The sequence below is a fragment of the Polyodon spathula genome, chromosome 8, assembly GCF_017654505.1.
Source record: "Polyodon spathula isolate WHYD16114869_AA chromosome 8, ASM1765450v1, whole genome shotgun sequence".
NCBI lineage: Eukaryota > Metazoa > Chordata > Actinopteri > Acipenseriformes > Polyodontidae > Polyodon > Polyodon spathula.
This window is the reverse complement of record NC_054541.1, coordinates 3,459,933-3,532,021: the sequence shown is the minus strand read 5'-3', so window position 1 is coordinate 3,532,021 and position 72,089 is coordinate 3,459,933. Positions and strand designations below refer to the sequence as shown.

Here is a 72,089-nt window from a genome sequence, read left to right as displayed (position 1 = left end):
CACTAGAACAAATAAATACTAAATAAATAAAGACTCACACAAGCAGGAAATGCGTATTAATACTTTAGCAGGTGTACCCAGAGCACACACAATGCTTCAGTCACCAATATTAGATGTAAAGTATTATATAAGAGATGTCAGCTCATGTAGTTAGGGTTCTGGCTGCTAAAACTGTATGAAATGACATCCCTTTACATGAACAGACGCCCTACACAGGGGCATGGCCGGTAGGGTCCGCTGTAGTGTGATGTGGAGATACAGTCCATGCCCAAAGAACGCTCCCTCCAGAATCCCCACTGAAGACCGGCACAGCCAGGAATATGTATGAATCCCACTTACCAGGTGAGCCACTCGAGGACATTTAAGAACATAAGAAACAGTTTACAAACGACAGGAGGCCATTCAGCCCATCTTGCTCGTTTGGTTGTTAGTAGCTTATTGATCCCAGAATCTCATCAAGCAGCTTCTTAAAGGATACCGGGGTGTCAGCTTCAACAACATTACTGGGGAGTTGATTCCAGACCCTCACAATTCTCTGTGTGAAAAAATGCCTCCTATTTTCTGTTCTGAATGCCCCTTTGTCTAATCTCCATTTGTGATCCCTGGTACTTGTTTCTTTTTTCAGGTCGAAAAAGTCCCTTGGGTCGACATTGTCAGTACCTTACACTTTTCTCTATTAAATGTCATTTGCCATATGTCTGCCCAGTTCTGAATCTTGTCTAGATCATTTTGGATGACCTTTGCTGCTGCAGCAGTGTTTGCCACTCCTTCTACTTTTGTGTTGTCTGCGAATTTAACAAGTTTGCTTACTATATCAGAATCTAAATCATTAATGTAGATTAGGAATAGCAGAGGACCTAATACTGATCCCTGTGGTACTCCACTGCTTAACACACTCCATTCTGAGGTTTTTCTTCTAATCAGTACTTTCTGTTTTCTACATGTTAACCACTCCCTAATCCATGTACATGTGTTTCCTTGAATCCCTACTGCGTTGTTTGCGAATTAATCTTTTATGCGGGACTTTGTCAAAAGCTTTCTGGAAATCTAAATAAACCATGTCATATGCTTTGCAATTATCCATTATCGATGATGCATCCTCAAAAAAATCAAGCAAGTTAGTTAGACACAATCTCTCTTTCCTAAAAGCATGTTGACTGTCTCCCAGGACACTGTTACCATGTAACTAATTTTCCATTTTGATCTTATTATAGTGTCCATAAGTTTGCATATAATAGAAGTCAGGCTTATTGGTCTATAGTAACCTGGTTCAGTTTTGTTTCCCTTTTTGTGTATCGGTATTACATTTGCAATTTTCCAGTCTGTCTACAACCCCCCGTGTCAAGAGACTGTTGCATAATCTTGGTTATAGCCGTTTGTAAATAACTTCTTTCATTTCTTTGAGTACTATTGGGAGGATCTCATCCGGCCCAGGGGATTTGTTTATTTTAAGAGCTCCTAGTCCCTTTAACACTTCTGCCTTGGTTATGCTAAAGTTATTTAAAACTGGATAGGAACTGGATGACATGTGGGGCATGTTGTCCGTATCCTCCTTTGTAAAAACTTGAAAAGTAATCATTTAATATATTTGCTATTTTTTTCTTCATCTATGATTTTGCCATTTGTATCTCTTAGACAGTTAACCTCTTCTTTGATGTTCTCTTGCTTTTGTAATATTGGAAACACATTTTAGAATTGGTTTTAGCCCCCTTAGCAATATTCATTTCTATTTCTCTCTTGGCCTTTCTATCTTCCTTATTGACTTGCGTTTGCAGTTCTGTGTACTCTTTGTGTGTACTTTGTTTTTGGTCCCTTTTTATCGCTCTGTAAAATGCCTTTTTTCGCTGAATATTGTTTTCAAATTGATCCATTAAACCATTTTGGCAATTTAGTTTTACATTTAGATTTGTCTACTTTAGGGATGTAATTGTTTTGCGCCTCTAGTACTACATTTTTGAAGAGCGGCCATTCTTTTTCTGTGGATGTTTTCTCAATTTTACTCCAATCTACTTTTTTTAGTCTTTGTTTCATACCTTCATAGTTTGCTTTTCTAAAACTGTAAACCTTAGCTTTAGTCTTTACTTTTGGGGTTTTAAAAAGCACTTCAAATGAGACCATGCTGTGGTCTTGAGTTTGCCAATGGTTCTCTGACCTCTGTTATTCTGTCTTCGTTATTTGAAAAGACTAAATCAAGACATGCCTCCCCTCTAGTCGGTGCCTTGACAAATTGTGTTAGGAAGCAGTCATTTGTCATTTCCACCACTTCAATTTCGTCCGTCGTACTACCCACATCATTGCCAATCAGGTGCATCCCTTCCTGGCAGCACCCATCTGCTAATGGACTTTTTCAGCAGGATAATGCCCCATGCCATAATTCCTGGATTGTCCAGGAATGATTTCTCGAACATGATAGTGAATTCAGCTTACTGCATTGGCCTGCCCAGTCACCAGATCTCAATCCAATTGAGCATCTGTGGGATGAGATGAAACAAGCTATTCGGAGTAAAGATCCACTACCAGCCAACATGACACAACTTTGGGAAGCATTGGCATCAACATGGGCCAGCATCCCTGTGGAACGCTTTCAACACCTTGTAGAATCCATGGCCCAATGAACTGAGGCTGTTCTTAGGGCAAAAGAGGGTGCAACTCAATATTAGGAAGGTGTTCCTAATATTTTGTACACTCAGTGTGTGTGTGTATATATATATATATATATATATATATATATATATATATATATATATATATATATATATATATATATATATATATATATATAATAATCAGTGCCTATAGAAAGTCTACACCCCTTTTCAAAATTTTCACCTTTGTTGCCTTATAGCCTGGAATTAAAGTGCATTCAAATAGTTGTTTTTTTTTTCATTTATCTACACATCCTACCCCACAACTTCCAAGTGAACAAAAATATTCTAGAAATGTGTAGAAGATTAATTAAAAATAAAAACTGAAATAGCTTGGTTGAATAAGTGCCCACCGGCATGTAACAGCAATCCTAAATTAGCTCAGGTGTAACCAATCAGCTTCAGAATCACACACCAAATTAAGTGGCCTCCACCAGTGTTAAATTGTAGTGATTCACATGATTTCATGATAAATTCAGCAATTCCAGTAGGTTCCCTCTGCTGGGTAGTGCATTTCAAAGCAAAGACTCAACCATGAGCACCAAGGCACTTTCAAAAGTACTCCAGGACAAAGTTCTTGAAAAGCACAGATCAGGGGATGGGTATAAAAAAATCTCAAATGCCTTGAATATCCCATGAAACATGGTCAAGACGATTATTAAGAAGTGGAAGGTGTATGGCACCACCAAGACCCTACCTAGATCAGGCTGTCCCTTCAAACTGGATGACTGAACAAGAAGGAGACTGATCAGAGAGGCTAAAGAGGCCAATGGCAACTTTATAGGAGCTACAGGCTTTTATGGCCAATACTTGTCAAAGTGTGTACGTGACAACAATATCCCAAGCATTCCACAAATCAGGCTTGTGTGGCAAAAAGGAAGCCATTGTTCAAGAAAGCCAACCTTGAGTCCCAATTGAAGTATGCAAAAAAACAGTCAGGTGATTCTATAGCCACGTGGCAAAAAGTTTTGTGATCTGACGAAACTAAAATGAAACATTTTGGCCTAAATGCTAAGCAATATGTTTGGCGCAAACCCAACACATCGTGTCACCAAAATAACACCATCCCTACTATGAAGCACAGTCGTGGCCGCATCATGTTATGGGGATGTTTCTCATCGGCAGGGACTGGGGCACTTGTCAGGATAGAAGGAAAAATGAATGGAGCAAAGTACAGAGAAGTCCTTGAGGAAAACCTGCTGCCCTCTGCAAGAAAGCTGAAACTGGGATGGAAGTTCACCTTTCAGCATGACAATGACCCAAAACACACAGCCAAAGCTACACTGGAGTAGCTAAGGAACAAATAGGTAAATGTCCCTGAGTGGCCCAGTCAGAGCCCCGACCTAAATCCAATCGAAAATTTGTGGCATGACTTGAAGATTGCTGTCCATCAATGCTCCCCAAGGAACTTGACAGAGCTTGAACAGTTATGTAAAGAAGAATGGTCAAATATTGCCAAATCTAGGTGTGCAAAACTGGAAGAGGCCTATCCCAACAGACTCACAGCTGTAATTGCTGCCAACGGTGCTTCCACAAAGTATTAACTCAAGGGGTGGAGACTTATCCAATTATGATCTTTCAGTTTTGTATTTTTAATACATTTTTTTTTTTTTCAATAAAAACTTTTTCCCCCTTAACAGTGTGGAGTATGGTCTATAGATAAGTGGAAAAAATGATCATTTAAATACATAAAACTGTGAGGCACTGACACAGCAAAATGTGAAAAAGGTTCAAGGGGTGTAGATTTTCAGGAGTCCTTGTGTAATATTCTGCAAACACAGTCCCGAGCACATTTCAGGTTCAAGTCCCTTCTCCCAGAGATCCTCAGCAGTACATTCCACAGTTATATCAGTGGGTGTGGATCCACTGTGAACGCGTGAGGGCTGGCCCCTCGGCTTTCTTCCCGATTCAGTTCCAAAATTAATCCCACATCATCCAACAGATGGCGGTGTATCATAGGGAAGAGCAGGAGTCTAGCCAGCTCCTATGGTATACTTGGTTGCCAGCTGTTGTCTGTTTACTGTTCTGCACTGGTAACAGTCTCCGAGGGAGCTCTGAACTATACTGAACAAAAATATAAACGCAACATGCAACAATTTCAAAGCTTTTACTGAGTTACAGTTCATATAAGGAAATCAGTCAATTGAAATAAATTCATTAGGCCCTATGCTATGGATTTCACATGACTGGGAATACAGATATGCATCCGTTGATCACAGAAAAAAAAAAAAGGTAGGGGCATGGATCAGAAAACCAGTCAGTATCTGGTGTGACCACCATTTGCCTCATGCAGCACGACACATCTCCTTCGCATAGAGTTGATCAGACTGTTGATTGTGGCCTGTGGAATGTTGTCCCACTCCTTTTCAATGGCTGTGCGAAGTTGCTGTATATTGGCGGGAACTGGAACACACTGCCGTACACGTTGATCCAGAGCATCCCAAACATGCTCAATGGGTGACATGTCTGGTGAGTATGCAGGCCATGGAAGAACTGGGACATTTTCAGCTTCCAGAAATTGTATACAGATCCTTGCAACATGGGGCCGTGCATTATCATGCTGAAACATGAGGTGATGGCGGCGGATGAATGGCACGACAATGGGCCTCAGGATCTCATCACGGTATCTCTGTGCATTCAGATTGCCAATGATAAAATGCAATTGTGTTCGTTGTCCGTAGCTTATGCCTGCCAATACTATAACCCCACCGGCACCATGGAGCACTCTGTTCACAATGTTGACATCAGCAAACTGCTCACCCACACGATGCCATACACGCTGTCTGCCGGTACAGTTCAAACCGGGATTCATCCGTGAAGAGCACACATCTTCAGCGTGCCAGTGGCCATTGAAGTCGGTTACGATGCCGAACAGCAGTCAGGTCAAGACCCGGGTGAGAATGATGAGTAAGCAAATGAGCTTCCCTGAGATGGTTTCTGACAATTTGTGCAGAAATTCTTCGGTTGTGCAAACCCACAGTTTCATCAGATGTCCGAGTGGCTGATCTCAGATGATCCCGCAGGTGAAGAAGCTGGATGTGGAGGTCCTGGGCTGGCGTGGTTACATGTGGTCTGCGGTTGTGAGGCCGGTTGGATGTACTGCCAAATTCTCTGAAATGATGTTGGAAGTGGCTTATGGTAGAGAAATGAACATTCAATTCTCTGGCAACAGCTCTGGTGGACATTCCTGTAGTCAGCATGCCAATTGCAAGCTCCCTCAAAACTTGAGACATCTGTCGCATTGTGTTGTGTGACAAAACTACACATTTTAGAGTGGCCTTTTATTGTTCAGCACAAGGTGCACCTGTGTAATGATCATGCTGTTTAATCAGCTTCTTGATATGCCACACCTGTCAGGTGGATGGATTATTTTGGCAAAGGAGAAATGCTCACTAACAACGATGTGCACCAAATTTTAGAGAAATAAGCTTTTTGTGCGTATGGAAAATTTCTGGGATCTTTTATTTCAGCTTATGAAACATGGGACCAACACTTTACATGTTGCGTTTATATTTTTGTTCGGTATAGAACAACCACACACTGCTGCACAGGTAAGTACTTTTGTATATGAAAGTTTTATAGCCTTCTTGGTGCTTTTATAACCCCACTCGTTTCTTTTACAGGGTCTCCTTTCTGTCAGAGTGGTTAAAGCTCTGCTTGTCACTCCCGCTCTGCACCTCTCCCTTTTTGAAGTGTGAATAAAGCCGATTCCCTTTCAATTCGAAGACGGCCACCACTAACATTGGTATGGGATATTCCTGCCCTTCAGGTAGGTATTGCTGAGCTCTCTATACCAGAGCTGCCGAAAGACCCCTTCCTGGGATGACGCACTCGGTCCCGCCTACCGAGGGAATAAAATTCATCACTCGCAGGAAGATCCTCCTCTTTTTCCTTCTCAAGATGGTTAGGTAAGACCTCTGTGTCTAGCTGAGTGTGGATAAGGAAAGAGCTTCTAGAGTCTATTTGAGTCTGTTGTTTTAAACTTGCATTCATGCTGAAAGCCGGTTTGCCGCTTTCCTGGAATCAACGACTTAAAATGACTTAAAAAAGACAGAGTCCTTTATTGCCTTTCTGTCTTTCAGTGGCCTCCTCGCTTGCATGGTATCTGTCGTGCGTGAGCAACTGCCTGTGCAGTCATCCACGAATGATTGTCTTTTCTTCTTGAGAGTACACATGTCCTCCTCGAGGTTAGGCCTTGCCATATCCCTGCTGTCGAGTAGACCCTGCCAGCCACACAGGCTCACCACCTCGATGAGTCGGGCCTTGTAAACAGTGTACCTTCTCTCTCCTTTTCTCCTGTAAGTACACGTGTCCTCCTCGGGGCTAGGCCTTGCCGTATCCCTGTTGTTGAGTGACCTTCCCAACCATGCTCTCCTCCACGGGGCTAGGCCTTGTCATATCCCTGCTGTTGAGTAGACTCTGCCGGCCACACAGGCTCACCACCTCGATGAGTCGGGCCTTGTAAACAAACAGTGCACTATTTTTCACCGTGTTTTATTGTCTACTTAAAGTTGCCCACCGTGGCTTCGGCCCTGCGCCCGGCACTCATTGGACATGCTGCAGCTTTCCTGCAGGACCCCGGGACGCCAGTGGCAGAACCACGCCGGTCCATTTTCCGGACGCAGACACTGGCTCCCTGCCCTCAGATGTTCCCAACCTTCGCAGATTTTTTGGAGGAAGTACACTCCTCCTGGGACCAACCGGCCTCGGGACCTGTTGTGCTCAAGCAGGCCACATCGCTCGTCTCCTTGGAGGGCGCAGATAAGCTTGGCCTGGCGGGGTTTCCCTCCACCATCGCACACCGTTGCAAGTCTCCAGTCTCCAAGGGCAAGTCCTTGACTGCAGCCTGGCTAGCTTGGTGGTGGCTGTTGCAAGCCAGGGTCCCTGATACGGATAAGGCCACGTTGCTTGACACGCCCATATCCCCAGGTCATACGTTTGGGCCGGCTGTGGATGAGATATTGCAAAGATCCCACCAGGAACGCGAGGTGTCCCGTCAGGTGGCCACATTGCTTCCTCCCCCTGCCCCTGCATGGGGTAGGTTGAGCTCCCCAGACTCGGACTGTCACCAGAACAGGCTCAGTCCTCAAGGCTACGCTGGGTGAGCTAAGGCATCGCCTTCAGGGCACGTCAGCAGGTAACCGAGCCCGACCAGCAGGCAGAGAGAACACAGGTCGTGGTCAGTCCAAAAACCAGCGTCATAGGAGACGTTTTCAGGGCAAGCGCCCTAAATACTCACTCCAAACTAACCAGCCCCATCCTCGGCAGCCTGAGCAGGGCCCCTGAAGGTTGGCGGCCTTAGACCCCCTTTTTGGCACAACAGCTGCAGTACTGGCACGCTTGCACCTAAGACTCATGGGTGCTCACCACCGTGCAAAATGGCTATGTGCTTCAGTTTTGCTTGTGTCCTCCTCCCTTTCAAGGTGACACAAATACTTTCGTGACAGACCCTCTACAAGCCTCGGTACTTCAGAAAGAAGTGGCTGCCTTGCTGTGCAAGTGAGCCATTTGTCTTGTAGACCCCATCTCCCACTGAGAGGGGTACTACTCCACGACTGGTTGATCTGTTCCCAGTCGCTAGAGGGAGCATTGGCCAACATGGTGGTTGTAATGGAGCATCTGGTCAGGCTGGGCCTCACCATAAATGATGCAAAGAGTCAGCTTACACCAGTGCAGTGCACCATGTACCTGGGGCTCCGGCTGGACTCCACTTCTTTCTGTTTCAACAGAGATCACAGGTCACCCTCAGATTGTGCTAAAAACTACTGGGTCTGATGGCCACAGCTATCTTGGTCATTCAGCTGGGTCTGCTTTGCATGTGGTACTATGGGAACTATGTAGAGCGCTAGGGCAGACTCCACTAGGTCTTTGTATACCTGTAAGTGGAAGTATTTTCAAGCTTGGTGTCTGGCTGGGAACCATGACCCCATTACTTACCCTATGCCAGTCATTTTGCAGTTTCTGCAAGAACTGCTCAATGCTGGAAGATCGCCTTCCACCTTGAAGGTGTATTTAGCGTAGAAGGTTGAAGGTGTATTTAGAATCGTAGATTCGATGTCTCCAGGTGCGCATTTTTTGTTTCCTTAAAGGCGCACGGCGATTACGCCCTCCTAGGAGGACTGTTCTCCCCAAATGGAGCCTTAGTATTGTACTAGAGCGGGGGTGTCAAACTCAATTTTACCAAAGGCCATCTCTTAATTTAAAGGTTGATATGCTGGCCACAGAATGCACAACTTTTACATATACACATGCATTTTAATAGGTAATATAGAAAATGCATGCTTATATTCACAGTTTTTAAAACATACATGTGTTACCTATCCTACCTAGTTGCTGCCCTGTGCGTTCTCATTAACTGAAGAAATCTACATCTTTTTCTGAAACAATCTTGTCAATATCGGGATTTATGTTTTATGCTGACCGATCTTTAGTACAGTGTAGATGCTTGTCATTCAGGTGAGATCTTTGAGCAGATTTATTAATCTTCATCAGTGAAAATAGCTGTTCGCAGCAGCACGTACTGCCAAACACAGACATGACATGTGCAGCCTGAATACGGAGCTGTAGCAATGTGATTGGAAGGAACAGGTAAAACTGCTCAGTTGAGACAGAATCAAACTTAACCTTCAGTGCACTGTTGCACTGCAATTCAATCAATTCCATCTGGAAGTCTTCTGGTGCAGTTTCCATATCTATGCCAACTGGGTTTGAAAAAAGCTGGAACTGGAACTGCTACCTGCAAAAATCTGAAAATCGGTGCTCAAATTCCACACACAATATGTTTAGTTTTGCAGCAAACGCACTACCAGGAAAAGTAAAATCCGCCATAGAATCACATACAGCTTGGCACATACAGCTTGGCACGTCTCATGAAACAGAGACTAACAGAAGTAGATTGGAGTAAAATAGAGAAAACACCCACAGAAGAAGGATGGTTGTTCTTCAAAAACGTAGTACTAGAGGCGCAAAACAATTATATCCCTAAAGTAGACAAATCTAAATGTAAAACTAAATTGCCAAAATGGTTTAATAGATCAATTAAAAAAAATATTCAGCGAAAAAAGGCACTTTACAGAGCATTAAAAAAGGACCAAAAAGAAAGTACACAGAAAGAGTACACAGATCTGCAAATGCAAGTCAAAAAGGAAGTTAGAAAGGCCAAGAGAGAAATAGAAATGAACATTGCTAAGGGAGCTAAAACCAATTCCAAAATGTTTTTCCAATATTACAACAGCAAGAGAACATTCAAAGAGGAGATTAAATGTTTAAGAGATACAAATGGCAAAATCGTAGAGGAAGAAAAAAAAATAGCAAATATGTTAAATGATTACTTTTCACAAGTTTTTACAAAGGAAGATACTGACAACATGCCCCACATGTCATCCAGTTCCTATCCAGTTTTAAATAACTTTAGCATAACTGAGGCAGAAGTGTTAAAGGGACTAGGAGCTCTTAAAATAAACAAATCCCCTGGGCCGGATGAGATCCTCCCAGTAGTACTCAAAGAAATGAAAGAAGTAATTTACAAACCGCTAACCAAGATCATGCAGCAGTCTCTTGACACAGGGGTGGTACCGACAGACTGGAAAATTGCAAACATAATACCGATCCACAAAAAGGGAAACAAAACTGAACCAGGTAACTACAGACCAGTAAGCCTGACTTCTATTATATGCAAACTTATGGAAACTATAATAAGATCCAAAATGGAAAATTACCTATATGGTAACAGGGTACTGGGAGACAGTCAACATGGTTTTAGGAAAGGGAGATCGTGCCTAACTAACTTGCTTGATTTTTTTGAGGATGCAACATCGATAATGGATAATTGCAAAGCATATGACATGGTTTATTTAGATTTCCAGAAAGCTTTTGACAAAGTCCCGCACAAAAGATTAATTCTCAAACTGAACGCAGTTGGGATTCAAGGAAACACATGTACATGGATTAGGGAGTGGTTAACATGTAGAAAACAGAAAGTACTGATTAGAGGAAAAACCTCAGAATGGAGTGTGGTAACCAGCGGTGTACCACAGGGATCAGTATTAGGTCCTCTGCTATTCCTAATCTACATTAATGATTTAGATTCTGGTATAGTAAGCAAACTTGTTAAATTTGCAGACGACACAAAAGTAGGAGGAGTGGCAAACACTGTTGCAGCAGCAAAGGTCATTCAAAATGATCTAGACAAGATTCAGAACTGGGCAGACACATGGCAAATGACATTTAATAGAGAAAAGTGTAAGGTACTGCACGCAGGAAATAAAAATGTACATTATAAATATCATATGGGAGATATTGAAATTGGAGAAGGAATCTATGAAAAAGACCTAGGAGTTTTTGTTGACTCAGAAATGTCTTCATCTAGGCAATGTGGGGAAGCTATAAAAAAGGCTAACAAGATACTCGGATACATTGTGAAAAGTGTTGAATTTAAATCAAGGGAAGTAATGTTAAAACTGTACAATGCACTTGTAAGACCTCATCTTGAATATTGTGTGCAGTTCTGGTAACCTCGCTATAAAAAAGATATTGCTGCTCTAGAAAGAGTGCAAAGAAGAGCGACCAGAATTATTCCGGGCTTAAAAGGCATGTCATATGCAGACAGGCTAAAAGAATTGAATCTGTTCAGTCTTGAACAAAGAAGACTACGTGGCGACCTAATTCAAGCATTCAAAATTCTAAAAGGTATTGACAGTGTCGACGCAAGGGACTTTTTCAGCCTGAAAAAAGAAACAAGGACCAGGGGTCACAAATGGAGTTTAGAAAAAGGGGCATTCAGAACAGAAAATAGGAGACACTTTTTTACACAGAGAATTGTGAGGGTCTGGAATCAACTCCCCAGTAATGTTGTTGAAGCTGACACCCTGGGATCCTTCAAGAAGCTGCTTGATGAGATTTTGGGATCAATAAGCTACTAACAACCAAACGAGCAAGATGGGCCGAATGGCCTCCTCTCGTTTGTAAACTTTCTTATGTTCTTATGTTCTTATGTTAGGAAAAGGGAAAGGTTTTCTTGCTGCATGTATTTTTCAATTATGACTTGTATACAGCCTTGCAGTTTCACATTAAAATTGTTGAGCTGATCGATTACATTTCAGAGAAATCCTAAATCACACAACCACTTTGCATCTGAAAGCTGTCTAATTTCTTTCCCTTTATTGTGCATGAAAATTTATATTTCTTGACGCAATTCAAAGCAACTTATAAGTACTGCACCGCAGCTAAGCCAGTGAACTTCGGTGTGGTGCAGCAAATCACCATATTGAGCATTAAACTCGTCAAGCAACTTTTGGAATTGCTGGTGATTCAAACCTTTCGCCCTGATGAAATTTATCGTTTTCACAACCATGACCATTATGTGATCCATTTTCAGCACCTTCCCACACAGTGCTTGCTGGTGTAAAATATAGTGGTACATTGTAAGTGTCGTTGGACAATTCACCTCCTGTAGTTTTTTGCACACCAAAGTAACAAGCCCATTTTTTTTTTTTTTTACCACACATGGGAGGTGCTCCGTCTGTTGTCAATCCAACTAATTTCTCCCACTGTAATTTCATGGCGCACACTTCTCAAGCTGTTCAAATATATAGTTTGCTATGGTAGTGAGGTGCATAGCTGCAACATCCAAAAGCTCTTGGGTAATAGTGAAGACTGCATCAACACCCCGGATAAAAATAGATCACGCAGTGGTATCAGTAATATCTGTGCTCTCGTCAACAGCAAGAGAAAAAGCTACAAAAATCGCTAACTTTTTCAGTGAGCTCTCTTGAAGATCAGTAGCCAGGTCATTCACTCTTTCAGCCACGGTATTTCTTGAAAGACTGACATTGGAAAACACATGCTTTTTCTCAGGACAGACTATTTCTGTGACTTTATGCATGCAGTCTTTAAAAAAGCACCCTCAGACAAATGCTTTGACAATTTTGCGATTAGATCTGACACAAGGTGACTTGGCTTTACTGCCGCATCACTTTCACTTTTTGCCTTTTTAAACATGTTCTACTGTAAATCAAGGGTTCTTTTTAATTTGGCCAGCTTTTCTTGCCTTTACTTTCCTTAAAACTCGCCATATTTTTCTTTATGTTTCATTTCATAATGGTGCCTTAAAGAATTATTTCCTAACCGCAATACTTCCCTTACATACCAAGCAAATGCAGTTTTCTTGCTGCTCTACAAATATTCAGATTTCCACCTTTCCTAAAACAATCTGCATTCCTTATCAATCTTTCTTTTCTTCAACATTTTGAGAGTTATATTATCGTTTTTGACAGCCAGTAGCTTACAGTTTCTAATGGAAAACACGCCTTAAGCACCAAGCGCGAGATATGATTGGCTGTCTCTCGTTGTCTTCTGTTTCTTTAGCTCTGAGCTTCCGCTACTTTTCTGATGGCTGATGGGATTTGGAGTTCTTACGTGTAATAACCCAATAGACTCAAACTGGGCCGGGCCAAATTACACTGTAATGAATGAACTTTGTGGGGGGCTGTATTCAGCCTGCGGGCCTTGAGTTTGACACCCCTGTATTAGAGGCTAGAGGCTCTTACAAAGGCCCCGTTTGAGCTTTTACACTGCATAGAGCTGAAGTTCCTCTCTATTACTTACCGTAACCCTTCTTCCATGAAAGAGAAGATGACCACCACCTGAGAGGTCACTTCAGTCGTCCTCACGAGTTTGATGGAAAAAGAGGAGGATCTTCCTGCGAGTTTTATTCCTTCGGTAGGAGGGACAGAGTGCGTCATCCCAGGAAGCGGCCTTTCAGCAGCTCTAGTATAGAGAGCTCAGCAATACCTACCCGAAGGGCAGAAATATCCCATACCAATGTTAGTGGCAGTCATCTTCTCTTTCAGGGAACCAGGGTTACGGTAAGTAACCTAACGTTGCGTTACCCCCATTGCCTTTTTATTTATTTTGCACACAGGTCATCACCCTTTACATGGTCGTATTTATAACTGCTGACTCAACTATACTTCGTTGCACCATCATGAACAGAGTCTCGTACTTGATAGATTCTGTGAGTACAAATATAACGGGATTTAAGTACTCCATGTGACCAAATGGCACGTCCAGGTGTGTTGATCTGGTAGTATTTCTTTTTACTCAGGAGTCCGCCCTCTTTCTCCACACCTGGCTGTACAGCCACTTTGTTGTTCTGTATTTCCTCATGAAAACCGGTAAATGTTTCCTTTTTTTAATATTATATGTAACCACCGTGAGTAGTCTCCTTCGTTCCACTCTCGGCTAGTTCCAACTGCGATTTCAGTTTGTCCACTCACTGACTTTCTCCTTCACTCTCCCCCTTCTCTGATTCTGGCAGCTTTTTAGAACCCCCGCTAGTCTTCAGCTGAGACAGATTACCTTTGCTGGGCTTACTGGGATATGTAGTCTTTTGCTGGTTCATACTCTCAACCTGTATGAGGTATGACACCAGCCTGGTTTTTAGGATGGAACCGCATAACAGTCTCGCGTTTTGATTGGTTCATGTCTGTCACATGACTATGTCATCACACAAGTGGAAAAGCTTGCAGGCATTTTTAACATTGTGATCAGAGAGAGAGAGAGAACGCAAGAGATCTGCTTTCCACAACCTTTCAATTAAAATAATGTGGTATTTTACTGTACTAATGTAACAAACTATGGGTTATTACTTTATATGAATAATCATGTTATGCATGAATGTACAAATTGGCTTTCTGTAGTGTACTTTTTTCTTTCAAATAGCATATATCTATAATTGTTTGAGCGATGTATTTTAATATCAAATATATACACTATTGCAGTTTTGTTACAGTGTGGCGACCGCCCCATGTGTGCTACAATAAGCGCAGCATCTGCTTTGTTCTTAAATGAATAGCAGTAAGCCTGGCCGGGTCAGTTCAATTTCCTATGTTCATAAGTAAAGTTGTAGTTTTATAAAGAAACTCTCTTATCATTAGTTTAAATGGCTAGAGAGAAAATTAAATATTTTGAGACTGTACCTTAAAACCGTTTTTTATATTGTACTGGTTTGTAATATTTTTCTAGGTCTGCTATGCATTTTTTTGCTATGCTTATGCTCTTGCTATGCTTATGCTGTCGCTGGGAAGACTGCCATGTCTGTGACAGACATGGCAGTCTTCCCAGCGACAGCGGGCAGTCTTCCCAGCGACAGCGAGTGGAAGCGACAGCGAGTGGGAGAAGTACAGGCGTGGAAAAGTACAGAGCAGTTTCGAAGCAGAAAGGAGAAATTGCATCTTGAATTGCTTTAATCAGAAAACAGAGGACATTGGGGAAACACAGCAGCAGCTCAAAGTCAAACAGCCGCGTGTGTTTTTCTGATAACAAACAAGCTGAAACTCGGAGCAGCTGATTCAAATTCAGCGCCGTTTTGAGACACGGGCGAGGGGAGGAGCCAACAGCACAGCAGAACAAAGCAGTTAAACGAGGCAGTCTTCCCAGCGACAGCGAGTGGAAGCGACAGCGAGTGGGAGAAGTACAGGCGTGGAAAAGTACAGAGCAGTTTCGAAGCAGTTTGAAAGCAGGTTGACGGCTGCAGAAGAAACTAAACTTAAAAAAAAAAAAACCTCAACATGGTCTTCAAGCCAGTAATCTGTGACACCTGCTTGATGTGGGAAATCCGAGAAAACCCAGCGGAGCTAAACCAAGTGTGCGTAAAGTGCCGCGCGATCCAGGATTTGCATAAACTAGTAAGTATGCTAGAAATGGAGCTGGAAGAAGTGAGACAGCAACAGGATCTTGAGGAACTGGCACACCCACAATTCATGGAAGTCTGCATCACCCCTAACAGACTGAAAGCCACCAGGGAGATAGAAGGTCAGAACAGCTGGGTTCAGGTAGGCAGAAGCAGGGAAAAAAAGAAACTTCGTCAAACACAACCACCAGAAATCAAAACAACCAACAGATTTGAGTCACTTCAGAATTTTGATGAGCAGAACCAACAACAAGAGAATGAAAGGAACAACATCCAGGACCCTATTGACAGTGGTGACCAGACAGCAAAAAGAAGGGAGGTCATGATTGTTGGGGACTCCATATTGAGAAACACAGCAAGTTCAGTTCGCAGTTTGGACCCCCTTACTACAACAGTGTGCTGCCTTCCGGGAGCCTCGGTCAAGCACATCACTGAAAACGTGGACAGGCTCCTAGAACGAACAGGAGACGACCCGGTAGTAGTCGTCCACATCGGTACAAACAACATTGGAAGAGACAGACCAAAATCCCTGCAAAACAAATTCAGAGAGCTAGGAAGGAAATTAAAAGAGAAAACCAAAACTGTGGTATTTTCTGGTATACTACCCGCACCTTGCAAAGGACCATATGGACAGCTGGAAATAATTAATCAAAACGCATGGCTGAAGACGTGGTGCACACGGGAAGGCTTCACCTATCTTGATCATTGGACCACATTCTACAACGAGGACTATCTGTATAGACGGGATGGACTGCATTTAAATAACAAGGGAACTAGTCTACTCGGAGAAAAGATCCTCGAGCAGGTTCGGAAGCATTTAAACTAGAAAGGAAGGGGGGAGAAATCAACAAAAAAACAGAAGGGAGACCGCATCAAAACAAGAACAACAACTCAGGTAAGACAACCATTAAATGTATTTATCTAAATGCTAGAAGTATCAGAAACAAAATTCTAGAACTTGAAGCTACTGCACTAACAGGTAACTATGATGTGATAGGTGTTACAGAAACATGGTTATCTGAGAGTGATGGGGACGAATATAATATTTGTGGGTATACACTGTATAGGAAAGACAGGCAGGACAGAAGAGGAGGAGGGGTAGCGCTATACATAAGAAACAGTCTTGAAGCCCAGGTGTTAAACCTGGACAAAGAAAATAAAACCGAATCAATATGGGTCAGAATAACAGACAAAAATTCAAAAGGCATAATAATAGGAGCATGCTATAGACCGCCAGATTCAGACGGTGAGCACAATAATCTGTTATACAATGACATTAGAAATGTGTGTAGCAAAGGAGAAGCCATACTAATGGGGGATTTCAACTTCCCCCAAATAAAATGGGAAAACCCGGTGGGTAGCGCGAAGGATGAAATAGAAATGGTGGAAATGACAAATGACTGCTTCCTAACACAATTTGTCAAGGCACCCACTAGAGGGGAGGCATGCCTTGATTTAGTCTTTTCAAATAACGAAGATAGAATAACTAAAACAGAGGTCAGAGAACCACTGGCAAACTCAGACCACAACATGGTCTCATTTGAAGTGTTTTTTAAATCCCCAAAAGTAATGACTAAAGCTAAGGTTTACAATTTTAGAAAAGCAAACTATGAAGGTATGAAACAGAGACTAACAGAAGTAGATTGGAGTAAAATAGAGAAAACACCCACAGAAGAAGGATGGTTGTTCTTCAAAAATGTAGTACTAGAGGCACAAAACAATTATATCCCTAAAGTAGACAAATCTAAATGTAAAACTAAATTGCCAAAATGGTTTAATAGATCAATTAAAAAAAATATTCAGCGAAAAAAGGCACTTTACAGAGCATTAAAAAAGGACCAAAAAGAAAGTACGCAGAAAGAGTACACAGAACTGCAAACGCAAGTCAAAAAGGAAGTTAGAAAGGCCAAGAGAGAAATAGAAATGAACATTGCTAAGGGAGCTAAAACCAATTCCAAAATGTTTTTCCAATATTACAACAGCAAGAGAACATTCAAAGAGGAGATTAAATGTTTAAGAGATACAAATGGCAAAATCGTAGAGGAAGAAAAAAAAATAGCAAATATGTTAAATGATTACTTTTCACAAGTTTTTACAAAGGAAGATACTGACAACATGCCCCACATGTCATCCAGTTCCTATCCAGTTTTAAATAACTTTAGCATAACTGAGGCAGAAGTGTTAAAGGGACTAGGAGCTCTTAAAATAAACAAATCCCCTGGGCCGGATGAGATCCTCCCAGTAGTACTCAAAGAAATGAAAGAAGTAATTTACAAACCGCTAACCAAGATCATGCAGCAGTCTCTTGACACAGGGGTGGTACCGACAGACTGGAAAATTGCAAACGTAATACCGATCCACAAAAAGGGAAACAAAACTGAACCAGGTAACTACAGACCAGTAAGCCTGACTTCTATTATATGCAAACTTATGGAAACTATAATAAGATCCAAAATGGAAAATTACCTATATGGTAACAGGGTACTGGGAGACAGTCAACATGGTTTTAGGAAAGGGAGATCGTGCCTAACTAACTTGCTTGATTTTTTTGAGGATGCAACATCGATAATGGATAATTGCAAAGCATATGACATGGTTTATTTAGATTTCCAGAAAGCTTTTGACAAAGTCCCGCACAAAAGACTAATTCTCAAACATGAACGCAGTTGGGATTCAAGGAAACGCATGTACATGGATTAGGGAGTGGTTCCCAGCGACAGCGAGTGGAAGCGACAGCGAGTGGGAGAAGTACAGCGTGGAAAAGTACAGAGCAGTTTCGAAGCAGAAAGGAGAAATTGCATCTTGAATTGCTTTAATCAGAAAACAGAGGACATTGGGGAAACACAGCCGCGTGTGTTTTTTCTGATAACAAACAAGCTGAAACTCGGAGCAGCTGATTCAAATTCAGCGCCGTTTTGAGACACGGGCGAGGGGAGGAGCCGACAGCACAGCAGAACAACGCAGTTAAACGAGGCAGTCTTCCCAGCGACAGCGAGTGGAAGCGACAGCAAGTGGGAGAAGTACAGCGTGGAAAAGTACAGAGCAGTTTCGAAGCAGTTTGAAAGCAGGTTGACAGCTGCAGAAGAAACTAAACTTCAAAAAAAAAAAAAACCCTCAACATGGTCTTCAAGCCAGTAATCTGTGACACCTGCTTGATGTGGGAAATCCGAGAAAACCCAGCGGAGCTAAACCAAGTGTGCGTAAAGTGCCGCGCGATCCAGGATTTGCATAAACTAGTAAGTATGCTAGAAATGGAGCTGGAGGAAGTGAGACAGCAACAGGATCTTGAGGAACTGGCACACCCACAATTCATGGAAGTCTGCATCACCCCTAACAGACTGAAAGCCACCAGGGAGATAGAAGGTCAGAACAGCTGGGTTCAGGTAGGCAGAAGCAGGGAAAAAAAGAAACTTCGTCAAACACCACCAGAAATCAAAACAACCAACAGATTTGAGTCACTTCAGAATTTTGATGAGCAGAACCAACAACAAGAGAATGAAAGGAACAACATCCAGGACCCTATTGACAGTGGTGACAAGACAGTAAAAAGAAGGGAGGTCATGATTGTTGGGGACTCCATATTGAGAAACACAGCAAGTTCAATTCGCAGTTTGGACCCCCTTACTACAACAGTGTGCTGCCTTCCGGGAGCCTCGGTCAAGCACATCACTGAGAACGTGGACAGGCTCCTAGAACGAACAGGAGACGACCCGGTAGTAGTCGTCCACATCGGTACAAACAACATTGGAAGAGACAGACCAAAATCCCTGCAAAACAAATTCAGAGAGCTAGGAAGGAAATTAAAAGAGAAAACCAAAACTGTGGTATTTTCTGGTATACTACCCGCACCTTGCAAAGGACCATATGGACAGCTGGAAATAATAAATCAAAACGAATGGTTGAAGACGTGGTGCACACGGGAAGGCTTCACCTATCTTGATCATTGGACCACTTTCTACAACGAGGACTATCTGTATAGACGGGATGGACTGCATTTAAATAACAAGGGAACTAGTCTACTCGGAGAAAAGATCCTCGAGCAGGTTCGGAAGCATTTAAACTAGAAAGGAAGGGGGGAGAAATCAACAAAAAAACAGAAGGGAGACCGCATCAAAACAAGAACAACAACTCAGGTAAGACAACCATTAAATGTATTTATCTAAATGCTAGAAGTATCAGAAACAAAATTCTAGAACTTGAAGCTACTGCACTAACAGGTAACTATGATGTGATAGGTGTTACAGAAACGTGGTTATCTGAGAGTGATGGGGACGAATATAATATTTGTGGGTATACACTGTATAGGAAAGACAGGCAGGACAGACGAGGAGGAGGGGTAGCGCTATACATAAGAAACAGTCTTGAAGCCCAGGTGTTAAACCTGGACAAAGAAAATAAAACCGAATCAATATGGGTCAGAATAACAGACAAAAATTCAAAAGGCATAATAATAGGAGCATGCTATAGACCGCCAGATTCAGACGGTGAGCACAATAATCTGTTATACAATGACATTAGAAATGTATGTAGCAAAGGAGAAGCCATACTAATGGGGGATTTCAACTTCCCCCAAATAAAATGGGAAAACCCGGTGGGTAGCGCGAAGGATGAAATAGAAATGGTGGAAATGACAAATGACTGCTTCCTAACACAATTTGTGAAGGCACCCACTAGAGGGGAGGCATGCCTTGATTTAGTCTTTTCAAATAACGAAGATAGAATAACTAAAACAGAGGTCAGAGAACCACTGGCAAACTCAGACCACAACATGGTCTCATTTGAAGTGTTTTTTAAATCCTCAAAAGTAAAGACTAAAGCTAAGGTTTACAATTTTAGAAAAGCAAACTATGAAGGCATGAAACAGAGACTAACAGAAGTAGATTGGAGTAAAATAGAGAAAACACCCACAGAAGAAGGATGGTTGTTCTTCAAAAATGTAGTACTAGAGGCGCAAAACAATTATATCCCTAAAGTAGACAAATCTAAATGTAAAACTAAATTGCCAAAATGGTTTAATAGATCAATTAAAAAAAATATTCAGCGAAAAAAGGCACTTTACAGAGCATTAAAAAAGGACCAAAAAGAAAGTACACAGAAAGAGTACACAGAACTGCAAATGCAAGTCAAAAAGGAAGTTAGAAAGGCCAAGAGAGAAATAGAAATGAACATTGCTAAGGGAGCTAAAACCAATTCCAAAATGTTTGGAAAATTGCAAACGTAATACCGATCCACAAAAAGGGAAACAAAACTGAACCAGGTAACTACAGACCAGTAAGCCTGACTTCTATTATATGCAAACTTATGGAAACTATAATAAGATCCAAAATGGAAAATTACCTATATGGTAACAGGGTACTGGGAGACAGTCAACATGGTTTTAGGAAAGGGAGATCGTGCCTAACTAACTTGCTTGATTTTTTTGAGGATGCAACATCGATAATGGATAATTGCAAAGCATATGACATGGTTTATTTAGATTTCCAGAAAGCTTTTGACAAAGTCCCGCACAAAAGATTAATTCTCAAACTGAACGCAGTTGGGATTCAAGGAAACACATGTACATGGATTAGGGAGTGGTTAACATGTAGAAAACAGAAAGTACTGATTAGAGGAAAAACCTCAGAATGGAGTGTGGTAACCAGCGGTGTACCACAGGGATCAGTATTAGGTCCTCTGCTATTCCTAATCTACATTAATGATTTAGATTCTGGTATAGTAAGCAAACTTGTTAAATTTGCAGACGACACAAAAGTAGGAGGAGTGGCAAACACTGCTGCAGCAGCAAAGGTCATTCAAAATGATCTAGACAAGATTCAGAACTGGGCAGATACATGGCAAATGACATTTAATAGAGAAAAGTGTAAGGTACTGCACGCAGGAAATAAAAATGTACATTATAAATATCATATGGGAGATACTGAAATTGGAGAAGGAATCTATGAAAAAGACCTAGGAGTTTTTGTTGACTCAGAAATGTCTTCATCTAGGCAATGTGGGGAAGCTATAAAAAAGGCTAACAAGATACTCGGATACATTGTGAAAAGTGTTGAATTTAAATCAAGGGAAGTAATGTTAAAACTGTACAATGCACTTGTAAGACCTCATCTTGAATATTGTGTGCAGTTCTGGTCACCTCGCTATAAAAAAGATATTGCTGCTCTAGAAAGAGTGCAAAGAAGAGCGACCAGAATTATTCCGGGCTTAAAAGGCATGTCATATGCAGACAGGCTAAAAGAATTGAATCTGTTCAGTCTTGAACAAAGAAGACTACGTGGCGACCTAATTCAAGCATTCAAAATTCTAAAAGGTATTGACAGTGTCGACGCAAGGGACTTTTTCAGCCTGAAAAAAGAAACAAGGACCAGGGGTCACAAATGGCGTTTAGAAAAAGGGGCATTCAGAACAGAAAATAGGAGACACTTTTTTACACAGAGAATTGTGAGGGTCTGGAATCAACTCCCCAGTAATGTTGTTGAAGCTGACACCCTGGGATCCTTCAAGAAGCTGCTTGATGAGATTTTGGGATCAATAAGCTACTAACAACCAAACGAGCAAGATGGGCCGAATGGCCTCCTCTCGTTTGTAAACTTTCTTATGTTCTTATGCTCTTAGTTTTCACCCTTTCGGCTATCTGTAGTTGGGGGCGGGGCTTATGCCCCCTTTGCCCATTGCCGACCAGTTCAAAAAGAGAACCGGATCAGTAACAGTCTCTCTCGCCTATTTTCTCTCCTACTCCGTCGCACGGTTCTGATTTTTATCAGAACATTCGGTAGATGAGGAGTTTACATTTGTTAGTCTGTGTTTTATGCATGTCTATTCATTTGGTCAGCAGTATTTTATTTTGGTAAACAAGTCAAAATCTTCTGCTGTGTTTAGTTGGTGCTTCATCTACAGTCAAGCTAACTACGTTTTTTTCCTGTGTCGTGTGTTTTTTCTTGGTTACTTTGTGACCGTTTTTTGCACTGCTTTGGATCCCTGCTGTATTTTTGCTGAAGAATACAGATTGTATGGACTATTAAAACTACTCAGTTTAAATGAAAACAAAGGGAAGACATCTACACAGCGTACTGCAATCAACATCGGAGTGAGATCAAACCTTTTCTTGTTTCATATTTATTGAATGGCCATTCTGATTTTTCATTGAATTCTGAGTTTTTGGAATATTATTTCATTGAACTTTTTGGATTTGTCTTGTTTTTCATGAAGGGGATTGAACTATGGTTGAAAATGATATTTGACCTAAGCTTAACTATTTGTTTCATTGACAATCAATGAGTACCAGGTTGTGTGTATGTGGTTTGTTTTCTGAACTGTGCAATATGTTCAGTGGTGTATGTCTGTATCTCTTGAATTGAAAACCTGTTGATTGGGTTAATTATCTTTACCTGCTTATACCTTATTGGCAATTGCTGGTTAAACTAAATTACACTTTATGTATAGTGAGCCTCTGTGTTGACAGGATTGTTTGCTGATACATTGTTTCATGTTGTCAATGCTCATATGGTTTCAATATCCTTTCACATTCCAGACTTACTTCTAATAAACATTTTTTGGGTTAAGCATACTCCTCAGGTCCCCTTTAAATCCCCTTTATGCTGTAACTTGTTACTTGCTGTTTCCAAAAATTTTTAATGTTTCCTTATGGAATCAGTACACAATTATGGACTTGGTGTCTAGTTGTAATACTAGGAAAGTTTGTTACAGATCTGGCAGCCGAACAGGGACCAAAGGAGAATTATTTCAGGATTTGTTTTATGGTAAACAAGAGTATTGTATTAGGAAGTGTTGTGGCATTACCATTATGGCTGCAGAACAGGCAACCCCAGGTCGAGCCCTAGGGATTATTGATACTTTGTCTGAAATGGCAAACACTACTTTTTTCATTGAAAGGGCCGAGAGACCAAATTGCAGAGTTAGGCTCCCTGTTTAGTGAATTATGTTAGCGATCCTTACCGGGGTGGTGAGGAGGCCAGAGTTATGGAAGAATGTGAGCAGGCTTTTGATCAGCAGACTTTAGATGAGAAAATTAATTCTTACTACAGTAAAGGAGCAGGTCAAAACTTTGGAAGATAATTTTAGTCAAGCTCAACACAGTAATATCAATAGGGAAGAATCGTTGAGGCAGTGTATAGACCACCGGTTCCAGAGGGACGATGACTGGGTTGAAACTGCTATTTTGCAGTTGGAGCGGTCAGTGGTAGATTGTTTTCGGCGTCAAGATCAACATTGGGAAGAGGCCTTTAAACAATTGGAGAGAAGGGCAAGCACGCCCAGAGTATCCATGTTAACATCCTGTCATCAGGCAGTTCTTCTCAGATTTCACTGGAAGCCTCAGAACATCCTTCTAGAGGCATCCGTTCTCCTAAACTGCCCATTAAAATTAGATTTCCAGAGTTTGGTGATGACAAGGAGATCTCCAATGCCCTGGCTTATATTGATATTGGTATATTGGTCTTCAGTTTTAAAAGGTTCAGCTAAAAGCTGGTGGATGGCAGAGAAGCAGGGAATTCAGACCTGGAGACATTTTAAAAGTACATTTTTAAAAGCTTTCCTTCCTACAGATTTTCTTATGACCGTAGAGGATAAGCTACGTGTCCATGTGCAGACACCTGGAGAAAGCATACAGGATTTTGCGTATGGCTACCGTGCTTTATGTTTTAGGGGCAAACATAAAGCAGGTACTGGGAGTGTAGAGGACAATGCTGTTTCTTCTATAATCAGTGATATAATAATCTATTCACCCAGTGAGACGCAGCACTTGAATGACTTAGAGAGGGTGTTTAAGAAAGCACACCTTACTTTGAACCTGGCCAAGTGCAAGTTTTTTAAAACCACCTTAAAGGGTCTTTTTTCTAGGTCATGTTGTGGCCAAGGAAGGAGTGGCTGGCGATCCTGACAAACTGAAAACCATTCAAGAGTATCCTACCCCTACCAACCTTAAGGAACTACAATGGTTCCTTGGAATGGAGGGGTGGTATCCTGTATCCTGTACAGGAAAGGCAGCATTAATATTGTGCCTTATGCCCTGTCTCGCATACCGAGCACTTCTGTTGCAATCTCAGCTGTGTGTCTAAAAAAGTGGGTTGATGGCAGTACTGACTTTCCAGTGACACTCGATGAATTGTCTACAGCACAGCCCAAGGATTCCACCATCAAATAACTTCTAAGTAGTGTGAAAAAACGAGACCCAGCAGAAGTTAATCAGATCAGTTTCGTACAACAACAGGGTTTGATCTACTGTCAGGTCCCCATCCGAGACGAAGGCTATAGATTTCAATTAGTTGTCCCTATTACGTACATTTTGAGTTTCTTGTTATTATCATGACAACCCATTAGGTGGACACTTAGGATGCATGAAGACCTTATGCAGAATTCTGCAGGTAGCACGGTGGCCTGATGTTCGTAAAGACATGTTAACATGCAAGTGTCTTATTTGTCAAAGATACAAACCAGCTAACAGTAAACCCACAGGGCTAATGCAGCCCACCACAGTTAGTGAGCCTGGAGATAAGTCAGGAGTGGATTTGATGGGACCATTTCCCGAGAGTGAAAGAGGAAACATTTATCTTTTAGCTGTCATTGATTACTACTCGAAATAGGTTGAATTTTTCCCTCTTCGGAACTGTAAAACTCCTGCCATCGTCCGGATTCTAACATAGGAGATTTTTATCAGGTGGGGTACCCCTTTCTGTTTTGTGTCTGATCGAGGACCTCCGTTTACCAGCCAGCTGTTAAAAGAAGTGTGCAAGTCTTGGGGCGTCGTTAAAAAACTGACTACGGCTTACCACCCTCGGGCGAACCTTACCGAGAGAGCAAATCGGACCATCACAACAATGATTGCATCATTTGTGGGACAAGTGGCTTCCTGAATTTCATTTTGCCATCAACTCCGCTATGAAGTCATACATGAATTGATACATGAAACATTTCATGTATCACTGATACATCAGTGATACATGAAATCACTGGCATGTCTCCTGCGGAATTGGCAGTAGGCAGCCCTATGGAACATTTAGTGGCGGTAGCTCCCGCTCCAGGTTCTCTTCATGATACCTTGCTAGAACATCAGCAAAAGATAGCCAAAGAAATGCAGAAATATGTTGGATTGGCACAAGCACGTCAAGCAAAGAATTATAAGTTAGAACGTAAAAATGTTGTATTAGAGGTAGGGGAGTTAGTCTGGGTTAGGGGCCATCCTTTGTCTAATGCCACTGCCCACTTTTCAAATAAAATGTAAATGTTAAAGTATGTATTACAATGAAAAAAACTACTTTGCACTGAAATAGATATATGCAAATTAATTTAAGTGTTGGTTTCATTTCTTCAGTTGTTTTCCTTTATAAAGGTTAATATTAAAACATATTTTTGAGAAGGAACATGGTATTCCAAAAAAAGGACATCTCATTAGCTTATGCAATGTCCATCAATATATTGTAGCATTTTGGGTTCTTTTTGGGACAGAAATTAAACTACAACCATGAGTAGATGAAGGCTGTTCATTTTGACAATAATTAAATAATCGCAAAATAAAATCATAAAGTAAGAAAAGGCGACTGGGAATCGAAAGTGAAAATAAATGATTGTAGTAGTTTTTCTTTTACCCTACCCTTCCCAGTCTTTTCCCTGCACCCCCTTATGTGCCCACATCTCCCGCCCCCTCTTTTGTGCCAAACCTGCACTCCCTCCACACACATCAACACGCAACCCCTGCAAGCACACACCACCAGGCAACCCCTAAGAATTAAGGCTACTGTTTGTTATTCTGTCCTAAACCAGCAGTTTGTTTCTTCATTGTAATAAGAAATACGTATTTAACATTTTAGTTCTGTTTTTTCATAAAAAAATGTTTTCCTGGAAGAGTAAAAAATAGATTAACTTTTCATTCATGCACTAAGGGTTACTCTCAAATGAATTCAGGATCCAGTTTATGGTAAACAGCGCATGTATGACTTAGAAACTCAGCTGTCAGCTAAGCAGAATATCCACAAAACTGGGCTGAATTTGAAAATGCAGAATTTGGGACATTATCTAAAAACCAGAGCAGCCCAGAATTTGGGAGGTAAATGAAAACAGGGGCAGTCTATATTTAAAACTGTGATTACAGATATATATAAATTATAGATAGATATAGATACATAGAATACATCGCACAAACGATTATAGATATGTTATTTGAAAGAAAAAAGTACACCACTACAGAACAAAAAATCAATTCTTACATTTGTGCATAACATGATAATTCATATAAAGTAATAACCCATAGTTTTTTATATTAATACAGCAAAATACCATGTTAAATTTTAATTGAAATGTTGTGGAAAGCAGATCTCTCTCTTTATCTCTCTGATCACAATGTTAAAAATGACTACAAGCTTTTACACTCATGTGATGACATTCATGTGAGAGACATGGCACATCAAAACACGAGACTGTTATGCGGTTCCATCCCAAAAACCGGGCCTGTGTCCTACCTTGCCTGTATGGCATCTACTACTTCCTGACTAGAGACGAGGTCCGAGTAGATTTCTGCCTTTGCTGGTTTCATTCTTCTAGACACTCATCTGTATTACAATATATATAATAAAAAATGTGCATATGACAATTCGGAGGAAATAGCTTTCACAATCCATCCCCACCCACTAAACAAAATTAACAGAGAGTAAGAGACACAACAAGGTAAAATGTAGCGCACCATTTTGGCACTGTTTTAAAACGCACATTTATCATAAATGCCAGGGATGAAAATAAGACTCATATTGCATAGCATTTTCACCCATTCCAGGTTTTACTATGAGCTTTATTTGCACCAGTGTAGTGTACAGGCAACAAGCTCTGCTGTATCGCATGGAAGTCCAGGAATGGATCAGAGTGCTATGCAATGGGATTCTTATTTTCTTCCCCGTAGAAGGTATCAAGCTTAACCGGTCTGTGCTTCCTGATTCAGAGAAGTCATGCAAGACTCTGGTATTCTTTTGACCTCATCCTGTCTGTGCTTCCTGAGTCAGAAGTTGTGCAAGACTCTGATCTTTCTTTAAGCTCTCCAGGCCCCTCCTACTCCAGGCTGTGTTGAACATCTTTTGGTTCTTTGGTCTTTCTATAGTAAATTAACTTTCATTTTGGAATTGCAGATTTAGTGAATTCCTCAATACTGATCAGTTCCTGTGTTGTGGGGCATGTGGTCCAATTGCAGCTGGACTGCTGCATGGAGCTAAGTGCACAGGAAGTACAATCGGTAGCGCTTTCAAAATCTATAGTTCTGAATTTGGAAAAAAACGCCTATTTTAACTTTAGCCTGTGCTTAATCAAAGCGAGCAGTGCATCTTCAAGTCTCTGTACAGTGTTTAGTTACACATCAAATCAGCGACCATACAGAGCTTGCACAGAAACACAAGGGTCTGTGAAGTAAACAACCCCACAGGCCATTGCAGCAGTGTCCACGGCTACAGCACGATCTCTGAAGAGTGGAGGTCATCGGGACAGGCACAGTGCAGAACAGCCTCTCCTCATTCACTGACAAATTGACAGCCATGTAGTGCTGCAGCGAGCGATCATTAAGCTCTGCATTGAAATCAGGTGCGGTTCACCGGTGCTGACTAGGCTAATTTACCATTTTAAACAAGCAAAAACAAAACAGCTGTGAGTTTTGTAATGATGTCTGCTTTGCTTAGACTCTGGAGAAAAATGATCCACACAAACCCAAGCAGATGTTTCTTTACCTCTTTCACTGTAAATGGTAAATGAGCCTGATCGACACCAGCAACCCTCCCCTGTGGGGAGCTGGATCAGAATAATGTGTGTGTGCTGCTCTATACCCATTAGACTACTCCAAGTTCAGTACCACTATTGGCTCTTATGGTGCCAACAATCTGAACTTCAAAAAGCAGAATTCTGAGCAAATACTTTGAAACACTTAACCCGCTTCATGTAAATGCAAACTTATGGAAACTATAATAAGATCCAAAATGGAAAATTACCTATATGGTAAAAGTGTCCTGGGTGACAGTCAGCATGGTTTTAGGAAAGGGAAATCCTGTCTAACTAACTTGCTTGATTTTTTTGAGGATGCAACATCGATAATGGATAATTGCAAAGCATATGACATGGTTTATTTAGATTTCCAGAAAGCTTTTGACAAAGCCCCGCATAAAAGATTAATTCTCAAACTGAACGCAGTAGGGATTCAAAGAAACATATGTACATGGATTAGGGAGTGATTAACATGTAGAAAACAGAAAGTACTGATTAGTGGAGAAACCTCAGAATGGAGTGTGGTAACCAGTGGAGTACCACAGGGATCAGTATTAGGTCCTCTGCTATTCCTAATCTACATTAATGATTTAGATTCTGGTATAGTAAGCAAACTTGTTAAATTTGCAGATGACACAAAAGTAGGAGGAGTGGCAAACACTGTTGCAGCAGCAAAGGTCATTCAAAATGATCTAGACAAGATTCAGAACTGGGCAGACACATGGCAAATGACATTTAATAAAGAAAAGTGTAAGGTACGGCATGCAGGAAATAAAAATGTGCTTTATAAATATCATATGGGAGGAATTTCTGTTGACTCAGAAATGTCTTCATCTAGACAATGTGGGGAACCCAGAAAAAAGGCCAACAAGATGCTTGGGTACATTGTAAAAAGTGTTGAATTTAAATCAAGAGAAGTAATGTTAAAATTTTACAATGTATTAGTATGACCTCATCTTCAATGTTGTGCTCAGTTCTGGTCACCTCACTATAAAAAAGATATTGCTGCTCTAGAAAGAGTGCAAAGAAGAGTGACCAGAATTATTCCAGATTTAAATGGCATGTCATATGCAGACAGGCTAAAAGAATTGAATCTATTCAGTCCTGAACAAAGACGACTACGTGGCGACCTAATTCAAGCATTCAAAATTCTAAAAGGTATTAACAATGTCGACCCAAGGGACCTTTTTGACCTGAAAAAAGAAACGAGGACCAGGGGTCACAAATGGAGATTAGACAAAGGGGCATTCAGAACAGAAAATAGGAGGCACTTTTTTACACAGAGAATCATGAGGGTCTGTAATCAACTCCCAGTAATGTTGTTGAAGCTGATACCCTGGGATCCTTCAAGAAGATGCTTGATGAGATTCTGGGATCAATAAGCTACTAACAACCAAACGAGCAAGATGGGCCTCCTCTCATTTGTAAACTTTCTTATGTTCTTATGTTCTTAAAAGTAAAACTTCTGAGAGACCGACAACCATCAATGTAACACCGTTAGACCGTGAACCCAAACAAATGTTATTGCTCCGTCACCTCCTTCCTAATCTCTCCTCATTTTCAAGTATTCACCTTGAGCAACAGGCGACCCTCTTAATGACCCAGAGAATACCCTGGGCTTGTGCTTCTCCACCAGAGAAGATGCTGGCTTGTGCATGTCCACCAGAGTAGCTATTACAGCTGGAGTACAATGAGTCCAGATTTTCCAGCTGGGTCTGCCAGCTCCCAGTGTTCTCCTGCAAACAGCACTCCAGCCACCAGTGCACACCATCTATAGAGTCGAGAACAGCACTGATTTTCTGCAAGGTTAAATCTACAGTCTCAAATGTCCCATAAGAGCCAGCTCCCAAAGTCTGACTATCAGACACACTCAGAAACCAGGCCTCTTTGTGCTTTGAGGTCAAATTTAATCTGTGTTTACAAATCCACCCTGAAACAGAATAATAATTTTTAAAAAAAATCACCCCCCCCCCCCTCAAAGCACTCTCATTTCATTCAGTAAGAGCCCCCCGGTCAGTAGTACAGATTCATACAGTTGTCTCCTGTCTCTGGTCTCAGTTCATTCAGAGGGGCCCCTCTGCCTGGTTCCCCTCAGTTAGTATTGTAGTCTCCGATTCCACATCCCCCTCTTACTGTGGAAGTGATGGAAGAACTTTCTCAGGTAAATCCGCTCCACATCCAGCCCCGCTTGTACAATCCTGCATAGAGAGGAGAGGAGAGGAGAGCATCAACACCAAGACCAAACAGAAAATTTAAATACAGTAGAATCTGAACTGCCCACAGTCCCAGTGGATCACAGTATCATTTAAAAGTCTTAAATCAGTGTCTTCACATGTCTGAGAATGACTCTGGGGGGGGGGGGGTTTGTAGCAAAGCAGCATACTGCTATTTGTGTTCTGAGAAAAGCGGAGGTCCACAAATAGTGTTTTCAACTTTGCAGATGCGTTGCAGGTACAGGGTCAGTATTAAACTATGCAGACTCTGGGCTTTAGCTGGAAAGATTACCAAAAGAGAGAAGCAGGTATATTTTGAATGTTGCAATTGTAACAACTTTGCAAAACTTACAGGAACTGAAATGAAGGTCAGGATGAGTGCAGCGTTGTTTTGCAGGAAGCATGGGGCGCAGCCGTGGACAGGATTTACATGACTTTGTGTGTGTGCTTGTGGCCTTAATGTGAATGTGGTCAATGCTGTTAGACCAAGGGGAGCCGCAGCTATTTAAAACCTGTTCCATGATATTCAGGGAGAGCACTGTGTACCGTACGTATTGTCAGCGTGTTGAAAGCTCTGGAAGCTGGACTGCATTATGGTGCTGCACAATGTTACCATATATATATATATATATTATATATATATATATATATATAATATATATATATATATATATATATATATATATATATATATATATATATATATATATATATATATATATATATATATATATATATATATATATATACATACATACATACATACATACACACACACACACAGTGCCCATAGAAAGTATACACCCACTTTCAAAATTTTCACCTTGTGTTGCCTTACCTCCCTATGTAATAGCAATCTTAAATTAGCTCAATTAGGTCAACCAATCGCCTTCAAAATCACACACCAAGTTAAGTGGCCTCCACCTGTGGTTAAATTGTAGTGATTCACATGATTTCAGGATAAATTCAGCCATTCCTGTTGGTTCCCTCTGCTGGGTATTGCATTTCAAAGGAAAGACTTGAGCACCAAGGCACGTTCAAAGAACTCTGGGACAAAGTTGTTGAAAGGCACAGATCAGGGGATTGGTATAAAAAAATATCAAAGGCTTTGAATATACATGTGGAAGGTATATAGCACCACCAAGACCCTGCCTAGATCAGGCCATCCCTCCAAACTGGATGACCAAGCAAGAAGGAGACTGATCAGAGAGGCTACCAAGAGGCCAATGGCAACTTTGCCAGAGCTACAGGCTTTTATGGCCTAGACTGGTCAAAGTGTGCATGTGACAAAAAAATATCCCAAGCACCCCACAAATCTGGCTTGTGTGGCAAGAAGGAAGCCATTACTCAAGAAATCCCACCTTGAATCCTGTAATAAAAAAAAAGTGTGTTTTAGAAAGTTCTAGAAATGCGTTCGAGTTCATCTTTGCCCTTGCCCTATAATAACCCCATATCTTATATAACTTGTTTTTGTCACGTTTATATAACTTGTTTTGGTTAGAATGTTCTAGGGAAAGGAATAGTTTATTCAGAGGGCCGAGCCTCGAGGGAGTGATCTGGCCAATTACTCTCTTGCATGCAAAAGCCTAACTTGGTAAGTTATAAAGGACGGGGTTCTCCTCTGCTCTGATGAGAGTCAGCCGTGAGGATTAGCGCGCGGTCCTGCTCGGTAATTTCTTGGAGACAGCTGCTTTCTCTTACCAGGGTCGAAGGGCTCTCCCGATCCGCTTGGAAGGGTAAGAATTAGTTCAGTTGCGTCTCATGGATTGTATTGATCTGTGATTAATATAATCTTTGTATGTAACCTTGTTGGGTTGTGTCCCGTTAGGGATATCGTTATTCGCAGTATAGCATCTGTGTATGTAACTGCGTGTGTGTGTGTGTGTGAAATAATAAAGGACCTTTTAAAATTACTCTGTGAAGTAATTGCCTTATTTACTTCCACATCAACTTCCTTTTAAATTTAAAGTAATTAAATTTCACACAACAAATCCCATTTTGAAATATGCAAAAAAACAGCTTGAGATTCTGTAGCCAAAAAGTTTTGTGGTCTGACTAAACTAATATGGAACCTTTTGGCTTAAATGCAAAACGTTTTGTTTGGCTCAAACCCAACACAGCGCATCACCCAAAGAACGCCATCCCTACTACACCTAGCATAGTGGATGTTTCTCATCGGCAGGGACTGGGGCACTTGTCAAGACAGAAGGGGGAAAATAAATGGAACAAAGTACAAAGAAGTCCTTGAGGAAAACCTGCTGTCCTCTGCAAGAAAGCTGAAACTGGGATGGAAGTTCACCTTTCAGCATGACAATGACCCAAAACACACAGCCAAAGCTACATTGGAGTGGCTAAGGAACAAAAAGGTAAATGTCCTTGAGCGGTGCAGTCAGAGCCCCGACCTAAATCCAGTCGGTGGCATGACTTGAAGATTGCTGTCCATTAATGCTCCCCAAGGAACTTGACAGAGCTTGAACAGTTATGTAAAGAAGAATGGTCAAATATTGCCAAATCTAGGTGTGCAAAGTTGGTAGAGACCTATCCCAACAGACTCACAGCTGTAATTGCTGCCAAAGATGCTTCCACGAAGTATTAACTCAAGGGGTGGAGACTTATCCAATTATGATCTTTCAGTTTTATATTTTTAATATATAATTTTTTTCCTCATTTAAAAGCATGAAACTCTGAGGCACTGGCACAACAAAATGTGAAAAAAGTTCAAGGGGGTGTAGACTTTCTATAGGCACTGCGTGTGTGTGTTATATATATATATATATATATATATATATATATATATATATATATATATATATATATATATACACACACACACACACACACACACACACACACCAGTGCCGTGAAAAAGTATTTGCCCCGTCTGATTTTCTGCATTTTTGTACATTTTTTACATTGAGTTTGGTCAGAACTTTTTGTGGAAGTGACAATGTGGGAGAAGTACAGGCATGGAAAAGTGTAGAGCAGTTTAGAAGCAGTAAGGAGAAATTACATCTTTAATCAGAAAACACAGGACATTGGGAAAACACTGCAGCTCAAAGTTAAACAGCTGCGTTTGTTTTTCTGATAACAAACAAGTGAGACACGGGGAGGGGAGGAGCCAACAGCACAACAGAACAGCGCAGCTATATAAACTAGGCAGTCTTCCCAGCGACAGCGAGTGGAAGCGACAGCGTGGGAAAAGTACAGGCGTATGAAAAGTACAAAACAGTTTAGAAGCAGGTTGACAGCTGCAGAAGAAATTAGACTTCAAAAAAAAAAAATGTACATGGTCTTCAAGCAAGTAATCAGTGACACCTGCATGATGTGGGAAATCCAAGAAAACCCAGCAGAGCTAAACAAAGTGTGCGTAAAGTGCCGCATGATCCAGGACTTGCATAAACTAGTAGGTATGCTAGAAATGGAGCTGGAATACATGAGACAGCAACAGGATCTCGAGGAGCTGGCACACCCACAATTCATGGAAGTCTATCACCCCTAACAGACTGAAAGCCACCAGGGAGATAGAAGATCAGAACAGCTGGGTTCAGGTAGGCAGAAGCAGGGAAAAAAAGAAACTTCATCAAAACACAACCACCAGAAATCAAAACATCCAACAAATTTAAGAACATAAGAAAGTTTACAAATGAGAGTTTACATTGCTCGTTTGGTTGTTAGTAGTTTATTGATCCCAGAATCTCATCAAGCAGCTTCTTGAAGGATCCCAGGGTGTAGCTTCAACAGCATTACTGGGGAGTTGATTCCAGATCCTCAAGATTCTCTGTGTAAAAAAGTGTCTCCTATTTTCTGTTCTGAATGCCCCTTTTTCTAAACTCCATTTGTGACCCCTGGTCCTTGTTTCTTTTTTCAGGTCAAAAAGGTTGTCAATACCTTTTAGAATTTAGAATTCTTTGTTCAAGACTGAATAGATTCAATTCTTTTAGCCTGTCTGCATATGACATGCCTTTTAAACCCAGAATAATTCTGGTTGCTCTTCTTTGCACTCTTTTTAGAGCAGCAATATCCTTTTTGTAGCAAGGTGACCATAACTGAACACAATATTCAAGATGAGGTCTTACTAATGCATTGTACAGTTTTAACATTACTTCCCTTGATTTTAATTCAACACTTTTCACAAAGTATCTGAGCATCTTGTTGGCCTTTTTTATAACTTCCTCACATCGTCTAGATGAAGACATTTCTGAGTCAACAAAAACTCCTAGGTCTTTTTCATAGATTCCTTCTCCAATTTCAGTATCTCCCATATGACATTTATAATGCACATTTTTATTTCCTGCGTGCAGTACCTTACACTTTTCTCTATTAAATGTCATTTGCCATGTGTTTGCCCAGTTCTGAATCTTGTCTAGATCATTTTGAATGATCTTTGCTGCTGCAACAGTGTTTGCCACTCCTCCCATTTTTGTGTCATCTGCGAATTTATCAAGTTTGCTTACTATACCAGAATCTAAATCATTAATGTAGATTAGGAATAACAGAGGACCTAATTTTGATCCCTGTGGTACTCCACTTTTTACCACACTCCATTCTGAGGTTTCTTCTCTAATCAGTACTTTCTGTTTTCTACATGTTAACCACTCCCTAATCCATGTAGATGTGTTTCTTTGAATCCTTACTGCGTTCAGTTTGAGAATTAATCTTTTATGCAGGACTTTGTCAAAAGCTTTCTGGAAATCTAAATAAACAATGTCATATGGTTTGCAATTATCCATTATCGATGTTGCATCCTCAAAAACATCAAGCAAGTTAGTTAGATACGATCTCCCTTTCCTAAAACCATGTTGACTGTCTCCCAGGATAGTGTTACCATATAGATAATTTTCCATTTTGGATCTTATTATAGTTTCCATAAGTTTGCATATAATAGAATTCAGGCTTATTGGTCTGTAGTTACCTGGTTCTGTTTTGTTTCCCTTTTTGTGGATCGTTATTACGTTTGCAATTTTTCAGTCTGTCGGTACAACCCCTGTGTCAAGAGACTGTTGCATGATCTTGGTTAGCGGTTTGTAAATTACTTCTTTCATTTATTTGAGTACTACTGGGAGGATCTCATCTGGCCCAGGGAATTTGTTTATTTTAAGAGCTCCTAGTCCCTTTAACACTTCTGCCTCGGTTATGCCAAAGTTATTTAAAACTGGATAGGAACTGTTTGACAGTGGTAACCAGACAGCAAAAAGAAGGGAGGTCATCATTGTTGGGGACTTCATATTGAGAAACACAGCAAGTTCAAAGCGCAGTTTGGACCCCCTTACTACAACAGTGTGCTGCCTTTCAGGAACCTCTGTCACGCACAGCACTGAGAATGTGTACAGGCTCCTAAAATGAACAGGAGATGACCCAGTAGTAGTCGTCCACATCGGTACAAACAACATTGGAAGAGACAGACCAAAATCCCTTCAAAACAAATTCAGACAGCTAGGAAGGAAATTAAAAGACAAGACCAAAACTGTGGTATTTTCTGGGATACTGCTGGCACCTTGGATCATATGGACAGCTGGAAATAATTAGTCTAAACTCATGGCGAGGACGTGGTGCAGACGGGAAGGCTTCACCTATCTTGATCATTGGACCACGTTCTATAACAAGAACTATTTGTATAGACGGGATGGACTGCAGTTAAATAAAATGGGAACCAATCTACTTGGAGAAAAGATCCTCGAGTAGGTTCAGAAGCATTTAAACTAGAAAGGAAGGGGGGAGAAAGCAACAAAAAACAGAAGGGAGACCGCGTCAAAACAAGGACAACAACTCAGGTAAGACAAGCATTAAATGTATTTATCTAAATGCTAGAAGTGTCAGAAACACAAGTTTAGAACTTGAAGCTACTGCACTAACAAGTAACTATGATGTGATAGGTGTTACAGAAACTTGCTTGTCTGAGAGTGATGGGGACGAATATAATATTTGTGGGTATACACTGTATAGGAAAGACAGGCAGGACAGAAGAGGAGGAGGGGTAGCGCTATACATAAGAAACAGTCTTGAAGCCCAGGTGTTAAACCTGGACAAAGACATATGGGTCAGAATAACAGACAAAAATTCAAAGGGCATAATAATAGGAGCATGCTATAGTCAGCCAGATTCAGACGGTGAGCAAAATAATCTGTTATACAATGACACTAGAAATGCGTGTAGCAAAGGAGAAGCCACACTAATGGGGGATTTCAACTTCTCCCATATAAAATGGGAAAACCTGGTGGGTAGCACAACGGATGAAATTAAAATGGTGGAAATGACAAATGACTGCTTCTAAACACAATTTGTCAAGGTACTGGCTTTAGGGGAGGCATGCCTTGATTTAGTCTTTTCAAATAACGAAGACAGAATAACTAAAACAGAGGTCAGAGAACCACCAAACCCAGACTACAACATGGTCTCATTTGAAGTGTTTTTTAAATCCCCAAAAGTAATGACCAAAGCTAAGGTTTACAATTTTAGAAAAGCAAACTATGAAGGTATGAAACAGAGACTAACAGAAGTAGATTGGAGTAAAATAGAGAAAACACCCACAGAAGAAGGATGGTTGTTCTTCAAAAATGTAGTACTAGAGGCGCAAAACAATTATATCCCTAAAGTAGACAAATCTAAATGTAAAACTAAATTGCCAAAATGGTTTAATAGATCAATTAAAAAAAATATTGATCTAGGGAAAAAAGGCACTTTACAGAGCATTAAAAAAGGACCAAAAAGAAAGTACGCAGAAAGAGTACACAGAACTGCAAACGCAAGTCAAAAAGGAAGTTAGAAAGGCCAAGAGAGAAATAGAAATGAACATTGCTAAGGGAATGTTTTTCCAATATTACAACAGCAAGAGAACATTCAAAGAAGAGGTTAAATGTCTAAGAGATACAAACGGCAAAATCGTAGATGAAGAAAAAAAATTGCAAATATATTAAATGATTACTTTTCACAAGTTTTTACAAAGGATGATACGGACAACATGCCCCATGTCAACCAGGTCCTATCCAGTTTTACATAACTTTAGCATAACCGAGGCAGAAGTGTTAAAGGGACTAAGAGCTCTTAAAATAAACAAATCCCCAGGGCTGGATGAGATCCTACCAATAGTTCTCAAAGAAATGAAAGAAGTAATTTACAAACTGCTAACCAAGATCATGCAACAGTCTCTTGACACAGGGGTTGTACCGACAGACTGGAAAATTGCAAATGTAATACCGATCCACAAAAAGGGAAACAAAACTGAACAGGTAACTAAAGACCAATAAGCCTGAATTCTATTATATGCAAACTTATGGAAACTATAATAAGATCCAAAATGGAAAATTACCTATATGGTAACACTATCCTGGGAGACAGTCAACATGGTTTTAGGAAAGGGAGATCGTGTGCTTGATAACCTGCTTGATTTTTTTGAGGATGCAACATCGATAATGGATAATTTCAAAGCATATGACATGGTTTATTTCCAGAAAGCTTTTGACAAAGCCCCGCATAAAAAATTAATTCTCAAACTGAACGCAGTAGGGATTCAAGGAAACACATGTATATGGATTAGGGAGTGGTTAACATGTAGAAAACAGAAAGTACTGATTAGAGGAGAAACCTCAGAATGGAGTGTGGTAAGCAGTGGAGTACCACGGGGATCAGAATTAGGTCCTCTGCTATTCCTAATCTACATTAATGATTTAGATTCTGGTATAGTAAGCAAACTTGATAAATTCGCAGACGACACAAAAGTAGGAGGAGTGGCAAACACTGTTGCAGCAGCAATGATCATTCAAAATGATCTAGACAAGATTCAGAACTGGGCAGACAGATGGCAAATGACATTTAATAGAGAAAAGTGTAAGGTACTGCACGCAGGAAATAAAAATGTACATTATAAATATCATATGGGAGATGCTGAAATTGGAGAAGGAATCTATGAAAAAGACCTAGGAGTTTTTGTTGACTCAGAAATGTCTTCATCTAGACAATGTGGGGAAGTGATAAAAAAGGCCAACAAGATGCTCAGATACATTGTGAAAAGTGTTGAATTTAAATCAAGGGAAGTAATGTTAAAACTGTACAATGCACTAGTAAGACCTCATCTTGAATATTGTGTTCAGTTGTGGTCACCTCGCTACAAAAAGGATATTGCTGTTCTAGAAAGAGTGCTAAGAAGAGCGACCAGAATTATTCCGGGTTTAAAAGGCATGTCATTTGCAGACAGGCCAAAATAATTGAATCTATTCAGTCTTAAACAAAGAAGACTATAAAGCGACCTAATTCAAGCAATAAAAATTCTAAAAGGTATTGACAATGTCAACCCAAGGGACTTTTTGGACCTGAAAAAAGAAACAAGGACCAGGGGTCACAAATGGAGATTAGATAAAGGGGCATTCAGAACAGAAAATAGGAGGCACTTTTTACACAGAGAATCATAAGGGTCTGAATTTTGGGATCAATAAACTACTAACAATCAAATGAGCAAGATGGGCTGAATGGCCTCCTCTCATTTGTAACATTCTTATCTTCTGGTATATAAAGAGAGTCTGAGAGAAAAAATGACACCAAAGTTTGGTGCTTCTTTCATCCCTTTGGTGTGAGGGTAATCATACATGCAATCTTTAGTTGTGAAAAAGTTACTGCCCCTCTAGTTAACAAAACCCAATTAAAGGGATAGTTAGGGTCAGCTTATTGAATATTTTGGTTAACAGTCAGGCCCGATTTGGGCCAGCCCTGCCCAATATAAATCTGACTAACTTTGGCCCTTACCATCAGAGTGAAGTTGTCAGCACACAGGTTCTAGAGGTACATCATGCCACGATCAAAAGAATTTCCTGGAGTCCTCTGGAAAAAAGTTGTTGCCTATCAGTCTGGAAAGGGCTACAAAGCCATTTCTAAGGTTCTGGGGCTCCATCAAACCACAGTCAGAGCCATATTGTCCAAATGGAAAAAGTTTGGCACAGTAGTGAATCTTCTCAGAGTGGATGTCCTGCCAAAATCTCTCCAACATCAAGGTGTAAAATTGTCCAGGAAGTCACAAAGAACCCTAAAACAACATCCAGGGATCTGCAGGCCTGTCTCGCTCGGCTAAGGTCAGCGTTCATGTCTCCACCATCAGAAAGACACTGGGCAAAAATCGGATTCATGGCAGAGTAGCAAGGCGGAAACCACTGCTCACTAAGAAGAACATGAATGCTCATCTCAGATTTTCCAAAAAGCATCTGGATGATCTTCAAGAGTTCAGGAAAAATGTTCTATAGACAGTTGAGTCAATAGTGGAAATTTTTGGCCAACAAGGACTCCGTTATGTCTGGCGAAAACCAAACACTGCATTCCACATTAAGAACCTAATACCAACAGTCAAGCACGGTGGTGGTAGTAATAATGTGATGATTTGGGGATGCTTTGCTGCATCAGGACCTGGATGACTTGCCATCATTGAAGGAACCATGAATTCCGCTCTGTATCAGAGAATTCTACAGGAGAATGTCAGGCCATCCATCCGTGAGCTAAAGCTGAAGCGCAACTGGGTCATGCAGCAAGACAATGATCCAAAACACACAAGCAAATCTACATCAGAAATTTAAAGTTTTGGAATGGCCTAGTCAAAGTCCATACCTAATCCCCATGGAGATGTTGTGGCAGGACCTGAAACGAGCAGTTTATGCTAGAAAACCCCCAAATGTCACCGAGTTGAAGCAGCTCTGCATGAAGGAGTGGACCAAAATTGATCCACGGCGCTGTGGGAGACTGATCAATAACTACAGGAAACGTTTGGTTGCAGTTATTGCTGATAAAGGTGGCGTAACCAGTTATTGAGTCTAAGGGGGCAATTACTTTTTCACACGGGGGCATTGGGTGTTGCATAACTTTCTTTAATAAATAAATGAAATGTATTAAAATTGTGTGTTATTTCTTCACTCAGGGTGCCTTTTATCTAATATTAGATTTTGGCTGAAGATCTGATAATATTCAGTGTCAAAAATATTCAAAAATGCAGAAAATCAGACAGGGGGCAAATAGTAAAAAATGGCACTGTATATATTCACACACACATACATACACACAAACAGTTATGGCCAAATGTTTTCCATCACCTAGAATTTTATGACTTTGAAAAAAAAACGAAACAAACTAAAAACTCTATGAACATACTTTAAATCTTTCATTTAACATGTAATCAAAGAAACTACAAAATGACATTGCAAAAGTCTACCAGAAGCCATAATAGGAGCAAAGTACTTCATGTTAGATTTCACAATATCTGGCATTTATTTAGTTAAGTATCTAGGAAAACAACAAAAGCGGCATGTAATTCAATATGTTAACGTTAACCGGTTTCATTCGACTTTATGAAGCAAAAGGAGTTCATTCTACAAGGTGTGGCAGCTGCCCCTCCCCTGTGCATACTTTGTGTTTTATGTTGTCTGTGTAGGACATATTCCCTGAATATGTTAATAGATTAATGTGTATTAGAAATGTAACTGGATTCATTAATGAAACTGTGCATCTTGAGAAACAAGCCAAACTGCTGTGTCTTGAAGGGGGCCTCTGGTTTGCAGACATACTGAAACTATATGACCTACTGATTAGAGGACTGGCGCCTGAACTGGATTAGGCTGAGTGGACAGTCTAATTATGTGTAGATAATTCACATGTGCAACAACAATTGTTTTGATGCAAGGAAGACATAAACTAGCAATGCCCCAGTGGAAAGACATTAAAACATCAAAGGACTTGGAGTTTAAAGAGGCAAGATACAGAAATGACCTCATGAAAGTAGCCAATCAGCAGCGTGAAAAAGACTATAAAAATAAAATGAAATTGAACATTTGGCGCTCCACATCAAATGCTGAACAAGGTGCTGTCACTCTGCTAAGCAAAGCTGCAACTCCGGGACACTGCCTAAAAACGAAATCAAGATGGGACTCTGTCTGAGAACGGACCCAAGATGAGGAAGCAAGCTGGGTCTGCTGTATACCTAAAAAATACAGTATCCAAAAGAAACTGTGCTCTGCTACCTATGTATCTAAACATTCAACGAAGAGGGCAGAGCGGACGGGCGCTGTTGTGGATCCTATCCCGAGGACTGGAGACTGTTGCAGCTGTTTGTTGATTCTATCGAGAATTGAAACTGAAGACTTTGTTGCGGATAGGAGCGCTTTGTACAGGACACTTCAACAGATTGAGTTTCCAAACCAGCGGAACAAAAGTCTAAGCATCAAGGAACCGTTGTATAATTCCAGTTGCATTTTCCTTTCATGGAACTAAATGAATGAATTGTAACACATTCACATAGAATTGAACTGTTAATTATTTAGTTTGCACCCTTTGCATGTGAAATAACTTTTAGTGAAACTTGATCAAGTAACTATAGTAATTATCTCATTGTTATATGAAGTTCTTTAAAAGTAAACTTGCCATATACTTAATCTATATTCCATTAATAAGCTTAATGTGATATATTCTTAAGATTGTCTGCACTATCTCAGATGTACTCTGTGCATTGGATGTGGGGGTGTGGGGGTGAGCAAAGGAATAGCGTCACAGTCTGCTTGCTTGCTGTTGAAGCTGCTGCTTGTGTAGAGACCAGCGGGGTCATATTTCAATTGCCGGCTAGGTCAAGCATGAATGTAGTGAGAGCTTTGGAATTGTGTTTTGTGCTTAGAGACTAAGAGATTTGCTTTCTAACTTTTCTGATTTCTGTTTATTATTTGTGTACTTAATAAAATACTATTGATTAACCACTCCTTGTGTCTGCTTGTGAATGTGTGTTCATAGTAAATCCTCAATCTTTAGAACACATCAATTTAAATATTGTTAGTAAGAGAACTAATCAACCCAGATGTTTAAATGATCAATTACTGAATTGCTCCTACATCTGTTACATGTATTACTGTAGTGGTGCACGGAGTATGGTTATATAGCACAGGTGATGTAAAATGTGTATTTGTATTTAGGCATGAGGAAATGCACAACCACTTCATGTACGGATTAAAATGGGTATTTGTATGTGGGCACTGGGGATTGCACAATTAGTTCACGTGCTGGGATTCAAGCGAACAATTAATTAGCAACTGAATCCCGGCACAGTTGTATATAAAGATGCACGGATACCTCACTCTGGGTTAAGTGTACAGTGAGGAGGTACGAGAGAGAGGAGAGAAATAAATAAACAAATACAGAAACAACTGCTACTGGTGCTAAACCACCTCAGCACAGTACTTGTTTGGGTTAGTGTTTTCTTTGTCTATTTATTTTGGCCAACACGCCATTTTGTTTTGTGTTTTGGGAAAGTGTTTGTGTTTTGTTCGCACCTTTTGTTTTGTTATTTTGATTAATAAATACGTGCATCCGCGCTTTGCATACCTCGCAGACCTGACTGTCTGTGATCCTCCCTGGTCTGACGTAATCCACCAGCTAGCCTGTTCAAAATGAGGGGATGCAAAGCATTTGGCCACAGCTGTATTACATTATATAAGGTGCGTCACGATTCGTAAAGGTCTTTGTTCAAGTCTTCCTGGATGACAACTTTCACTGGAGGAAAAAAACTGCAGCCTTGACTGAATTAGACTCTGTATTAAGTGACACTCTGCACGCTAATGCCCGTATCAGTTGAGCTGTGTTCCTGTGCTGTGTCACTCTCGCTGGTTACCTGTCCAGCAGCTCCCAGTCCTCTCCACCCCAGCGATCCCGGAATTCCCTAGTGTTCATCCCACCCACAGAGTCCAGGTCCGACTTGTAGAGTCCCAGCAATCCAAATCCATTCACCTCCCAGTAACCTGCAAGCAGAGCAGACACGTCCAGTTACTGCATTGCCCGCGGCAGCCTTCTTGAACACATGGGGCACTATTTTAATGATCTACACCCTGGCAGAGCTAATAAATACCACCGCTTAAATCTCTAATGATCTGTCTTGCATTTTCCTCCCTTTGTCACACTTGTTAACTTCTCCACATATTATAAAACACAGTGGGGAGAAAAAAAAAAAAAAAATCAGCTTTAGATTTAAAATTTAGACCCACAACTGTTCAGAAGTCACATTTTATTAGAGCAATACACTCCAGGGATGGCAATAAGACTCCCACTGCATAGCTGTTTGATCCATTCCTGGTATTACTGTGTAATAGACCGCACCTGATCTTGTTACCTAAACACACTGTGGCTAAACACGCTTGTAGTATAACCTGGAATGGCGGAAACTGCTATACAGCAGGAGACATTTCTATCCCTGCACTCATTTTAACTAGAAATTGGTCAAATTGTTTTACTAAATGAATGACTTGCTGTGAATGCTCAGAGCATTTCCAGTATGCACAAAACAGGATTTGCTTAACATTGATGGCAAAAAGACTCCTGTTGCATAGCAGTTTCACCTATTCCACGTTTTACTACAAGCTTTATTAGCCACAGTGTGTAGGTAACAAGCTGAGGTGTGTGTTATTAAACTCCAAGTAAAACCAGGAATTGATCAGACTGCTCTGCAATGAGAGACCTGTTTCCAGCCCTGATGAACTGCCCCAGTCTGGGAGCATGTGTGGTGCACAGTACCGTCTGGGTCCTGTGTAGAAGCCCCACAGTCCAAGCGCAGGACAATGGGGGCGAAGACCAGCCTGCCCTCCACACAGTGCTTGCGGATGCTGTCGAGGATCGAGGCGGGGAAGTGAATGTGAAGATCACACAGGAACACAATGCTGCTGTTATCCTGAGAGAGAGAGAGAGAGAGAGGAGAGAGAGAGAGAGAGACTTAAGGGTCCTTTATTGAAAACATTTTGAAAAAACACATAAAATAATTAACAATTTACAATAACATCCTTTTTAAAAAAAAAAGATAAACAAGGTTATATATAAAACAGATCTAAATTATCAATCCCTCATTCACACACAAACGCTGCTGAAAACTCTGTAAGTCACGAACTAAAGAAAAATAAGCAAAATCGATTTGAATTCATGTTTTCAACAATAATTTCAACATTAACTCAGCGTTATAAATTCCCGACAGTTGCAGCTTGTTTTTCCTGGTTTTCCAGATTGCTAATTTTCCTTGCCCAAATATAAAATTAATTAAAGCACTTTTAAATCATGTCTTGTGACTGTAAGGAAAATTGAAAATCAATAATTTAGTAAAAATCACATTTAAAGAAATTATCAGTTCAGCAATAGCATTAAACAAGGGGTCCAGCCTTCTGCAGTCAGTAAAAAGATGAAAGTGTTTCTTCCTCTCCACAAAAAACACAGTCTTTACTAACTGCTGATGCCATGAAGAATGCGCCACTGTAGATCTCCTGAACGGTTAGGCAAAGGCGGTTTATATAAAGACCTCCAGGCCGGAGCAGTACTACCTACACAGTCCACATGAGCTCTCCACCTGGTATCAGGCAGTGTCTTTAGCGCATTTACGTGGCACAGCTAAACACAGAGTGTGTACAGCTCCTTTTTTCCAGAAGAGTGTGCAGGAAGCTGTTGCAGCCTCTCAGTACTGTATAGACCTTCCAAGGTTTTCAGGAACAGCAGGGGACACTAAAAAGGAAGGGCAAGCCAACTCTTGCTCATCAGTGCCTCCCAGAGCCTGGTTCAACATCTCTATAACCCTAGGGGAGAAAGAGTCTCTGAGCTTTTTCAAAAGATTATCTAGTACTCTGAGTGAGTGAATTCCCAGCTGTTTGGCCAGGCTTTCCACCTCTCTCCACCTCCCAATGCTCACCTGCAGTAAATCTTTTAGTTTTGTAATGCCCCCTTTTGCAAAACTAGAGCACACCGCCCCAGATTGGAAACCATCTGCAGGGAACAAGGAGTTAAAAAATAAAGTCTCCTCTAGCAACGCTCCTACGGTCAAATAATCCTCCAGTCTCTCCACCTTCACCATTCGCCAGGCACTGAGCATGTTCTTATAGAAATCTGGGAGTTCACTGGTGTCTAGCTGAGATAGATTTATTAAAAACAATTGCCAATCCCAGCCCAGTTCCCTCACTCTGTGCAGGAAAGAGAAGGCGATGTTTCTCCAGCTTAGCTCAGGTAAAAATAGCAAACGCTGCACTGCTTGCAACCGGAAAGTAGCCACACGACTGCGTACATCCACTAACCCTTGACCCCATTCACTAGGGGGGAGGTACAAGACAGCTGGCTTTAGCCAATGATGGCCACTCCAAAAAAACTCCAATAGCACTCTTTATATCTCATTTATCAGCCCTGGAGGAGAATCCAGGCACACCAGCCTGTGCCACAGCATGGAGGCCACCAGATTGTTGATCACAAGAACTCTTCCCTTGTATAACAACTGAGGTATCAGCCACCGCCAACGCTGCAGCCTTCCCTTAACCTTTTCTGTTAAATTCTCCCAGTTCTTGGATTCATACTGTCGTTCTCCCAAATAAACTCCCAGAACCTTGATCCCAGTCCTCCCCCAGCGCAATGGCTGAGGGAGCGTTGGGGGGCCGGCTCCACGACACTCCCCTGACAGGAATGTGCTGCACTTGCCCCAGTTCACCTTGGCCGATGAGGCTTTCTGAAAAATGTCCAAACTGTCTCTCAGTGCTGACCCATCAGCATGACTGGTGATGAAGACATTAACGCCATCAGCATAGGCATACAGTTTGACTGGAGGAGCATTAGGTGTAAAAGGTATTTTCAGACCAGCCAGTTTTCTCCCAAGATGACAAAGCAGAGGTTCAATAGAGAGAGCATATAACATGCCTGAGAGGGAACATCCCTGGCGAATCCCTATGTACACCGAAAACGGACAGCTTAAGTTATTATTAATTTTCAAAACACTAAAAACATTTTTATACAACAGGGAAATAAAAGAAATTAAATTAGGACCAAAACCAAAAGATTGTAATGTTTTAACAAGATATTTGTGATCCACCCTATCAAATGCTTTTTCTTGATCTAGAGAAATAATCCCCAAATCAAGATTAAAAAGATTACTAGCAGTTAAAAAGTCTCGGATTAGAAATATATTACCAAATATTGTCCTTCCAGGAATGCAATATGACTGGTCTTTATGAACAACGGTGTGAATACATTCCCTCAGTCTATTGGCCAAGGCTTTTGAAAATATTTTATAATCCGAACATAAAAGTGAGACGGGGCGCCAATTCTTTAGTTCTTTTAGCTCTCCTTTTTTTGTCAACTGTGTAATCACAGCCCGACGACAGCTCAGAGGCAGCTCTCCTTCTCTAATGCACTCTTGTAAAACCCGGAAAAGGTCTTCCCCAATCACTGGCCAGAGCTTTTTTTGAAACTCTGCCTGAAGGCCATCAATCCCAGGGGCTTTTCCTGGTGACACCTGAGTGACTGCCTCCGTCAGCTCCTGCATTGTCAAACAGGCTTCTAGGGGGCGCTGTTCTTCTTGAGACAAGCCGGGCAGGTCCTGGTGCAGTAAAGCGATTTGCTCCTCATCACAGTGCTCGGCACTAAACAGCTGGGTGTAGAAAAACACAGCTGCTCTATTAATATCTTCTTTACTGCGCACCTCCTTCCCGCAGGGCAGACGCACACAAAACAGTGGCTTACTCTCCACCACCTTCTCTGAATTGAAAAAGAATTTGGTGGGTGCGTCCATGTCCTTTAGCTGTGTGAAACGAGAGCAGATGAGAGACCCCTTCACTCTTTCGTCCAGTAGGCTGCTCAGAGTTTCTCTTTTCTCTCTCAGAGACTGGAAGATGTTTTCATCACTATCGAGAGTAATTTTTATTTCTATTCTCAATATTTCTCTCTCAAGCTCTTCAACTGTCTGGTTCAAAACCCTGGTTGTATTTAAAGTATATTGCTGACAGAAAATTTTAATTTGTATTTTTCCAATGTCCCATCACTGTTGTATACTACTATATTTCATACTCTGCTGCCTCCAGGAGACCCAAAATGCTTTAAAAAGATCTAAGAACTGTTTGTCTTCCAATAATTTAGTATTAAAATGCCAGTATGACTTTGAGGGAGCAGCAGAAGGCAGGCAAATAGTAAGTAACACACAGTGGTGATCAGACAGCATAGTGGGAATGATAGTGCTCTTAAAAATCTGATTAAGATTTTGTTTAGTGCAGTACAATCTATCTAGTCGCGCTTTTGATATCTGATTATTATTACTGATTTTAACCAAAGTGTACTGCTTTACTCTGGGATATAAATTCCTCCAGACATCAACCAGGCTTTGAACTTTTAAAACAGCAGACAATTCTTTTGAAGACTGGGGATGTGGCTCTTCATGATTCCTATCCATAATAAAATGTTCTGTACAATTAAAATCACCCCCCACTAAAATCATATGTGCAGGATTACAATTAGATAAAACCTGATTTAATTTTTTAAAAAATAAAACTTTTTCCCTGCCCTCATTTGGTGCATATAAATTGATAAAAACAATCTCAGTGCCTTTAAAAAACGGTTCTGTTTTTAAAAGGTGCCCTTGGATTTCCTCACTAACTGATAAAATATCTATTTGCAGCCCTGGGAAGAACAGCACAGCTACTCCAGCACTGGCATTAGAACCGTGACTTAATACGCCCCGCCCCTTCCATTCGCTCAGCCACTCGCTCTCATTCATACTGTCTGTATGCGTTTCCTGTAAAAACATCACATTCACTCTCTTCTGTGTGATAAAATGAAATAAATGTGCTCTTTTATTGACACTTCTACAACCGTTTACATTAAAAGTAGCTATTTGAATTTGTTCCATAGGAAACAAAGAAAGCAAAAACAAAAACAAACTACTAAAAACTATATTAAAATGTCTTATTAAATAATCCATTAATATGTCTTCGGTTTGTTATCATTCAACAATTTTCTTGCAGAGACTATTACTTTTTTTAAGCGATACCGTTTCTTTTGGTCTAGCTCCTCTAATGTAGCTTTTCTCATGGCTATTTTTGCAGAGTAGATAAACAGCTGGATATTAGGAAAGAACTGTTAAATCAGTTCCCCCTTTCCCTTTGATTTTATCTAAAAACACTGACATTGTAACAACTGGATATATTTTACTCTTACCAGATGGGTTGGGCAGAACCTCATCGTGCAGCACCGAGGAGTCAGAGAGCTCTCCTCCATCATCCATCTCCAATATCAACGACTCCTCTTCAGATTCTTCAGTGTCATCCACAGCTACTGTAACCGGCAACAGGTCCTCTGATCTGGAGGCTGTCTCAGCGCTGGACTGAACTGCAGCTCTGCTGTTCCCCTTCTCCCTTCAACGCGGGGTATCGCAGGTTTACACCGAGATCCAGCTTTACCTTGATCTCCTGTCCCAGAGCTCTGTGCTGCAGCAGCACCGCTGCCCTGAGAGAGCGTCTCAGAGTCCCAGACAGACTGCCCTTCTTCAGCTACCTTTCCTGGGGTGGCCACACGTCTTTTCCTCTTTTTTTCAACAAGTTGAAAACCTGCGTCATCTGGGGAATTCACTGTTTCAACTCTTGTTTCTTTATTGTTTTCTTTGACCTCCGCATCGACCCCCCGCTTCAGTCGAGGCGCCGGCTCAGGTCTCACTGTCTGCGCTGGCAGCTGCGTTTGCTGCTCGGCCCCCGGTGCTGTCTCAGAGACTCCATCCTCCCCACTTGTTGGCTGTCTTGACTTATTGTGCTCAGTATCATTATTTTTTTTGAGGGCAAGCCCTTCTAAGGTGTCCTTGTCCTCCACAATGAAAACACTTCATTGATTCTGTGCTGGCAAATATAACATAATTACTACCGTCAATATTGAAAGTCCACGCAACTTCAATAGACGAGATGGGGTCATTCAATAATACAAAAACTTGTCTCCTAAAAGACATGACATGCTTAACATCTGGGTTTTTACACCTGAGTAAAATAGGTTTAATTGGGGACATTATTTTTCCGTATCTTTGTAGCTCATTAATAATCAACTCATCTTTAATGAAAGGCGGGACATTTGAAAGGATAACTTTAGTGACAGGGGAAGCTAAAGGTTAAACGCTGACAAAACTTTCTTTGATATACAAACCTTCTTCAACAATCCTGTTCACTAACAGTTCACTACTAAGAAAAACAATGATGGCTTTATTCATTCTTGTAGCAGAGTTTATATTTCCATACCCTATTTTCTCCCCGACAGCTAACAAACACTCCTCCACTGTTACTGAACTGTCTGGAATACATTTAAATCCGTGCCTGCGGGTCAGCGACCCAAAACTTCCCGATTTGGAACCCATGGCGGCTCCAAATCAGGAGAAAAAACTCAAATTAAATAATACAAATAAATAAATAAAACTAAACGTGTACAAAATGAATAGAACTTCAGTAAGTTTTACTCACGCACAGTACACACCACTCGCTCTACACAAGCCCCTCCCACAATCCCACAGTCCTCAGCGAGAAAGAGAGAGAGAGAGAGGCCCCAGCCTTTCTTTATGGAAATACAAAACCAGAGCTGTTACTACCACTGAAAACAAGCCCCCATGACCTGCTGTACAGCCACAGCATGTACAGAGAATATATGTGCGACATCCCTTACAACACAATATTATTAGGCAGCTTTCCTAAGATTCTTATGCATTTACCAGTTTGCTTTACCATGCATTCGCTGTGCTTTATTACTTTGCTGTGCTGTGCTTTTACTGTCTGTGGGAATCTTTTCTATGGGTTAGTTTAGCATGGTTTATTTTTTAATATGATTTACCGTGCTTCTCTGTGCTTTACAGTGCTTGGCTGTGTGACACCATGCTTTAACTGTGCTTTATTACACTTACTGTGCTTTTGCTGTGAGAAATAATAACAGAATTCATTAAGGGTAGTTCTGAACCCCAGGACTGGGTACAGCAGCAGGGCTAGTGTGAGATTCTAACCCTGCTCAAACTCCTGGCTCCTGATCATTACAATATTAATAATAATAACATACTTCATTTAGGGGAGTTCTGAACCCCAGGACTGGGTGCATCAAGACTAGCGTGTTGCTGTCACATTGCCTCCTCCTCTTGTCCCCTGGCTGGTGATTCCCACCTCTCCCTCCTACCTGGATGAGGTTGGTGCCCGCCTGGAGGCCTGCAGAGCGCTCGAAGTTCCCTCTCAGCTTGACATACTGGAACCTGCAGCAGAGAAACCAGTGACACCAGTTACAACAGCTTTCAGGGGAAAGCAACACAGCACGGAGACTCAGTTCAGAGGACAGCTCAGCATTCAGCACTCCAGTTAGACTGTCTGTGTCTATCTGTATCTGTGGCCCAGGGAGAACACTGTTAAAGGGAGTCGTTTAGCTGAGCTGCTCAGAGTGGCTCAGTTACTTAACTTGATGACCGGTTTGAGTATAGTCTTACACTAAAACTTAAAGCAGCCAGTGCTTTGAGTGTAGACAAGAGCAGAGTGCAGTTTGCACTCCCAGGTTCCTTCCTGAAAGGAACTTGTTAGATGTGACATTTTCAAGCAATTTCGAAATATTTAAACTTCAATCAGAATGGATGGGATACAGTTGCTTGGATTCTGCGCTCCACAGACCTCTGGAAAGGTCTGGAGGGGATGCTCCGGGTTTCCTGTATATGGGCAGTGCTGCTCGTCTCCGTGCCCTCCCCACATCCATGTCAGTGCTGCTCGTCTCCGTGCCCACCCCACATCCATGTCAGTGATGTGTTTCTTGTACCTGGGCAGCGCTGCTCGTCTCAGTGCCCTCTCCACATCCATGTCGGTGCTGCTGTAGTCAGTAATGATCACGTTGAAGTTCTTGTCCCCAGTCTCTCTGTACAGCTCCTCCATGTCTGTGATGAACTGCTGCACCCAGCGAGCTTGGTCCTTCACTGGGAGGAGAGAAAGATATTCAGCAGCTCCCCCCAACTCACACCTCTTCCTCGGCCTCTCTAGCTGCCTCTGCCCTCGTCTCAGAATCTCCCACATTCCTCTAGCCCCTCCCTCTGCCTCCCTTGCCCCCTAGCCCCTCTCCCTCTCTCAACCCCACCCCCTACCTAAGAGATGATCACATAGTTGCTAGAAGTTTGAACTGGATCGAGAGTCCGAGACAACACCACCCCCACTCAAACACAGACTGCAGTGTGAGAGGCCAGAGATCACTGACCTGGCACGATGAAGTGGACCATGGTCTCGTTCCTGTGGATCAGACCCAGCGGGCGGCACAACAGTGGCTCTGTTGGTGGTGGGGGGTGGGGGTGAGGGTGGGGCCCACCCCGGGTTCCCCTGGGCCACTGGGCAGGGGGCAGGGGGTTCAGAATGACGACAAACTGCGAGAGGCACAACACCCGCGCCCCGCCCTCCAGCAGCTCCAAATCCAGCAGGTAGCGGCTGCCCTTCACCGGGTCGAGACGCTTCTCCACATTCACAACACGCTTCAGAGAGTAGAGCCTGGGAGAGGAGAGAAGGAACAGGACACTGAAATACCAATACATGAACACAGGGCAGGGATGGAGATAAGACCCCTATTGCATAGCAGTTTGATCCATTCTTGGTTTCACTATGCGTCTAATAATAAGACACACCTGAGCTTGTTACCTGTGCAGTGGGTCAAATAAAGCTCTTAGTAAAACCTAGGAATGGGTTAAACTGCTCTGCAATAGGAGTCTTATTTCCACCCCCTTCTCCCCCACTTTCGTACCCCTTGTTCCTGGCGTTCAGCTTCTCCATGTAGCTCTGCACCACCCCCAGGGCCTCGGTCTTGCTCAGGACCAGATTCCCAGACACATTGCAGTGCAGGTCCATCCAGTCCGAGCGCTGGATGTCGAAGTCCAGATTCTTCAGATCGAAGGTCTGCTCCCAGTCCACAGCCTGGTCATAGAAAACTGGTTTGATAGACATCTCATCCCTGTCGTCCTCCTGCGGGAGGAGGACATCCTGGCTCTTTCCAGCAGGCCCTGTCACTAGCTCCCCCTGCCTCCCCCCCTCCCCCCACCTCACCGTTGTCCTCTGGCTCCCCCTCTCCCCCTCTCTCTGCCTCACTGCCTTCTGTTCTTGTTTCACCGCCTCCACCTGTCTCGCTCCCTCCCTCTGCCTCTCCAGCTCCCCTTCCTTCTCACGCTGGCCCCGAATTCTCTGCCGCTCTCTCTTCTTCTCCCGGACCTCCCGATCTACATATTCAAACAGTTGCGAGTCTGGCAGGACTCCTCCTGGAGAGGCGGAAAAGAAAAAAAAGAAACTGTCAGAAGACAGGTAAGAAATGAAATACTGGTGCTGCACTCGCATACAATGGACTTCACGGGACAATGGAAATAAGTACTTTATAAACCAAGTACATAGTAAACACAATTCAGAATGTTGTGTGGACCTTAAATATAAAAGAAAGCTTAACTTCCAAAGAACGGGAGACTTATTTATACAAAACACGGCTCCTGCCGGCCGTAAAATGTAACAAGTAGTACAGTTTTACGAATTCATATTTTCACTAAATGTAATTAAAATTGTCTGTTTAAACTGTACAATGGCTGTGCCAACAGAAACAGAGGAAGAATGAAAGTAAACAGCAACTGTTTTTCCTGTCTGACATAACAGATGGTGCCGTGACTCCTTCAATGTCCTGGACGTAATTTAATTGTGCAAAATCTCTACCTGTCGAACAGGAAAACTGTAGATATTAAATGTAACTATGTATTAAACTGTAAGTATTAAATGGTATATGTTATAAGTGAGTCTCTTTAAACCAGAGTAATCCTCCATTAAAACCCTTGTTAATTGGCAGGGACATGTCTCTCAATACGTTGTAAACAGAACTCTGTTCTAACAGGACTCAGCACTGATGTGTGTGGAAGAGACTTTGAATACTTATTAAATAAAGAATCTCTGATTAAATAAAGAACACTGCACACACCTTACTGTATAACCACTCCAGCTGATCTCAAGACATGCACACATGCCGATTCAGAACTTGTGCAACATAGTTAGAAAATCATTAACTTTATTCCATCCTAGTAACATAAGAAGTCTATGAATAATACAGCCTCCGCTGCTTCGAACGTTTTGGAGGATCCATCCTCATGAATCTAGAAAACCCAGATCTGCAGGAGCAAGCACAGAGACACCTCCGTTCAGAGATACAGAGCACGCTGAAATAGAGCATAGAGCGAGAGCATCACCTTGTGGTGATCAACAGTAATGCATCTCAAAGAATCCACAATGCTCAGTATGCATGCAAGCAAGCAGCCAACACAACAGCTCATTGCACCCTGCACTCCCTGGCAAACTCTGCACTCTCCCTTCAACATTCAGGATCACACGGTACCTGTCTGAATAATAGGTACCCCAGTGATAGAAACACTTGTTTTCAGCCTCCATGTGTGTGAGTCTGGTGTAGTCGTTTGGGTAAACATAGGACAGATGCACTTAAGGAAATCACAGAACAGAGGAGAGAGGAGAGCTTAAAGAGAGCACACCTCAGCCCTGGCCTGCCTGCCTGCCTGCCTGCCTGCCTTTCAGTCCTGGGGCTCTCTCCAGCAGACACTGACAATCCTGCAAAGTTGTGTGGCGTTTCTTACATCTTATATCCACTAGGGGCAGGGGAACAGTGAATGTGAGCGTTCCAGTGACATATCTATACTTTGCAGGTTGGACTGAAACAGCAGAAATGTGTGGAGCAGAGCAGTTTGTACTTACGAAGTGCAGGCCTTGGTAACGCACCAGCGGGGTGCCTGGACTCAGGAGGTAGCTCGGGCTGTAGATGCAGTCAGGGAGGACTTGCTCCAGGTGGGACTCGTTAATGAAAGGGACTAACGAGAAAGAGAGAGAGAGCGAGATAGAGAGAAGAGAGACAGAGAGCGAGCGAGCGAGACAGCGAGAGAGACAGAGACAGAACGTGAGAGAGAATGCGAGAGAGACAGAGAGCGAGCGAGCAAGTGAGAGAGAGACACAGCGAGACAGAGCGTGAGAGAATGTGAGAGAGACAGAGAGTGAGCAAGCAAGCGAGAATGAGAGAGAACGAGAGCGAGAGAGAGACAGCGAGAGCATGATAGAGAGAGAGACAGAGAGAGAGAGGTAAATTAAATGCAAGTGAAGCCAAAAGTCCTGATTATTGGCCATGCTGTGCTGCTCTCTCAGGGACTCACGCTGGTGGAAGAAGTCCCGCGGGTCTGGCTTCAGCATCTCTGCGGTGTGAGTGGAGTGCCAGCCGGCTTGGCGGTGACTGGCGGGGGACTGGGGGATATGCTGCACTTTGTCCAGCATCAGAGAGGACTCATCTACAGAGTGGACAGCAGAGAGCAAACACTGAGTCTGTCTATTTGAAATCATCCTGTACAGAATTTAACAAAAACACTTGAACCCTGGTACTGTTCACATCCCTAACCCTCTCCCCACGGTTTTTCCAGTAGGATCACGGGTCCCCCTTTAATGGCTTGCTAACCAAGCATTTTGATTCAAAGTTGTTGATAAGCGGTTGCATCCCAGCTCCTTTGCTTAGAATAAATGGTCCAATTGCATTGTATACCAGAAAGCAGCAGTAACTCTCTTTGCATGACATTGCCTTGGAGATCTCTGCATATTCCAGATTTAAGAATAAAATGCATGCAAAAGAACCAAGAGCTGAACAGCAGAAAAGGGAGGCTAGTGATGAAGTTAACCTAGGCTGGTCAAGTTAATCTATAGACTGCAGCACATTACACCCAACTAACTGCATAGCAGAAATCAGTACCTTCACATGCTTAATTGGACAAAATTCACTTTGGTAGTCCTGAAAAAATGGTTTGGTAAAAACTGGCCAAACTATATGAGTTTGAAGAGCTTATGGAAACCAATTGGTTCCGAGTGCAGAACTTACTAGTGTAGAGAGACAGAGACCTGGAAGAGACCAATGTGAACTGGGAGCCTGCCTGCGTCAGTCTCCACTGAAAGGAAAAGAAAACACAGGTCAGTCTGAGAAAACAGAACAAACACAACAAAGCTATTCGGCATTAGCTATTACTTCATTAAGTGCCATTGTCTTCATTCGAGGACATATCGTTTTTTGGAGTATTTTTAACTGGCATCTCTATCTGTTATTTTTATCTGTCTAACGGTATTTTAATAAGAACTTACTCTAATTTTGGGAACCCGCAAAAGTGAATTCTAAAATGTAATGTATCGGATTACATATGCACAGCTTGTGTTTTTCAAAGAGAAATTAATTTGGTGGTCAGTGGGTGAAGTTGTTTCATTGAAGAACGCTCACCGCCACTTCCACATGGTCTGTGCCTCCACTGTCCTGCTTGTGGAGCACTTCAAACTAGTACCTCTTCATCGACAGGACTGCAACCCCTTTGTTTTGTAGCTGGTAATACCCATTGCTGGGTAGAACCTGCTTTATTATTTTGGGTCCAGTTTTCACTGGCAATACCCATTGCTGGGTAGAGCCAGCTTTATTATTTGAAACCCGGTTTAAAAAGGGCATTAAAAGAAACCTGACCGGTAGACTTCGTGTTTGTCCTTTGTTGGAGCACCTCAACTCACCTATACACCGGAGCACTACAAACCACTTTGCCACAAACTGTTATACTGATCTCACAGTATCTGTCAGTCAACGCACGCCCCAATTTAAAACTGGGTTAGTTAGTTTGCCTTGGTTTTTTTTGTGTTTTTTTTAAATTTTTTTTTAAATATGCTTTACCATACCTCGCGATTCTTTACAACACTTTATTAAACTTTGCTGTGCTTTTACTATGGGATGCTTTTATATGGCCAGGTAGACTATCTAACCTGTAAGAGCAGAGCAGTCTTTTCATTCAAGGCTATAAAGGGAGAACAGGATGCATTTCGGCCCCTAGATTGTGTGGCAGTTAATGACAGAACTCACCGCCACTTCCACATGGTCTGTGCCTCCACTGTCCTGCTTGTGGAGCACTTCAAAGTAGTACCTCTTCATCGACAGGCTGGTTGAGGAGAGGAGAGGAGGAGAGAGGGAGAGGAGAAAGAGAAGAGAGGAAAGGGGAGGAGAAAGGAGGGGGGAGGAGAAAGGAAAGAGAAAAGAGCAGAGGAGAGGGGAGAGGGGGAGAGAAGGGAGAGAAGAGAGCAGAGGGGAAGAGACAGAGCAGAAGATGGGGAGAGGAGAGGGAGCAGAGGAGGGAGGAGAGGAGAGAGGAGGAGAAAGAGGAGAGATAGACTTGAATTTGACTCGGATCTCTGCAGTAACAGCAATGCAGACTACAGGTTTTAATCAATGTCTTTGTTCTGGTGTTGGTTTGTATTGTAAACTTTGTTTTGTTTCAGGGTGTGGACTGTCACTACAATTCATTACGAGATCTTCAGGACAGTGTGACGATCAATTCTCAATTCTGCATACTAGCAGAGGTCTAGTAAACAACTCAGAACTGCAAGCGCTGCTGCAGTAGCAAGCTTCTCTAATCGTATCTAAAGTAACCTTTCACAGCATTTCTCTTTCAGTACAAGGAACTGACATTTTAATTGTCCCAAGGGTCCAAGCGCTGAGACAGCTCGTATACTCCCAAGTAGTGATATTTTTATTTTGATCTAGAAAAATCTGATTTAAAAATATAAAAATCAAGCAAAGAACAAATAGACCAGTGAATATACTGCTACTGCAAATCAGATGAGAAGATAACTCTGGGCATTTCCTCTTTCAAATATGCCGTTACTAGTGCAGAGTAAAGAAGACTATTCATTATAAAACCCTGAGATACTCAAATTACACATGTGCTTACTAAGCAATTACATTGTAACTACAGTGTCATGGAAAATAGCAGACTACAGCGTCGTTAATGCATGCGCACAATGATGGATGAAATGCATTTATTCTTCAGCAAAGCAATGTGTAAAAGAACCTAAATAAAGAACGATTAGTATGATTGTGCAGTTACACTGCCATCTCTCATAATTACACTGTAACTGCACAGCCCTTCCACACGGTGCAGCACAGTAAATCTTTTTGCATAATATGTAAATACACATTTGTATCAAAAGGGTTAAGGTTACAGTTATGGTTATATCATGCTAAATAATGCACACAATAAGTACATTGTAACTATGCATAATAACATTTCAATTGTGTAATTACACATGTACTTAAAGTAACTACTATGTAACTACACAGCAATTAGACAATTAATGCAAAGTGTTATCATTATGTGCAATCCCTTGTTGTTGCATTGTAACAGCAGAGATGGAAATAAGACTCCCATTGCATAGCATTTTGATCCATTCCCAGTTTTACAAGACTTACCTGAGCGTGACATCTATACACTGTGGCTAATCAAGCTCGTAATAAAACTTAGATTGGGTGAAACCGCTCTGTAACAGGAGTCTGATGTCCATCCATGTATTAGCCACCTGTGTAATAAGAGATCCGACTGCTATTCACTGACTGTACAGACAGATCATACTGCCATTCACTGACTCTACAGACAGATCTGACTGCTATTCACTGACTGTACAGACAGATCTGACTGCTATTCACTAACTGTACAGACAGATCTGACTGCTATTCACTGACTGTACAGACAGATCTGACTGCTATTCACTAACTGTACAGACAGATCTGACTGCTATTCACTGACTGTACAGACAGATCATACTGCCATTCACTGACTCTACAGACAGATCTGACTGCTATTCACTGACTGTACAGACAGATCTGACTGCTATTCACTAACTGTACAGACAGATCTGACTGCTATTCACTGACTGTACAGGCTGAGAGACCAGACTATTATTCACTGACTGTACAGACAGATCTGACTGCTATTCACTTACTGTACAGGCTAAGAGATCCAACTGCTATTCACTGACTACAGACAGATCTGACTACTATTCACTTATTGTACCGGCTGAGAGATCTGAGTGCTATTCACTGACTGTACAGACAGATCTGACTGCTATTCATGGACTGTACAGGCAGATCTGACTGCTATTCACTTACTGTACAAGCTGAGAGATCTGACTGCTATTCACTGACTACAGACAGATCTGACTGCTATTCACTGACTGTACAGACAGATCTGACTGCTATTCACTTACTGTACAGGCTGAGCGATCCGACTGCTATTCACTGATTGTACAGACAGATCCGACTGTTATTCACTGAGTGTACAGACAGATCTGAGAGATCTGACTGTTATTCACTGACTGTACAGACAGCTCTGACTACTATTCACTTACTGTACAGGCTGAGAGATCTGACGTGGATATTTTCCAAACTCCCCTTGTGCCGTCCACTCCCTGCCCCTCTGCAAAAGACAACAAAAGCAACACAGAGATAAAGCCAGCAGCATGCCTAACTCAAGCTTCAATCCAGTCCAAGAAAGGAAGGACTGCAGCTTGAGGCTTTATTATAATGAAACAAATAATGGCTATTTAACCTAAGAAAAGTTTCGAAACTTGTTAACACACCAGTCTCCCTATTGGAGGGAACTCATTTAGAAGCACAGAATCCTTTTTCAATGTTCCCAGTGTTTTAGATCACAGTACATCACCTGGTAGGCTATTCCATGAGTTAATAACAGTGTGTAAAGTAAATTATAAACTCTGATCATCAATAAGAAAGTTTCAGCACAATAATAAACAGGACTAGACGAATAACTGATCAGCTTGATTGATTAGTGGGAGGCTCCAAGGGGGTGTGCCGCTGCTCTCTCGCACATACCTTCCCTACGTAGGCCAGCAGATGCAGCTCCTCTGGCTTCTCGTTTCTACTGAGCCAGAACTCTGAGTTATCATCCGAGGCCACGGCAAACTGGAACTCCCCTGAAACACACAGGAACCCCAGGGTCACAGGGAGGTCATGCATCGTGTCAGAGGTCACCCTTTATACAACACGGCTAGATACGTGCCCCGCATTCATAAACCCCACAAAGCCTGTCTCTCCAGTAAAAAAAAAAAACTTTATACAACTGTGTGACGGAGAGCGAATGAATCCGAATCAAAAATCTCCCTCTCGACCAGTGAGGGCACTGTACAACAGGAGCTGCGGGCTTCCTACTGAATGGTTGGGCAGTTCATCCTGGGGACAGTCGGGAGCCGGCCATTCAGGAAGAGGGCAGCGTTACGGTACCTGGAGTCATCGCCCTAGTACGATGAGCGAAGTTTCAGTCATGAATTGGAGGAGACGTGATTGAACTAGCTATCAGAGGGGGCGGGGCTTAGGGTACTTTAGGGGGACGTGACGCCGTAATCGGCTCCTTTGTTGTGATTAATGGGAGGAGACAAGGACGGAATCTTGAATGAAGTGTGCACCAGAGCACCCAGTTTGGAGACGTGTTTTTGTGTTTATTATTTCGGGACTGCAACCCCTTTGTTTTGTAGCTGGTAATACCCATTGCTGGGTAGAACCTGCTTTATTATTTTGGGTCCAGTTTTCACTGGCAATACCCATTGCTGGGTAGAGCCAGCTTTATTATTTGAAACCCGGTTTAAAAAGGGCATTAAAAGAAACCTGACCGGTAGACTTCGTGTTTGTCCTTTGTTGGAGCACCTCAACTCACCTATACACCGGAGCACTACAAACCACTTTGCCACAAACTGTTATACTGATCTCACAGTATCTGTCAGTCAACGCACGCCCCAATTTAAAACTGGGTTAGTTAGTTTGCCTTGGTTTTTTTTGTGTTTTTTTTATTTTTTTTTAAATATGCTTTACCATACCTCGCGATTCTTTACAACACTTTATTAAACTTTGCTGTGCTTTTACTATGGGATGCTTTTATATGGCCAGGTAGACTATCTAACCTGTAAGAGCAGAGCAGTCTTTTCATTCAAGGCTATAAAGGGAGAACAGGATGCATTTCGGCCCCTAGATTGCGTGGCAGTTAATGACAGGACAGTGAGACAATGTGCTTACCCTCCTCGTAGGGATGGATGTACCCGAATAGCCTTAATCCATAGTCCTTCCACCTCGGAGCCACAGCCAGCTTTCTCACTGTCATGCGCTTCTGACACAGCAAAGCAAGGACACAGCTGGAAGTTGGGTCTTACACATTGCATTGCTGCAGTCATAAGGCCTAACCCAAAGTAGAATTGCACTCTGTTCGCTCCAATAGGCAGGCATGTTGTCTTGATTTGTGGTTCTGGTTATTTAAACTCGTCATTTAAAGCAGGACAAGCCGACCAAAATAAAAGACCTTCCTGACAAAAATCCTCATGAAACACAATATCCTGGCTCTCAATCTGCACCTTGTAAAGCAGGCAGAAGGAGGGTTAGAGCGGGGTGTGTGACTCACATGGGTATACAAAGGGGAGTGCATGTTCTTGTAAAGCAGGGAGGCAGGCAGAGGGAGGGCGAGAGCGGGGTGTATGACTCACATTGGGATACAAAGGGGAGTGCAGGTTCTTGTAAAGCAGGGAGGCAGGCAGAGGGAGGGCGAGAGCAGGGTGTGTGACTCACATTGGGATACAAAGGGGAGTGCAGGTTCTTGTAAAGCAGGGAGGCAGGCAGAGGGAGGGCGAGAGCAGGGTGTGTGACTCACATTGGGATACAAAGGGAAAAACAGGTTCTTTCTGAGCTGCTCCACAGAGCTGCCACACCAGTCTTCAAAGATGTGCAAATTAGCTTGACCTCTGAACTGTGAACAGAAAAAAAATTAAATCAAAAATAAATCAAAATCATCCCAACCACACCATGCTGGTTCCTCCTCTCCAACATTACACTTCAAAACAGAAAGAAAAGAAACAAACAAACAAAAAGATCTATAGGCATGTTGACATGAAGAACATCATCATTGTATTCACTTGTGGAAGAAAGGACATATTGTACTGTTCCCGAAAGACCTATAGCTGAAATCTAAAAAGGAATAAAAACTGTGTGTCTACCTGCAGATCACAGACAGATCCAGCCTTTGTTCTCGAGTTTCATAATCCCAGCAAGTGTCAGGGTCTGTCAGCAAAATTTACACTGCCTGTCTCCAGCTGCAAAGCCAGGCTCGACTCACAGCTCACTATTATTGTGTGCTGTGTTGCAGGGAAAACACACACACACAAACTGGGAGGATCACTGTCAGACGTGCTTAATCTTTTTGCACACTCATAAGCTCAAGGGTTTTAGGATATTACAAGCACAAAAAACAAAAGCTCTGCTTTAAACTCACACACAAAGAACAGTAAATGCCAAGGAACAGTTTGGAGACTCGGAAACAAACCTGCGCATTACAAATGAGAAATAACACAGTGAGTGGGACAGTGTACACTCTCTGATCTGTTAGGGCATAGATCACTAGAAAAGACACTGTTTAAAAGAAGACTAGGTTTCAAGTCACTGCATGGCACTCCAGGGGAGCAAAAATTGCAACAAACTAAGTGCCCTTGGAGACCCCAGAACAAAACCAGGCCAGAGCTTACTGTAGCGTTTGTAGCGTAGGGGAGCCCCTTCATTTTAATTTTTAGTTTAAGCTCAGTTTTCACGGCGATGGTTACCCCTGTAATTACAGGCATTTGAGAAGGGACTTCCTATGTCTCTAACCTATTGGACATAACCATGGTGCAATGACCTGAGAGGTGCAGGTAGAGCAGACTACCTGAAAATAAACCGCACAAACCAGGAGTTTCCTTGAACCTGTACAGTCCCGGGTGTCATGATATAAAATGAAAGTCCATGTGTGCTAGAGCATGGTGAGGCCCACAGAGTGACAGGACAGGAAGAGTCCCATGCCCTCACACTACCTCAGGACTCCAGCTCTGCTCAAGGTTCTTCCACTGGGCAGCATGTGGCTCCTCATACTCCTGGAGAGAAGGGGGGGGGGGGGGGGGGGGGGGTGAGAGAGAGAAAATGATTTAGTGTGCAGTGCAGGAGTCGGTGTTAGGGGTCTACTTAAATCTTAGTAAATTTATGTATTTTTCAAGGGTAGGTTGCACAATAAAATTTTGATTTCGGACATTTCACAGACCTGTTTAAACATTAAATAAACCTAAGTAGGTAGTATTTCAGAGCACTATAAAGCCTAAAAACAGTGGTGCGTGCTTCCTTACTAAAACAGAGTGCTGTCATTTGTTAAAGGACAGCATGCAGCACCCCCCTGCAGTTGACTTGCCCATACGTTGAGACTGCACACACGCTCTGCCTCCACTGAATTGGTTGGAAGTTAAGATAAATCTTTGCCAAGTTATACAGATGTGGAAATCGATTAGAAACAGCCCAAAAACTTGTTTACCCAAGGGCATCTGGGAAAACAAAGAAAACGTGCCTATTCGGGTCTAAAATTCCAACTGTGAAAAAGTAAACAGCAGGTTGAAGGGAGGTGGCTGTGCTGGATCGTTTTAGTACTGATTTAACTTGCTGACAGCAATACTTTTTGTTTGCGCTGATTTTCCAGTTTGGTTTCTGAAAGCTGTTGTTTATTTTACATTCTGTTCAGCAGCCTCCGTAGTAGCCTTTTGTTTAATGTGTGAAGCTAAATAGCGATCAATTGTATTTTCTCCAAAGACACATTAAGATATGCAAAACAGGTACCTCAATCTGCATGTACAGTTTCTTTGGGAAATATCTTGACACAAGCTATCTATAGAAGGAAGATATGTAGCTTACATCGCTTGCATTGTGCAGTATTTCATTTAAATGAGGTCTCTTTTTTCCTCACCGTACTTGTTCGGTATGCATAAGAAAGGTGAATTTCGCGGTGCCCCTCAATTTCACGATTTCTGTGAAATCCATGAAATTTCGTGATTTAGGTAGAGCCCTAGTCTGTGTGTCTCAGCTTGCAGAGCAGAAACACAGCAAGGCTGCACTGTATACAGTGTGTAAAGTGCATTATTAACATAGAGCTCACTGTATACAGTGTGTAAAGTGCATTATTATTGTGGAGCTGCACTGTATACAGTGTGTAAAGTGCAGGATGATTAATATAGAGCTGCACTGTATACAGTGTGTAAAGTGCACGATTAATGTAGAGCTCACTGTATACAGTGTGTAAAGTGCACGTTGATTAATGGAGCTGCACTGTATACAGTGTGTAAAGTGCACGATTAATGTAGAGATGCACTATATACAGTGTGTAAAGTGCATAATTAATGTAGAAATGCACTGTATACAGTGTGTAAAGTGCACGATTAATGTAGAGCTGCACTGTATATAGTGTGTAAAGTTCATAATTAATGTAGAACTACACTGTATATTGTGTAAAGTGCACGATTAATGTAGAGCTGCACTGTATACAGTGTGTAAAGTGCATGATAGATGTTACCACAGAACAATTCTATTACATCCATTTCACTTTAAAACCTGAAGTTGCTATTCAGGAATAGTGCAAGGACAAAGGGTAATTCTCACTTGTAGTTTTTGTTAAATATATGTTTCTAATGCCCCATGACCCTTAACGCCTATGGGGAAAGCAGGGATGGAAATAAGACTCCCATTGCATAGCAGTGGGAGCATCCATTCCTGGTTTTACTATGTGATTAATAAGACACACCTGATCTTGTTACTGTGGCTAATCAAGCTCAGAGTAAACAGCTATGCAATAGGAGTCTAATTTCCATCCCTGATGTATATTTATATACAGGACAATTAAAGGTGCTAGCCTTGTATTCAAAAGTTTCTTCACAGTCTGTTCCATATTCAATTGAACACTCTCCACAAGCAGCCTGGATAAAGATGTCTGCGACAGTCATTTAGAAGGAATGCAGGAAAGGAAATGTTAACCAACACCCCCGGCCTGTGGGGGGGCGCTGTGGGTTCTTACATGTCTGTGCTGCTGGTCTGACCGGACTTCTTTCTCCAGAAGCACGGGGTTCCCTGCAGAAAGACACAAGCGGCCTTCAGTTACAATCCAGCACAGATCAAAGAATTCTGCAGCAAAGGGCAGGCCCCCTTAGGCAAACTTAGCAAGGAATGTAAAGAATTGTGAGGCATGGTAAAGCAAAATTAATAAAAGTTGCAAACCAGGGTAAACTATGGTTAATGCATAGTATAGCCTTGGGGAAAGCATGGGAAAACTACAAACTGCACTCCCTGTTACACTGTATTTGGGAACCTGGCAGCTGGTTTAGTTTGCTTCCGGTAATTGATTGAACACACAAAGCATAGAGCTGCACCATTTCTTTACAATGCCTTCAATGAAAAAGACACCAGCTGCATTAACGATCAAAAATATTTCTGCTAAAGATAGCTCTGTCCAGTCAAGAAGGGGACATTCTATGTGTCTATTGTGATTTTTGCAATTATTTATGTTTGATAATTCACCGATGGTGAAAACAGAATATCTTTAAAAAGGTGGACATAGATGAAATATATATTCTACAATTTAGCACGTACTGTTTTCAGGCAAGCATTTCAATATTTAGGGACATTTATTCTAGAAAAAAAATGGAAAACTATCTTGAAATACCTCTTTTTCGCAGTTAAAAACTCCAGCCCTACTAACAACCCATTGCCTTGGATTTTCAATTGCCGCCACGCAAAACTGATTTTTATTTTGCCGTATTCTATCTGCAAACTGGAGCATGATCATGAAAACAAGGGCTGGGTTGCTGCAGCCGGAGAGGCCAGGGCCCTTTCAACCCGTCTCATCTCCTGGCCAGATCAGCAGCAGGGGACTCATGACTGCTGCTGCCCTCCATATAAATGGAACCAATCCAGCATGAAGCTGCACAGCCCATCTCCTTTAGACTGAATACACTGACTGAACTTTGAGCCCTGCACCTTCGTGTCTGTAGCTGAATGGGTTAACTGGTTTGTTCTCCTGAGAAAATTCAGTGTTTATATAGAATTGAAGTGTAACAATAAACTTCAGATAAAACAACCCGTCTGTTTAAGAGAGTTAACTTCTTCGGATTCTAACCCAGTCTTTGCTCCACTGCAAGTCTAGACACGCATCACACAAAACAGTCTTATTTATACAAATTTAATTTACAATAAGATATAATTATAAGAATGTAAAGCACACACAGTGGATGGGAGAACAGGGCACACTAAAATACACACTGTCGCTGGGAGAACAGGGCACACAAACACACACAGTGGCTTTGTGAAAGGGGGGGGAGGAGTTAGTAGTCCAGATCGGCTGCCACCTAGTCACTTTTTCCTGACCAGGAGCCATCTGGCCACCCCATTGTTACTGGAGCTCCGATACACACAAGGATAGCGCCTCCATCAGCACTGAGTTCAGGGATACCTGAGGTAACCTTCACCCTGCTTGCGTTGAGGCCTCTCTCCTCTCCTACTCGCACCTGCACAGCCCTGCCTGCCTCTGCAGTTGAGCTCCACGGTGCAGGGAAGCACTGGAGCCCTCATCCAACACTATGGAGAGTGGCATCGTCATACTGATGAAGAAAAGTGTACCGAGGCACCTCCCCCCCACCCCCCTTCATGACCCTCAGCGATTAAGACTTTCACCAGTAGCCCAGTTTCAATCTACTTTTCAGAAAAACTATAAAGAAACGTTACAAATTGTTTGTTACCAGGGTTGGGATCGAATTCCTGTTTTTCAATAAAAAATGTAAATTTCCACTTCCTTTTTAAAATCACTTCCCAATTCCAATTCACTTTTAAATCAATTCCAGCACGTCACTGATCAAAAAGTGCCATTAGCAGTGTTCTGTTAAAATGAGCTTCTCACAGTGGCAACACATTACTTCAACTGAAGTCGCTATTTGTCAGTCAATTAAACTGGCATCAAAATGAAAGCAGCTGAACAAATCGCAACAATTATCAGGTCTCTAACACATTGATTCTAATTCCAATTCCTTCAAAGGAATTGATTTTAAAAAGGACATGGAACAGGAAATGACCTGTATGTTACGCTATGGCAGCAATTCACATTTTTATTACATTATGAGCACCAAGATTTAAATTTAAAAAAGGGATGGAAATCAGGCCCTGATCTTTTTTTTTAAGTTGCTTTTTGCTTGTATTGCAATTATTAGCAATGTTTTAGTCCTGCTGTGGCCAATTGGACCAGCCCAGAAATGCTCTTTAAATCTATTTTAACTACAGGCTCCTGGTTTGGACCCACTGCTCCCCTGGTTATGTTAGCCCAGCCGCTGGGCCTGTGTGGCTTTCTCGCTTTCTCCAGCAGGAGCCGCAGAGCCCAGAGAGCGAGAGCAAGAGAGATCTTGTTAGCTGGGCTGAGAGTAAATGCGCCCCTTAAGAGTGGGTTCATTTTAAGCTCTACGGGACCAGCTAGTTTGTGGACTTCGAACTGCCAAACTAAGAGACAGGTTGCTGAATGCTGCTTCTACGAAGGACCTAACGCTGGCTGCTGCTACGGAGATGGCCTCGGTGTACGAAAGCACAAAAAAAAGAGCAAAGCTGTTTTCTCAAAGGCCAACTGTGTCTACAAACGCTATAAAGGAAAAGACAGCACCATTGGTGAGGAGGAGCCCTTGCTTTTGTTGTTCAGGAATGAGCCATGCTCCAGAATCCTGCTACTTTAAGGATTTACAGTGTCAGGGTTGCGAAAAACATGGGATACGCACAGCGGGCTTGCCGTTTAACTGCACTGAAGAAGAAAGCAGAGACTGCTGGAGAATGTCGCAAGACATGGGCCACTGGCAGGGCTCGCTACCTCGCAAATCGCCTAGTGGACACCCTAGAGTCTCCAGCATTAAATGTGGATTCTGAGAACAGTAACCGCGAGTCTGACTGCGATGTTGAATTGTACACTGTAAATTCTAGCATTGTTTTTGAAAAACCATACTATGTAAATATAAATGTTAATGATGTAGTCATGAGAATGGAAATAGACACAGTAGATGCTGTAACTTTGATTTTGAAAAATGAGGACAAACAAAAGTTTCCTAAGGTTAAGCTCCAGCTGACTGACTGTGTGTTAAAAACTGTGGCAATGCTGCCCGCCCCTGTGTGTATTTCAGTGTTATATGTTGCGTGTTGTGTGTTAATGTTGGCGTATAGTCATTGGTACACAGGATATAAATGGGTCTGTGGAACACATGTTGTTTAAAATGTATATTTGTATTTAGGCACGAGGATTGCACAGCACTTCACGTGCAGGTAAAATGTAATAATATGCGAGCACAGAGAATTGCACTTTATTAATTCACGTGCAGTTGTACCAAGACTCCAACTGAATGACTGATTAGCAATCACATCTCGGTACAGCTGCATAAAAGCTGCATGTTTTCACTCACTCGGGGTTGTGTGTTCGGTGAGTGGAGAACATGATTGGAGATGAGGTTATAATAATAATAGTCAAATATCAGCTCACCGTGTTTGTCTGTGTAGTCTGTTTTGTTTGTCTCTTTATTTTGGCGAAAGTGCCTTGTCCTGTGTTTTGTTTGTCTTTTATTTTCTGTCTATTTCATTATTAAATGCTGAGCGAAACCAAATCGCTCAGCATCACCAAACTCCACTGCTCTGTTGTTTATTTCCTGGTTCCTGGTCTGACGTCACCCACTGCAGCCGTCTTTGTGACATGTGGTGTCAAAAGAGGGATTTGAACCCACACCTCCATTCGGAGACCAGAACGGGAACAAAGTGTTTTTTTGAAAAAAAAACAAAAAAAACCTGACATCAAAAATGGAAGGCTGGAGAGATGGCTGCACTGAGCTGGAGGAGCTCCTCAGTGGTCTGGAGGACCAAGGCTGGGGGGTGCCTGGGGGGGGGGGGGGGGGGGGTGGGAGGCTCAGGTGTGCCTTGCCTGCGGGGTGTACAGGCAGGTGGAGGCTGTCTGCCCCTTTCAAGCGAAGGAGGAACAGTCTCAAGAGAGGAAGGTGAGAAGGAGGGGAGAAGAAAGTTGCAGCAGCAGTAGCAGCAGAGCAAAGGGGGAAAGGAGCAAGCAGGTCTGTGGTGTTTCGCCTGTGGCAAAACCAGTCACACCACCATGCACTGCTCCGTCCAGATAGAGCTGCTGGCATTGTCCCAAAAGATGGGATGGGGAGGGAAGACACAGAGGAGTCGTCTCTGTGACACACAGACATATTCAAATGAAACTCTTGATCTGTTGGTGAAGCTGAGCGATTGTTTGCGCTCCACACTTAATAATGAAACAGACATAAAATAAAAGGTTGTAAAGACAAACAAAACACAGGACACGGCACTGGCAGCCAAAACAAAAAAACAAACAAAAACGAACCACACAGAAAAATACGGTGAGCTGCTATTACTATATTACGTTACTTTTTACTTAATCTTTCTCTCTCAACACCCATTCTCCACTCACCGAACACACAACCCGAGTGAGTGAAAACATGCTGCTTTTATGCAGCTGTACCAAGACTCGATTGCTAATCAATCATTCAATTGGAGTCTCGGTACAACTGCACGTGAATTAATAAAGTGCAATTCCCCATGCTCACATATTATTACATTTTACCTGCACATGAAGTGTTGTGCAATCCTTGTGCCTAAATACAAATATACATTTTAAACACTTGTGTGCATAACCCATATTATATCCCGTGTACCAATGACTATACACCAACATTAACACGCAACATATAACATCGAAACACACACAGCATGGGGGAAAAACTTGCCACAGTTGGATAAACTAAATAAGTGTAACTTACAGAAAATACATTTTTGATGTGCCTCTTGTAGTTACTAAGGGAAATGGCCCTGCATTGTTGGGCAGAGATTGACTCTGCAAGCTGAAACTAGACTAGAGAAAGATACTTTGAGGTACTGATGCAGTAGAAGCGCTGTGTAATAAGTACCAGTCTGTTTTCAGCCCTGAAATTGGTTGTGTGACCGGAGTTAAGGTTAGTCTGAGGGTGGCTAAAGACGCCACACCAAAATTCTGTAAAGCAAGACCAGTACCTTATGCTTTGAAACCAGCTGCAGAAAGCCAGTTAAAAGAGCTGGAAAAACAGCATATAATTTCAAAGGTTGACTTTAGTGAATGGGCTGCACCTTTAGTATGTGTGCCAAAACAAGACGGCAGCGTAAGCATCTGCGGGGATTACAAGGTTACCATAAATCCGGGGTTAGAGGTGGATTAATAACTAATTCCGAGAACCAGAGATCTATGTGCAAAATTGGGAACTAAACAGGGAACTAAATTATTTTTTTTTGCAAAATAAGAAATAAGACAATACAACAATGTAGTTGTGGCAGGCTGGCGAGTGGAAAGAGGCCCAGAGACAGACTGCAGTTCAAAAAAATCCTAATTTTATTATTAAAAAAAACACAAAGATAAAGTGCACAAGGGCAAAACAAAGATCTCTAGACACAAATAAAACAAAAACAAAACTTACAAAAAAAATAAGGTTTCCAGGCTGGGCAATGCCTTCACTGGATTCAAAACTTTCAAAAATCACAAACAACCACAAACACCAACCTGCTTCCTCAACTCCCTCCTCCTCAAATGAGAAGCAGAGGCCTCCTTTTATGTCAGGTGGCTGGGCGCTGATTGATCATTAATTAAACTAATCATCTGATCAACCCCAGCCACCTGAACACAATGAAACCAGGCAGGTAGGGGAATTTAACCCCATCCCTGCCAATTTCTAAAGGGCAGAGCTGTGCTCTGCCACAGTAGTATAGAATATCAATCCCATTTTCCACCCCCCAACCCCTTGTGGCAACCCCTCCCTCCCCAGATTACAAAGAACCCTGAGACACTATTTCAGTCACTGGTATTTGTTGGTGGTTTCAACAGCGCTTTAATGGTCTCTGCTGCAGTACTCCAGTCCCACAGAGTCCCTTCCCTGGCTCCATGAACCCAAGCAACAGAAAGCACCATATGAACCATGTCAAGAAAGGCAAGGACCCACCGACGCCAGAGGAGGGACTGCGGAGGCTGCCAACGCAGGGCAATCATTCTTTTGGCAGCAGCAAACCCAGCCAGCCAGATTCGTTTCTGTTGTAAAGACAGCTCAAGAGATGAATCATCATTCAATAGCAGAATCAGTGGAGAGCAAGGTACAGTTGTCCCCAGAACAGTAGACAGAGATGAGCAAACCCGCCCCCAAAACACATTCCCACATTATAGGAAAAAAGGTGCCCGTCGTTCCCTGGGGGCACAGTCCGCACATCAGGGTGTCAGCGAGTCCCATTAGAAATTGTCTGTGATTGGTTAAATAAATTCTATGAGCAAAATTGAAATGGATCAATTGATGACTAGGGCTTTTAGAAACACAACTTAAATTGTTCCGAACAGTATCCCAGGAAATGTCTCTCTCTACATGCGATATGGCCCTATACCAAATAAAGGTTAATGTAAGTGGTTTATATGATGTTCTCAGCAGATAAGTATATAATTTGGAAACCAGACCCGTTTTACTACCCCTTACGTTCTGCAGACTGTGTAAAGGGTGAGACAGTAGCTATGTGTCCCAGGGAACACCGTAAACACGCATAATATCTGATAAAGTGTGAATCCCTAAATTAGACCATTGAAGAAAGATGAAAGGGCGACTGCCAGATAGAAGTGCAGCATTGTTAAAAATGAGAGAATGCAAAAAACACTTTGTTCTAATCTGTGATTAAGTAAGAGACGATAGGACCAAATCGTAATTTACATTGCTTCAGGGAAATGTTAGAATAAACCAGTTCTTGTAATCTTTAAGGAAAGACTAAGTTTTCTTCCAGTTGTCACCATGAGACAGGGGCATCAGCCTCAAACCAAACTGAGCGGGCGCAGTACAAATGACCAAAAATAAAGTTTGAAAAAGGCAGTTTGAAAAAAGTTTTTTTTTAAAGGCAGTAGGGCAGACTTAGACCAGTTAATCTTATATCTCGAAAAAGTGCTGAATTCAATGAAAGCAGAAAGTGTGGATGGCAGTGATTGAGAGAGGTCCTCAAAAATATAACAGGATATCATCAGCACACAGCGAGATGCGATGTTGTGTATTTTTTATGTTGATGGGAACAAAGTTAGAAGACTGTCTAATTGCTTGTGCAAGGGGCTCCAATGATACTGCAAAAAGCAATGGTGAGAGAGGGCAACCTTGTCGAGTACTCCGTGCACTAGAGAACTGTGATGAACACGTGGACCCTGACATCACCATTGCGGAGGGGTTTGCATATAAAATTAATCATTTTGATAAATTCCGTCCCCAAACCCATGTAATCTAAGACAGGCCAAAAATCTAGAGACATAACCGGCATGAATAATATGAAGAAGGTGTTCTCATCCAGCAAGGATGATTGTAAAACGCTTCCCATCCGGTGTAGAGAAACCTTCCTGGACATCACTACTCACTACTTCTCAAAGTTAGACCACTCCCAAGCTTACCAGCAGGTGGAGCTGAACAAAAACTCAAAGAAATACTTAAACACACCACTGGGATTGTTTACGTATAAGCAACCACCGTATGGAACAACTAGCGCCCTGTTGTTTTTCAGTGAATTATGGACCAGATCATTCAGGGTCTGGAAGGGGTTATCTGTTATTTGGTCATCTGTTATCTGTTGGAGCACCTGTTTGCAAGAATGTACCAGAACTTAGATTGTTACTGGGGCTTCTAAATTACTACGGGAAGTTTATTCAGAATTTGTCCACACTGATTTGCCTCGTGACCGAGCTACTGTGGAAAAATGTAAAATGGAAATGGTCTGAGGGTTGTGATTGGGCATTCTGTGAAGCTAAAACCAAACTAACTTCTTCTAAAGTGTTAGTGCATTATGACCCAAAGCTGACAGTAGTGCTGGCATGTGATGCATCTCCTGTAGGAATTGGAGCAGTTATTTCACACGTGTAGGAATGGCTCAGAGCGCTCCATAGCTTTTTCCTCACGTACACTGACTAAACCAGAGAGAAATTACTCACAAATTGAGAAAGAAGCACTGGATATAATTTTTGGAATTATGCAATTCAAAGAATATTTGTGGGAAAGAAAGTTTACTCTCATGACGGACCATAAGCCTTTAGTTATGATTCTGGGTCCTAAAACAGGAGTACCCTCATTGGTGGCTGCCCATTTGCAAAGGTTGGCATCGATGCTATCTGCTTATCAATACGAAATCAGGTACAAATGTTCTAAAGACAATGCTATAATGTGGACACATTGTCCAGGTTGCCATTAGATGTAGAAAACCCTCTACAGCCAAATCCAATATATCGAGTCTCATTCGCAGATG

General features: G+C 41.9%; 1 protein-coding gene across 1 annotated transcript; it reads right to left on the bottom strand.

The window, feature by feature from the left end:
• Positions 1-29,480: 29,480 nt before the first annotated feature.
• Positions 29,481-60,266, bottom strand: LOC121320154 (beta-1,4-N-acetylgalactosaminyltransferase 3-like). Its single transcript, XM_041258415.1, has 14 exons — positions 59,961-60,266; positions 58,767-58,867; positions 58,283-58,350; positions 55,965-56,040; positions 54,954-55,020; positions 54,244-54,375; positions 53,791-53,907; positions 51,807-52,314; positions 51,273-51,556; positions 50,844-50,997; positions 50,223-50,295; positions 43,815-43,968; positions 42,919-43,045; positions 29,481-30,281 (listed from the first exon to the last, which is right to left on the bottom strand). Exons 1-14 carry the CDS (start codon positions 60,043-60,045, stop codon positions 30,179-30,181), a joined length of 2,049 nt encoding a protein of 682 aa, XP_041114349.1. The 5' UTR covers positions 60,046-60,266; the 3' UTR covers positions 29,481-30,178.
• Between the last annotated feature and the right edge of the window lie 11,823 nt (positions 60,267-72,089).

Excerpts from the sequence above, each read along its gene's own strand:
- LOC121320154 (XM_041258415.1), bottom strand. The coding sequence starts at position 60,045 with ATGACAGTGAGAAAGCTGGCTGTGGCTCCGAGGTGGAAGGACTATGGA. Across the intron at positions 52,315-53,790 it reads CCAAGGCCTGCACTTCGTAA|GAGGAGTCCTGCCAGACTCG; the intron begins GTACAAACTGCT and ends CCGCCTCTCCAG. Across the intron at positions 50,998-51,272 it reads GGTCCACTTCATCGTGCCAG|TGAAGGACCAAGCTCGCTGG; the intron begins GTCAGTGATCTC and ends CTCTCCTCCCAG.